The 72,089-nt window shown below is 35.8% G+C and overlaps 2 protein-coding genes across 2 annotated transcripts; one reads left to right on the top strand and one right to left on the bottom strand.

Annotated features, from left to right (window-relative positions):
- The first annotated feature begins 16,122 nt into the window (after window positions 1-16,122).
- LOC144439859 (xanthine dehydrogenase/oxidase-like) lies at window positions 16,123-39,798 on the top strand. Its single transcript, XM_078129095.1, has 30 exons — window positions 16,123-16,161; window positions 19,442-19,499; window positions 20,086-20,182; window positions 20,790-20,895; window positions 21,679-21,873; window positions 22,180-22,287; window positions 22,719-22,796; window positions 22,993-23,134; window positions 23,560-23,727; window positions 24,097-24,170; window positions 24,954-25,050; window positions 26,143-26,252; window positions 27,030-27,223; window positions 27,976-28,213; window positions 28,343-28,460; window positions 29,107-29,158; window positions 29,480-29,579; window positions 29,821-29,940; window positions 30,181-30,399; window positions 30,933-31,066; window positions 31,948-32,128; window positions 32,720-32,911; window positions 33,643-33,794; window positions 34,149-34,230; window positions 34,795-35,019; window positions 35,638-35,712; window positions 36,147-36,199; window positions 37,585-37,765; window positions 38,732-38,920; window positions 39,625-39,798. Exons 1-30 carry the CDS (start codon window positions 16,123-16,125, stop codon window positions 39,796-39,798), a joined length of 3,951 nt encoding a protein of 1,316 aa, XP_077985221.1.
- Window positions 39,799-48,016: 8,218 nt separating this feature from the next.
- Window positions 48,017-58,138, bottom strand: LOC144439858 (uncharacterized). Its single transcript, XM_078129094.1, has 3 exons — window positions 58,071-58,138; window positions 48,871-49,032; window positions 48,017-48,553 (listed from the first exon to the last, which is right to left on the bottom strand). Exons 1-3 carry the CDS (start codon window positions 58,086-58,088, stop codon window positions 48,017-48,019), a joined length of 717 nt encoding a protein of 238 aa, XP_077985220.1. The 5' UTR covers window positions 58,089-58,138.
- Window positions 58,139-72,089: the final 13,951 nt, after the last annotated feature.

Here is a 72,089-nt window from a genome sequence, read left to right as displayed (position 1 = left end):
CAATATTGGTAATTAGATGTCGAAAGTGTAGATGTCGTGAGGAAAGCTCTGACGTGGATAAAACATCGGTCGTCAAGATTTCTACGCAGAAACGTTAACTCCACGGAGCGAACGTCAATGGTGTTAACTACCTGAGAATGTGAGATACAAGCAAACACTTATTGTTTTGTCATATTCGGTGACCAAAATACGTCATATTACCCCTCGTGCTGTCAAGCATTTATTCCCTCGGATTTCAGTCTGGACAATATTCACTATAACAATCTTTCGTGTAGAAGACCTTTTCTAATTAACCCATGGGGAGGCAACATCCTCAGCAAGCATTTATACCTTGGGGTCTTGATCATGATGGGCGAATGGTTAGAGTGGCCGGCTAGGAATCAGCAAGTTGCACGTTCGCACTCCATCGCTGCCGTTTGTTTCTGAGTGGCTACAGTCCCTTGGTAAAATTTGAACCACGATTGTGCTTCAGTCAACCCAGCTGTATAATTGGGGACCTGGTGGGATAAAGGTTGCAATCTGAGTGCTTTAATCCTATGCGCATATCATAAAGGCTGCAATGGATGTATGCTCTCCAGGGATTTGATCAAGTATAAAGGGCTGTTGTGCCGCTATAGATCCGTGCCAGGGGTAATATGTATAAAAGCGCTTTAGGCACAAAGTGCGAAAGCCCTACATTAGACCAACAACATTATTTTATACCTCATAATGCCATAATAATGAATACGTTTTTATACAATATATGTGTTTTGCTTATTCCCCTTTTCGTTGTTTTGAAAGTTTAAGGCTCACAACAGCGTCACGTCATGAATACATAATGACGAGTACAATGAATAGATTACATGCCTGTATATTCTATATTATCAATAAAATATAATAATATAGAAATTGGGAAATGAAGCATTAGGTACGGAATCGATGACCAACAATAGACAGTTGTTGTGTTTGGCATTATGCCAACTAATGTCTGTCAAATAACACTTAAAACACATCGATAATACAATTTCAATATTTGCATGTTTTGAAGTATTTCAAAAAAAGAAATTAAATATGTATGCAATACACATTTGAATTATTTGGTTAGACTTGTTTTCCTCATATAAGCGAGTAGAAAAGTCGAAGCAATAAATCGTTTGTAAATATATGAGAGCATGTTCATATGACTTTGAATAGCCTTTAGGAACTGAATCTGATAAGCATAATCTATTCATATGTAAATGAAGTGACGATGAGAAAGATAACAAATATCGGTACTTAAGCTGAACAATTAACTGCCTTGTAATCGATGCAGTTGAAATAATTACTTGACGGCAAACACAAGATTTGATTGAATTTATGAAACATAAGACTCAGTAAATCGATAAAGTGAAAGGTGCGTGTAGATGTTTATTAATATAACGCTCTCACCGTAGTATGCAATTTCAGCTATTCCTTATAGTTTCGCTGACGTTAGACTTCGATGCAGCTAAAGTGAAATCTCACATTTTTACCATTCTTAAAACCATGGAAATCTCCATCCTAATTCATTTTCTGTTGTTGGTGAAGTGGACGTCAGCTCAATATGAATGTAAGTACTGAGCATATGTTGGTGTTTATCTTATAATACTACATTTATGGTTATGTAGTGCAAACTATAGATTTGTAGACAACTAAATGGTGTTTAGTAGACTGTATGGCATTAGATAAGGAAATGTCTTGTACAGAGATAATGTTCATAGATGGTGAATGACTTTAAGGCCAAAAAAAAAAAATATATATATGTGGTCCTGGTCAGCGCGCGAGTGCCCTGAATACCCTCACGTCGATCCTTTTTTCCCCGATAATTTTTACTTTCCCGTTCCTTATTTATTCCTGATATCAGGAGAACAAGCAGCTGAAATCTACCCTACATGCCAAGACTGCTTAAATACAAAGCCTAAACTGCTTCGAAGAAAAAGGAAGTTTTTCAAGAGATAAATATGATAGAACAGAGTATGTAAAGTGTCACAAAATGTGTATTTACTAATTTGCAAAGAAAAAAAATTAGGAAAAAAAAATTCGCGTCGTCGCACCACTTTAGAAAGTTTACCCTGACCAGAACCAGATATTTTTTTTTTGGCCTTAGCCTGAAGCGAAACGTTGCGAACGAAACGTACGCCTCATACCTCTGCAGCCTGGGTTCGAACCCACCAGTTGTCGGCTGGGTTTGATTAAATTTACTACGCTGTAAGTAAGAAGAGTGTCGCTCAGTTTGACTCTACCGTACAACGCAGGTTATCCCCGGGTACTCCAGTTTCCTCAGGACTGCACTAACACCGAACCAAAGGAGCCTATAAATGGGACTAGATCCCGTTGGTCATCCGATAAATAAATAAATAAATAAATAAAAATGGATAAATAAACATGTGATTCAATTATTTCATTAGTTTTGCTGTTTCAGAAATGAATATACGAATTATAGATACATGTTTTGTTATGCAGAAACAATTTTTTTTTCCGATAAGATGGACTCAGAAAAGAGGGTAGGTAGTTCGGACTTTTATTGTATTTTATCCTTTTAATTGTTTTTTTTTTGAAAATTATTACATCGACCCAAAACCAAATAATTCAAACGTCGGTCAAAATACCATCATAGACACTTTACTTCGAGCAATATGTTTTTATTTTGTCTAATGTAGATGTATCCAGACATGTAATCAAATCGGTTTTCCGTAACCCCCCCCCCCACACCAACCAATCAACTAACCAAACAAACAAATGTTGAACATGAGTGATACGTAGGCCATATTTATTTTTGACAAATTTCAAATCCGTCGTTATAAACACATGAAAATGAAATGTGCTTTTCCATGTCCAGTGTACCGTTCTAAAAAGATCAACACAGCTAATAGCCAATGTGAAGGCTCTGTGACTGGTATCTCCTTATCAGAATAATCAACTTGTAACATAGCAGCAATTAACTTTAGAATTAGGCGTATTAAGTCATATGTATAGAGAAAACCAAAACCAAAAAGTAACAGTGATTTAGGGAAAACGATACAAGAAATATTGGTAAGCAAACTCGAGCCTCCGGTTTACTAAGATAAGTGCAAACTAAATATATTGTTCTACAATGTGATAGATTACACAAGTGGGTGATAGCGGTTCTTCTGTTGTGCCATTCTAATCACCCTGTGATCAAGATAGCGTAAACATTCGAAGTCCCAAAACAGCTACACTGCAAATTCATGGCATTCTGCTAATACAACTCTGTGATGCCTCCTTACTGAGAATATAATTAAACCAACGTCGATTCAATAGCTTATCACTGTTGTGTCCATATGTTGCCACTATAGTATTAGTTTGTGTCTATCTAATTAAAAAAACGAAATCTCAATTACCAGAGAAATGTATATAAAGCTCCATCAGCAGCAACAAGAACTTAAACCCCCCCACCAACCCCCCTCCCAAAAAACCAAAAAAACAAACAAAACAACAACAACAACAAAACAAACAAACAAACAAACAAACAAACAAACAAACAAACCAAAACGACAACCCTGTTTAATGGTAATATCGTACACCCTGAACAGTATTGATTCATCTAAGGGTAAATATCTTTGTGTAGCTATACACTCTATGGTACAGTAAATCCAATTACATTGATGTTTAGGTTCTCACCCAAATAGGAGATTTGGAAATATGTTTTACTTGTTTGTAGAGTACTATGGATAGAACCTCTACTAAGTATAATGTAAACTTTATTGGTATTTCAACAATTGTCAAAGAATTTAGTGTTGGCTGTCTCATCGGCGAAAATAATAATTCTGTTACAGCTAGTGCAGCTTTCAAGTTGGATTACATGGACTTTGGGTAAATTTGGCAGATAAGGTTATACATTTAAAGTGGCCATATGGATGAGGATTGGGTATTTATTTTGGAATTTAAATTTATAAACAATTTGGTCATGGCGTCCTTCTTGAAAAATCAATGTGAAGCAACATCGTCTAAGTCTGTGTTTGTAACTTTATAATTGCAAAAACTCAAAAAATGTGTAAAAATGTTTGTTATTGTTCGTACAATAACAAACATTTGACTCATTTATTGTGCTTAGGCAATTTATTGAACTAAAAACAAGGACTTGGCATATATTGTGTCACATTCATTTTTCAAGTAGGAAGCCATGATAATTTTTTTTAACAAACTAAAAATCCAAAATAAATACCCAATCCTCATCCATATGGCCACTGTAAGGAGACTTAATTAAGTTTCACGTTAACGTTCTCAATCGATAATATACGTTAGGTGATGTTACTCTAGTTACTACTACGATAAAGTTGATATGTTTTCGTTACCATGATATATCTACAGGAAATTCACAGATGTACATTGCTATTACCTACTAATACCACGCCTCAAACGTTAAAACCAGGTCACAGTGGTCTGATGTTGAGGACAAAATGGTATATTAGGATTGAAATTGCACTTAATGATAATAGGATAATAACCTGATTTCATCCAGCCTATCCAATACATGACTTCATTGATAAGTCACTAGAAAGATATGATTCATGGTCTGTACCAACGGACGAAATTACCAGTGTTTTAGAATGGCAAAATTGTTAGCTAGATTCTCCAAACACTCGCCACGTCAATGTGGCGGGTTAAGGATATGTTCACGTACATGACCCATTTCAGGAGATGGTTCTAAAAACCAACCCTTGTGGCGCAGCCATTATTACGAAAAAACGCTAACACAAAATACCAACATGGCACCATGCGATTGCACAATAACAGTCATGCAGCACCGTCACCTAGCAACCTGGAGAACTGAAGTAAACTGGGCCTAAAATCAACAACAATATCTACTGAATGTACCATAGTGTGAAATGTATATTAAGTTTTATTACTTAGTTTGAATTAATACACGAAATAATTCATTTACATGTTGTGGTATGTTAATGCATTTAATATTACTCTAGTAATTGAACCTTCGGTATATACTGAGATAGACACATACAAACTAAAACTTCTCGCAACATGTTCATACAACAGTGATAAGCTATTGAATGAACGTTGGTTTAATTATAGTCTCAGTAGGGAGGCATCGCTGGAAACTAGTTTATTTAATGTTTCATGATCTTGTAACGCTGTTTTTTGACTTCCTATGTTTACACTATCTTGATTACGGGTGATTAGAAGCGCACAATAGAGGAACCGCTATCACCTACTTGTATAATCTACCACATTGAAGAACGATTGCTTTAGCTTACATCTCTCTTTAAAGTAAACCGAAGGCACCATTACCACTGTCATGATTTTGTTAAGAATTTCACAATCAATTTTCTAATGTTTTACAAAAGAATAGCTGCAGTTTATTTTACTTTGCTAATGACAAATTGAAAAGTTAACCCTACAATCTAACAATCTCATTTGTAACTAATTATAGTAATAATCGATAAATGGGTCTCAAAGCTTCAGGTTTGACGTACACGAACTGATGTCATATAACGATTGACTTAGGATTATTGATGCAGAAATGTTAAAATAACTTCACAGGTCAACAGACAAAGCTAAATACTGGGTCGGAGTCTTTAAATGATTTTGTAGTTTTTGAATTTAACATTCGTATATTCATAATTGATGTTATTGTTGGGCTTACAACATATTATAATCGATTACAGCAATATGTTAGGGAGAGAGAGAGAGAGAGAGAGAGAGAGAGAGAGAGAGAGAGAGAGAGAGAGAGAGAGAGAGAGAGAGAGAGAGAGAGAGAGAGAGAGAGAGAGAGACAGACAGACAGACAGACAGACAGACAGACAGACAGACAGACAGACAGACAGACAGACAAAGATAGAAGAAAAGAAAGGGGGGAGAGTGTTAGTAACGTAATGAACAATGATTACGATTGCTATATTTTGGTAACATATCCTTACAGTATCACTAGTGATGTAAAACGAATGTAGTAACGTTCTGTTAACTGATAGGCAAGTTCCATTAGATAATGTGAATAATTTGTTAGCAAGAAAGTAGATCCATAAATGTTAACTTGATTGATATCGTACTCACCAAATGGAATAGACCCTGAGTGCTTTTGGTGCCTTTGTATTATTTTCATTAATATTTCATTGACTTTTACAGTCTCATTTGATCGGTCATTCTGGCATCCCACTTTACCGTAAATCTGAAACGCCATTAAAAAATTACCACTGGGAAAATGAAAAACGCCGAATGTAATAAAGCATAATCGGAAACCTATGTGGATTCAGTATAAATATATTACTGCAATCCATTACCCACAGACTTTGTGTTCCAATACATAACTTGTTTACATTAATTTACTGACTTTCTATGCAACATCAATTCTTTATTTAGTCATTACCGATATTGTATCTGCTTCACAACTTAACAAACAAGTATATTTGAAATGTTTAAATTGCATAGCGAATCTAAACAGACATGCGGAAAGTGTTGAGACAGAAAGGAAAACGCGTGGGCAAAAGAACCGGGAGTGACAATACAAGGTATTATATATCCATCGATCGTTGGAAATTTTATAGAAATACCTCATGTGTTTTGTTTACTTAGTGTACCAATGTTCAATAATGTATACTTGATATCGTTGGCGTGACACGTGATCATTTTTGTTATGTATCCTTGGCCGCCGTTTGTTCAATATTTCTTTCATTCATTTAAATGAAAATTTACCTAGTATTCACATTGAAGTGATATATCAAAACCGTGCTTCAAGCAAATTTGTATAACATCTGTAGGAAATTGATACCAATCAGTTTGTCCATCGTTTGATTTTCTTTCCTTATTTGTCCACCACTTTTCTACTCCCCATTTACATTTTGTTCTGGGACCGTCTTTTGACCCCCATTTCCTTATTTCACATCCGGACTCTTATTCCATATTTACCCTAAAATATAAATATACCACAAATGTGTAATACAATCCCAATTCGAAATATGATTAATGTTTGCCAAATAACACAATTTACATTCAGTATACTGCATATATTATTAAAGTCATTGTCCTGTTACAGTAATATTGTAAGGGTTCAGTATTGGAACAAAATCACTGTATCATTGTCACCAATATTTAAAATAAGTGAATGTTAAATACAAGGCGTACACTGTACACGTTCCTCTTCCTAATGAAACTGTACAAATTAATGCCCTGTTTTATCGATCGTTTATAAAAATAACAGTTTTAAACATGCAACACGTCTTAACCTAATGTCCCCTTAAGGATAACTCTTCCAATATAACGCTGTTGCCATGGGCACAGTTTTGCAATTATCGCATAACTTGTAATATCATTTATAAATAAAAATTGTATGGTACTTATATTATACCTACACCATGTATTCAGCTTGTGTTCTCTATGGAAAGAACGTGGGTGATAACTCTTCTAATGCATGGCTGTTGCCATGGACACGGTTCTCGTAATTATCATATCTCTTCTAGTATTAATTATACAAATTGCAGTTCTTTTATAATTATATTAACATGCAACATATATTAAGCGATTTGTAAAATCCTCTTAAAAGGGAATGTATAGTAGGATGATGATAAAACTTATAATATAATGTTGTTGCCATGGACACGGTTCTTGCAATTATCATATGAGAAGACATGATGAAGATCTGCTATAATCCAACTGTTTATAGTGTTAGTCAAATCGAAAAATAAAACTTCTATTATGTCGCTTCCTTTGATAGTTTGTTATGATTGGTGTATGTTTTGGGGAAGAAGATCGTGCCAAAAAATCCATTTAACATGATTTGACTGAAATCGTGTATAACATGTAAATGAATGTTTCAAACCGATAACTATAGCAACTTACTTTATAATTGTAGTACTATAGATTTATATGTCATGTCATGTCATGTCATGTCATATATCACGTAATGTCATGTCATATTATGTTATCTTATACAAATGTTGACTGATCGCGAGGGCAACATGTACACGATATGTCTGTTTCTTCAAGGGACTGTGGGTCACCCCCAACACAGACTGTTTCCCGAGGGCAAAGCCTCGAGGGAAACAGTCGGTCTTGGAATGACCCACAGACACGAGGGAAACTGACGTATGATATTGCACGAGCACGATCAGTGAACATGTGACTTGTAACACACCTACTCCATTCTCACTCTCTAGGTACACTCTTCCATACATACGGTTAACGCATGGCAACAGTGACAATAGTTCGGAAAATAAACCAAACTACTTTAATAACTACCAAATGTGTTCATTTCGAATCCTTTTCTGGCACATCGGTGGCGACTTTGGATTCAGAAATGTGTAAAAACATGAAGTTTCTATGCTCGTGTGACTCTAAGAGCCAACAGATGACACCATGTTCGTTTGTTTTGAAAGCATGTACGCATGTGCGTATGACGTCATCAGTTGCCCATACGGGCAATAGCACTAGAACTGTTGACCAGTAAACGTCATTTGCAGTCAACAGAGCAAAAACTCTACACACCATGTGATCATGTATTGACGAATCACAACACAGAAACCGTAGTAGGTGTGTTACAATATATTTGATAGCACTGTGTTAATATAACCTTCAGTGATTGGATTAGATCGGTGGTATGGACTGTTGACCTATAGAGGCCTCAATTTGCATAGAGGGGGCACTATTGGAGTTTTATTTTCCCTAGGGCAATACTGACATAGCAAGGAAGTCTTATCGTGAATGTGCTTTGACTATGGAAATTATATGTACCTGAGAATGTGTTGTGGTATAAAACACTTATTGTCTGGCCTTATTTGGGCACTAGTAGATATCAGGCCTGGTGCTGTTATGTAGCAACTATTTCCCTTTCCGGAAAATACTTGCTAAATGACATGGGAAATGGCGTCTTGTAGTGCCCTCATAGCCAGGCAATACATGTATTTCATATTACATTGCTAAGAGTATTAATTTTTGATTATTTTGGGTTTTAGCACCAGACTGTCCAGCTGGTCAGCATTACTTCATGGAATCATGCTACCTGTTCATTACTACGTCTGCGCAAACCTGGTATGGTGCACGTGATGACTGTGCAATGAAATATGATGGGCATCTGGTAACCGTTGACGATGCACTTGAACATGCTTTCCTATTGGAGGTCATCAACTTAGAATCCTATAATACCAACTTTTGGATAGGTGGGCGTGGTCAGAACTATTATTTGCTTGATGGCAGCATTCCTCCGTACACTAACTGGAAAATTGACGAACCCAACTACAATACGGTGTCGAAATGTGGTGCAACACCCAATAATATTGCCGAATGGGCGGATAAACCATGTGATAATTTGAAGAAATCTGTCTGTGAACGTGATGGCGAAGGTATGTTTAATGTAACTTACATGTAGTGGGAGTTGATTCTCTATCCCCTTGCATATCATACATTTCCTTGTTCCATAAAATTAGATCATGTTGCTATGTTTCTACTTTTCTAATGACTGTCAGTTTTTATATAGCACTTTCCACGGTGTGCGCTTATCAATTATTGCATTTTACACTGATCTATAGTGGCACAAAGCCCTTTGTATTAACTTGCAAAATGCTCTTGAGAGCATACATTTCACTGCAGCCTCTATAAGTGTATAGCATTAGAGCATTCATATTGTAATCTCTATCCTACCAAGTCTCCAGTTGTAGAGCTGGGTTGACTGAGGCACAATCGTGATTCAAATCTCGGCCAAGATTGTATCCATTCAGCAGCATGGCCATGGCCAGGAGCTGCATGTTAGCTGTCCACTATGATGTTTCAACAATCTTGACTCTTATCTAGTTTATTTAACACTGTAGATGTCGGGAAAAGTGAGAGCTGGTGAATTGCAATTGCAAAAATTATGTGCTTCCAAGGGAGGGTAACGTTAATCCAACGTTGTCACTAAGTTAAGACTATAATTGCGTCCTTGAGACGAGATCTCCGAACAAATACTCGTCATTGTTGTCACCTACTAACAGCACAGCACCTTAGTGTTGGGCTACGCTTTCGAATGTAGAAGACTTGTTCTCGAACAAAATCCTCAAGGTAGAACATTTTCTTGTCTGCAGTAAAATGTATGCGGTCTTTGTATACTTTTTTCCTTTCATCACGCTCCTCATATTATTTTACAGAATGCTTACAAAACGAGATCCCCTTCGACGGCAAATGTTACACTGTGGAGGAATCGGATCTTAATTGGGACGATGCACGAGCAGCTTGTCAGAGCAAGGGGGCAGATCTGATTATTATTGAAAACCAACAGGAGCAGGACTTCTTTGCGACTATCAAAGTCAGTGAGTTCACCTATTGGCTAGGGATGCGAGATTCAGGCTACCAGTGGATTGGCGGTGATGATATGGTGTTTGCACGCTGGGAGCCCGGGGAACCGAACGGAGATGGTCCGTGTATTGAAACGAGTAATGCTATGGGTTACAATTGGAATGACGTAACTTGTGACGCCATTCAAAACTTTATTTGTGAGCAGGAAGGTAAGATTGACTGTAGTAATTCACAGCCACATTTTAATTGTATATTAATACAAATATAAATATTGATATTAAATATTGAAGTACCTAAATGACAGAACTTACTCCTGTTTTACATGACAATCCTTCCTACACACTTCTTAAAGCCGATCGATGATCAACTGCCAACTCCGTCATTTGTCACCAACCACCGGCCAATAGATCATCGGACGGTTTCATAAGCTTCGTAATCTTTCTGACCATACCCACTTAGCAAAATTATCAAAGAAGTTTGACAGCTTATTCCCTATCATGAAAAGTACCCTTGGTAACCATGGTAACATCAACAGGGTCGATTTTGGCTCATCTCTATGGAATCACATAGTGCGTCCAGTATTGGAATATGCAGGTGAAATACTAATACTTAGTCGAACTGACATGGAATGTTTAGAAAAGATGCAAAGGTCTGTGGGGAAATTCATTTTAAAGGCAACTCGTTACACTGCAAATGAGGCAGTACTTGGTGACCTAGGTTGGACCACAATGATAAGTAAATTTAATGTGTTGAAATTGAAATATTTAAAAAGACTATGTAATCTTCCAGAAACACGCTGGACCAAGATTGTATTCAACAAACTCACTGCAATCAGTCAAGACTCTGAAATGAACACGATAAACCTGTGCTGGGATTGGCCTAAATCTATAAATTACGTCTTAACAAATCTCAAAACACATAGAGAAGAAATAAAAAATCTCACAGACAATAAAATCAAGCAAATAATTTTCAAGTATGATGAATCTAAATGGAAAAAAGATATGGAAAAAAAGTCTAGTCTCATTCACTACCGTAGGTTCAAAACATCTTTAGAAATGGAACCGTATCTTAAATCAGTAAATGACTTCAAAGGGCCACAATTAAAATTTAAAGCAAGATCCTATACATTAGGACTCTCATATGAAAAGAGAAAGTGGGAAAACTGTAACTTTGATTGCTCCTGTCCCTGCTGTGGGCAAGAAGATGAAACATTTGAACACTTTCTCTTTTCGTGTGAAAGCCTTTCTACCTATCGTCACATCCTAATGAAGAACACAAAAGATCTTTTACTTAGCCATACAGAGACAAACCTATATCAAGATTTTATACAAGGCAAAGAACTGTTAAGCCTCTTTATAGGAGACAGTACAAAAAATTATAACATTTTATTAAGTAAAACAATTGACAAATTTATCCAGCAATTTCTAAGTAGTGCAATGGAACATAGGAAAACATGTTTAACCTGATGGAGAATTGTAATTTTTTATCTCTTTGTTTATCTCTTATTATTTCTTTGAAGTTATTATTTGCTATTTTAACATGATATTTAATTTTTTTTGTATGTATTTGATTCTATGTAAATGCTGCTCCTAATGTTTTTAGTGAGCCCCTGATATAAAAGGGATGCAGAAAATAAATAAAAAAAAATAAAGCTTAACGATCCAGGACACGCCTTGGAACTGATATTAGTCAAACAACAGCGTGTCGTGTCAATTACGATACATTGTATTTATCTATATACCTGGATTGTTGACAACATCCACAAACATATAAACTTAAATATAAAGTGAAAAGCAGCAGGCTATACTTTTTTCTTCAAAATATGAACACTTCCTCAAAGTGGCCCACACTACACACTATTATTAAGTGTAACGACGTTAAGAAGACATCAATGTCCTTTATTTATATCATTCAATATATATATATATATATATATATATATATATATATATATATATATATATATATATATATATATATATATATATATATATATATATATATATATATATACTTAATATTAGACATTAGAAGGTCTTAAATCATAACAAAGAGTTTCACGCTTCTGCGACGCTTAGATGACTATTACCCTCTTCTATTAACATTGCATTCAGTATTTTCTCTCCAGGGACACCTACATTACTATAATAAATACATACAAATGTACATACATGCATACATACATACATACATACATACATACATACATGCATACATACATACATACATACATACATACATACATACATACATACGTACATACATACATTCATGCATACATACGTACATACATACATACATACATACATACATGCATACATACGTACGTACGTACATACATACATGCATACATACATGTACATACATACATACATACATACATACATACATATACACATATAAATATATACACACACATATATATATATTTCTATCTTTTCAGTTATCGCATCGACGGCACAACCAACAGCCACAACGCTATTGGCAACGACCACAACCCTACCACCACCACCACCACCACCACCAACTACCATAACACTGCAAACTGCCACAACAACCATCCAGTCTCAAATGGTGAATTCTGCCAGGTTCAACCAAGTGAAAGACAAATCACAACTTGACACTAACTCATCACCAATCTATAGCACATCTATAGATACACGATCGCCAATTAGGTGTGCTATGTTGTGCACAGGTTCAGAGAACTGTAACAGCTTTGCATTCCTTAGAGGTGGGGTCTCCTCACAGTGTGAGCTGTATTCGGAGACGAGCAGTGGCTCTGTAATACTTGACATACAAGGGACGCTGTTCTTCAAACGCTGTACTTGGAGTTAACTGCACATGAACGCACTTTTACACTACGCATGAAAACAGTACATAACAGAGTTTTATCTAAGGATTTCTCATATTCTTGTATTTGCAACAGGAGACAGGATTATCAGAATTGTGCCAAAATTATGATAAGTTGAATATATGATTGGTACCGAGCTATTTTCATTGGAAATCTCCTGTCCGTCTAATATCAATCACATCACACTTTACAGCAAACAGGGTTTTAGATTCCTTTATAATTTTTATCCTGTAATATGTTTTTGACATGTCTTGATGATCAGGACTGTGTGTTCTTGAATATGTATGCTCTTTTGAATGTAATTACACTGAATCCATTAGGTATGGTTCTCACTGGACTTCTTGGTAAACAAGTGTTTATAATATACTTAAATAATTGTGCAATATACATAAAGATTATTATTATTATTATAATTATTATCATTATCAATAATCACCTTATCAATTCGACGATTCACGATTATTTACAGTTTAACTGTTACACATAAGTTTAATGAGGACATTGTTGTTGGGAAAGGAATGACGATGCTATTCGCGAACAAGTCTAGCCTAGAAGGCCATTATGGATGAAAAAACACCGTATGTTACTTGTAATCCCAGCTATCAAGAGCTGATCACAACTCCAGTAATATAATTTATCGTTGTTTTCTCCCAGTATGGTATCAACGGTCTTTCTTAAACATTTCCCATCACCTTGCCAACATTTTATCTTATAATTAGCGCTGTACTGAATTTAAGTCAGGTAATTCAATTCGTTTGGATTGTACATTATTTTAGATGTTGTTTTGCCAATTTTGGATAGTATCTTGATTTTCGAAATTACGTTTGTCATTTATATACTTATCATGTTCATTACTATAGTACACTTTCGCTTAAATATACACTATTAATACAGCAATATAATTACATTATAGTGGGAGATAGAGTAATAATGGTGTGTTGGCGTTGCACAGTTTGTAGAATATTAAAAAGTAAACAATGTATGTGTATGTGTATGTATTTGTACCTGTTATATTATACTTACAAAGCCAGATTGTAACGCAAATAACTTACCGCTTACAAAACCCGTCACATTGCAACATAAATAACGAACCATTTACAAAGCTCCGTAATCTTGTTCTTGAAGTTGTCAAATGGATGAGACTTTGCTATATTTTGTGAATGAATAGACAATATCTGGAATTTTGGGAGTATTCCCGTGCCCGAGTTTCACAGGCAAACAATACATATGCCGGCAAAATTACTACTTGTACTTATCTGACTGTACTGTTATTCAGCAAATAAACTTAGTGTCCGAATGCGGGTGTACACACAAAGAAGCGATGGCAGTCACACAACAATTGGTACAGCTGGCTCCGACTGAAGATTCCACACTCCGTAGAACTTTCTGCTACCATTGTCTGTTACGTGCATACTTGAACCAACTGGGCTCTGGTCCCACTCTACGGTTTGGTCTGCTTCCCCTCGCTCACCTTGCTGTTCTCCGCTCTCCTTTCCTCTCGTCCCCTCGCCTTGCCCCCGAGCACTAGCTTAAGCTCTAGTCTACCATGTTGTCTACTCTGCTGCTGGCTCTGCTCCCAACCTTAACCGTAGAACTAACATACAACATGAGAGAACCAGAAATTAAAATTAGACATTGATTTCAATTCAAATCACTTCTGAGTAATTTCACGGGACAATTACGGAAACTGTTTCAAAGGAAACAAAATATAGGTGTGCATGCAAAATCTTGCATATGAGATAAAATTAAAGTGTTGATATGATGGAACAAATCAGAGGATTTTTTACTAATTGTCAGTCACGGCCAACAAACAAGAAACAGCTAAATATCAATCAAATAAGTGTGCTGATGAATATTTCTTCACACTAATACATGTAAAAGAAATATCGTTTAATTGGTTGCAAAATACTTATTTTCACCAAAGACCATATCAGCATAAATATTGATTCTTAGTATTTCCAAGTCACAATAGTACCCACATTTGAATTTATATTCTCAACAAAAATATTTCGATCAATTTAGAACAAATTACAATCAATTGAAATCTTACCCTTTAACACATTTTTTGTTTATACAGAATTTTATTCCTTAGTTCACAACCTTACGTGTTTTAGCCAGTGATAAAAGATAATATACACATTTGCCTGTGCTAGTGACATAGACTGTCGACAGTCGTCGCCTCGCTCCGTAGCACTGAACACACGCGTACTGATAGGAAACTATAAGTGCCTCTGGCGCTTGCTGTGATGTTGCGAAATAATCAGTACATCGGTTATAGTATTGCTCCGGATCGGAGCGAGGCGACGACTTTAGTTTTAGATAAAATGTAGCAAAAAAGGCACGGACGACTGTCGACAGTCTACTAGTGACAGTGGTGTAGTCTCGAGTCCCAATCAACAAGTAGCATTGTGTTGAGAGGTGTTCAGTTTGACAATTTATCCATTAAAAAGGTTATATTGACAGCTCAGTTGTATCCAGCATGTAGCCAAAATTTAAAACTGAGAAAGAATAGTAACATAATTACCCGATTTTAACCAGCTCAGCCATGAAAACTCCCGTAAGCCACGAACCATACACGCCGTAGGGAACGACTGACCATTGAAGTGCTCGACCATGACCGTGATGACCATGTAGACAGGGAGTTAGGCGTAGAGTAATGGATAAAAACAAACGCGCGTAAACTCTAACCGGATGACTGAAAAGATGACATCATCGATCCGCTCATTGGCTAAGTGTACTGTCTATCCCGATGATATGACCGGAACTGGTAAATACCCGGGGATATGCTAGGTATTGTTAGTGAGAGGAAAAATGGTACGATCCTTCACATTGTGAAAACAAATCATCAAACGCGTCAACACTTTTTGATTGGCACTCTCATTGATACCCCCGGAGGTCGTTCAGTTGTGAGTGTTCCAACATATTCAGACTATCAGCACTATTCTTCATTTATTTGGTCCAGACAGGGTTTATGCCACCAGGCTCATCGCATACACTGTGTTGCATGCACAGACTACGGCCTACCACATCACATTATGTCGGAAGCACTGGTATTCTTTATCAATGGTCGACAGGTAATGTAAAAAGACTCATCGTTCATGCACTGTACTGTGGTCGTTGTAAACTTTTTAACAAAAGTATATATCTTCATCAACAATGATACCACATATTATTAACAAGGGATTACCTATTTGTTGTATTGTTTCCGAAATTGTCAATTTACTGTGGCTTTCGTTGGGCGTATGTGTACACATGTACACAGTGGACTCTTTTATAATTATGGTATATGTGTTAGAAAATGTCGTTAGGACTCTGATGAATACGAATGATGCAAACGTTATTTGATGATACAGGACTTGATTCTAAATCCAGTAAAAATGACAGACGTTTCGAGTTAACTCTTTTTTAACCTGTTAGAGATAACCTTGCGTAAATGGCACGATGTTCAGTTATGAAGAGAAGGAAATACCTTTAAGCATTTACTTCATTTAGTATTTGACCTCCGTAGCGGAGGATACTATAATATCAATGCTTAAGTTACAGCACCCAGTACTCCCATCGATCGCGACCGAAGCACTAATAGAGCTCTGTGGGGATCAGATGGGAACCAGTGTATATTCTATAGCCGTAGGCATGTACTACTTTTGAAAGTACATTCTTTTGTATTTGAAAGTACATTCTTTTGTATAGACATGCTGACCTCAAAAAAGATACACCCATGTTTATTTTAACAAAAACCACACTAAAAAACACACCCACTTTTACAGTGTCGGTCATTACTAGTGTCGTGTCGTACACACATAGTTATCTTCCCTCCACCTCTAGTTAAAGAACGATGAAAACGCAAAATATTGGTGATTTTATTTCGTTTTAGAGACTATTATTTTGAGATGCTATACGTATGGCGTTTAATAATGATTAATTCTTTCTTTTCCACCAACAACCTTTGACCTTGAGCTTGAACATCCTCCCCGCCCCAATAATAGAAACACTTTGCATTCAGACAGTTTTTCATGGCCTCTGAGCTACATTATGATGTGAATCTGACAAGATGGCAATGGTATGTATGGTTCAATACTCTGACTTCATTTTGCAGTGAATATTTCAAAGATTCTTAAAGCGTATTTTGAAAAAAGTTCGTATTCACTCATTGCAATTGTCTGAAGGGTGCCGCACCTACTTTACCAGACAATCAAACTCAGTCCCTGGTGTGAAGTGATTGTGCCCGTTCTCAATTATATGAAATGTCGGTCACCATTGGTTTTTATCTGTGTCATTACTATTGTATATTTAGTACCCGCCGGACCAAGTCCGGGACGGGGACTTATGGCTGGGGTTCCATCCGTCCGTCCAGAGCCGTTTCTTGGAGATGCTTGGACCAATTTTTTCTATGACATATATGTGCATATCCATTTTCGTCGTGATGCAATCCGATATGGCTGCCTGACAGCAATTTTGTTGGCGCAGTTTCCATGTCCAAAGCCATAACTCAGACTTGCTTGAACAGACCCCCTCCCTGTACCCGACCCAACCTTTATTGTTGAATGGTTTATTCCATCACATCATCTTGAAGAGTAGGCATGTTCCATGTCCAACGAGCAGACACAACATATCTAAGTCTGTTTGATTTAGGTTCACAAGTGTTGTTGCGTGATCAGAGTAGTGATATCAAGAAAATGACAACAAAAACTGCCAGTTCCTTAAAACCCAATCATAGTATGGGAGTATGTCATGTTCATTGACTTGTACTATTTTAAATCGTTTAAACGCCGTGGTAATTTTGTAAAAGGAAAATGGCAACTAACAAATTGCCAGTCTTTTATTGTGTTTTGTCAATACTTTGTTTTTCTCTCTTGGTAAATTGTACTCCGTGAGTGTGGTTGGGGCCAAGGCCTTAACTCTTTGAACAAACGAGCAATAGCAATTACTATTGAGAACTTACTGTAAAGAGCTGACCTTGATGAATGAGCCAAACAGCCCTTTGTGCCACCCTATGGCCATGGCCCTATGAGATACCGGTCACCATAATCTGTTATCTGACCTTGAAGTCATTGCACTCCCCTATTGAGAACTTACTACAAAGAGCTTACATTGATGAATGAGCCATACAGATCTGAGTCTGACAAGGTGACACTGATAGTATGTACTATCGCCTTGATATTTGGTTATCTGCCCGGGGTGCAACGATATGATCAGTACGACGTGCAGCGGAGTGCTGGTCGAATATTTTTTTTAGTATATGTCACCTGGGAATTCATTTTCATACAAGGAATTTTGTGTCGGGAATTTTCAAGATGAATAAAACTGATTTTGGTACAAGAAATGTGATTTTTCTAGATGTTACATTTATGTTCAAATAGCACTGGATTAGTATATTTGAACGCATTGTTGCGTGGTCAAAACAAAGCCGTGATTCAGTCATTGTGGTCCCCACAACTGTATTCAGGATAAGTTCAGAACGTTGGGTTCTCATAGTACACATGTTACGTGTACAAAATAGCAACGAGGCCATTAAAATAGACCGTGTGATGCTGTATATCAAGTGACGTGTTCGCCATAGGATCGGTTAGTTTCAAGAGCGTAGCGTTCTTCCAAAAATCACACGCTGTAAGTAGCGTGAACTGTAGTTCGGGTTTCCCATTGTTTTCCAAATGGTATCTTTAATGTGTTATTTATTTCTTCCTATCACATGTACAGCCGTTACAGTACAGATTGGAATAACAGATTCCGCATCCACTATTTCCCGTGAGACTTCACCACAATTTTTTTTTTTGCGATTTTATCATTTTTTCTCTCGAATATTTTAAAAACGTTTAGGGTTGGCAGTAAAAAAACTAGGTAGCGTTGGTTAACCGGAACCAAACAGTTACGTTTAGGCTTTATTATATGTCATTTATATTGGACCACCCCGTTATTTTCCTGTTGTAGAGTCCGACTGGACTTTTCCCTTACTAAAGGCTGAATTGCACAGAGCGACAAAGGTAGAGAAGTAAAAATCGCCGAGTAAAAGATATGAATTAATGAAGCTACAGCTGTAAAATGTAACTCGGTGAATAAATGTATAACGCCGTGAATTGAAGCAATGAAGTGTTACTAAACAAAACTGAAACTTTTTAAGATATGAACATGGCTTATGTGTTCAAAACATCGGCAAAGTAAAGTTGACAAATAAACTTACTCACAAAAAGACGCCGTGCGCATTCTCGGAATGTGTTGAACTTCGTAGAAATGCCATGGTATTAAAATCTACGAGACTACGTTGATAGAAAACGACGCGCCTCTGATATTTACATAATTTTGCATATTTTCTGTTTACTGAGACATTTTGACGATTCTGTTTCGTTTTATAAACAGATCATAGAGAATTCTCCAGATCCTGGAACAAATTTGCTGAACTATCTACGAAGTGAGTGTATCCTTAAAGTTCACCACATAATAGTTTCATTACTTTCTTGTTCTTCTTATTACTTGTGTTATCTAGTTTGTCTACAAATCACTTCTTGTACTTACAATATCAACATTAAAATATACGCACTGTTTTTTTTTTAACTTAGCTGGTTGAGAATTCAACCAACATTTACTGTGAAACCGAATTCGAACACAAGGTGAGATATGCTGATTATGTCAGAATAGCCTATAGAATTACATTACACCCTCACTTCTTGTCTCAGAGTTGATTTCAAAGAGCACACCAAGTGGCGAACTATAACTCGTTTGTCTTTTGAATTCTGATAAGGCAAGAATAAGTCGTACACACACATACACACACACACACAGACAGACAGACACAGACAGACACAGACAGACAAACAAACAAACAAACAAACAAACAAACAAACAGACAGACAGACAGACAGACAGACATGGACACACTGACACACATGAATAGACATAGATACACAGACAAAGACACACAGGCACATATATATTATAACATCATTATATCAGTGGCGCAATTCAAAAGTTCGATCTTCGAATTCCTTAACCTTTGAACCCAGTACAGCTGACTGGAACAAAGTATGGATGTGGAGAAGGTGGTTGTGGTGCATGTACTGTTATGATATCAAGATATGACCTGAGGACTGAACAAATCATGTATCATTTTTTCACAATATAGTGTTACACTAGTTTTATCAACAGTCTGGTGTTTAAAGACATTTGTTAGTCAATCACATACAAAGTCCATCGTATTTCTTCAACGTTATTTACCATAACCATTCAAGTTCCTTCTATTCTTAAATCATATAGGGAAGACGTATGTCATTTCATTATAATTGACATACTGTTGTTTTAGAGATATTGTAACAGACAGACAGACAGAAAGACAGACAGACCGTCTTAAACAGATAGACTGACTAACAGACTGACTGACTGACAGACAGACAGACAGACAAACAAACAGACATACAGACAGACAGACAGACAGACAGACAGACAGACAGACAGACAGACAGACAGACAGACAGACAGACAGACAGACAGACAGACAGACAGACAGAGAAAGTGGTAGCATAGTCTTAACTTTAAAAAAAGTGAGAAGGAGAACATTCCATTATAGAAGTCTGTGTCAAAATCTCATTGGAAATCCACCCTTCCTTTTAAGAATGCAACTGTTAAAAATGTTATTACCAGTTATCAAATATAACTGTGCACAGAAAAAGTTGGTACGTGATGATTGTACAATTGATTCTTAATGCTTCAGTCATGAATCTGTGTATGCATGTCTTGTACCGATATGTGCTGTGCATGGAATGGCTATAACTACAGTCGAAGGCATTGGGAATGCCAATAAGTTACACCCAGTCCAGGTGAGGGCATTTATTTTCATACTGAATTCTGTGTGTTTCTTTGTATAGGTATACCAGTACATGTTTTACATGGCCCGATGGAATTTACAAAGAGGAACACCACTTCAGTACATAAAGGCATTTACAAAGTTTGGAAACTATGGGTTCTTTTGAGTTATTTCATTAGTTTACATCATTTACGAATATGCGCGCGATTGCCTAGAAATCCCGAGTTGAACTTGTTCCATATCCCATTGTTTCTGCAGACATTCAAACACAAGAGCTTAACGTAGTAAACATCCATGACTCCTGAGTGCTTATTTCCCTCAAGTGAAACAGTCATAAATATTTATGTTCTCCTATCACATATGCAGGTTTCTGACTCCCATGAGGCAATGCGTACCAATGTCATTTAGTAATCCTGACAATGAATGAATAACATGTTTCAACTCGAACCGTTCGTAATATAAATGATATGTAAATGTTGATGTAGACTTCCAGAATCCACAGTTCACCAATATACCTTTATTTCTAGGAGTGGCATTTCTTTTGAATTCTAAGTCTTTGTTTAGTATACCAGATTACCCTGTGATCAATAGTATACACTTGCTACTAGTAGGTAGCAGTAGCACAGCGTGAGACAGGCTAAGAGATACAGTTGGTCGAACATTATTGTACTTTGGAACAGTTAAAACGTTGTAGAAAGTTGACCTCTCAATCAACCCCACCACATTCATCCTACCGACGACACCTCCATGTTGTCATATCGTAGTAACATTAACTTCCACTTTCTGACGTGTACAGGAACGTCTAGCCAAAGCACACGGATCACAATGTGGATTCTGTTCTCCTGGTATGGTGATGTCAATGTACACGTTGCTACGAAACAATCCTCAACCCAGTGCCATGGAGATAGAAGATGCCTTGCAAGGAAATCTGTGTCGATGTACAGGATATCGACCCATTCTTGAAGGGTTTCAAAAATTTGCAAAGATTGAAGTAAATACAAATAACTTATTAATTTATAAACATTAAATTAATTGTTCTAATTTATTTAAATGGTCGCTTTCAATTCTCAAATTATTGTCCGAATCATTTCCAAGAAATGTTGATATTTAATATGACTTTGATATGTTACCAGTTGCAAAGCATGTCTTACTATATACTCATCGTGACCTTGGAAAATGTAGTGATACTATCTACGACATCTCGATACCTGGTCCATTTACATTGTTCAGTCAACAAAAAGAAAATTTCCAACATCTAGCTGTACCTTCATACAATGTTCCCTCATTATCTATACAGGAAGGATGCTGTGGAAATAGTGAAAACTGTTGCGGTCAAGCGAAATTTTTCTCTAAAGAAAATGGCGACGTAGTTGATGATGTTAAAGGTCATACACCTGACAATGACGTAAGAAGAATTAGTAATCCAGAATCTCACCGCTGAGGGCTCAATGTGCCTTTATAGAGTATCTTAGCTTTACTGAGGGAGTCAGCAGAAATAATATATTTATGGTTGCACAATGAATATTCGTGACTCCTAAGTGCTTATTGCCTTCAATTTAAAACATCTCTAATGAATATGATAAATCATAGTTTATGAAGGTACCTTTATTTCCCGTAGTCGTGTCTCCTTTTAAAGACGATAGCTCTATGACACAACTTTTTGAACTGGCGCGTTCGCCATTGTAAGACCTTCGTGTCGCGACAATTGAAATTATTTGCATACATTGAATTTTACTGAATTTTTAAAAGCTAAACATACATATTCATCATATTCACTAATCAAATAAACCTTTCTTTCACAATTCACAATATGAATTCTTTACTGTTTTTATTCAGGTTGGAATTGAACTGTATGACAACAAATTTATACCATTTGACCCATCCCAGGAACCGATATTTCCTCCAGAACTGATGGTAAGGAAATTTATCATCATTAAATATGTTTTTGGTGAAATGATACCAACACATAGTGCATATTTTGTACAAGGACTTGAAGGCGATATAAATCACAATTTTAACCAGTCATTTTTTTAAATACTAGCACACAACATATCTTTAAGTCTGTATTTTTCAGTGTAACAATTAATATTTCATCTCTTTATCATCAAAGTTAAACAAAGACTACCATTGTAAAAGTGTGACTTTTGCAAAGAATGGATTAGTTTGGTCACGACCTACATCGTTACAAGAACTCCTTCAAATCAGAGCAAGAAACCCTGTTGCTAGGCTGGTATCAGGCAATTTAGATATTGGTGAGTGCTGTATGATATCTTTGATAATCATATATCTGTTTGTATGTATGTATGTATGTATGTATGTATGTATGTATGTATGTATGTATGTATGTATGTATGTATGTATGTATGCATGCATGCATGTATGTATGTATGTATGTATGTATGTATGTATGTATGTATGTATGTATGTATGTATGTATGTATGTGTGTGCGTGCATGTTTGTGTGTGTCTCTCTCTGTCTGTATGTATGTCTGTGTCTGTGTCTGTCTGTCTGTCTGTCACCCTGTTGTTCGTCCATCCGTCTGGCTATCCATCCGTCTGTCTGTCTGTCTGTCTATCTGTCTGTCTGTCTGTCTGTCTGTCTGTCTGTCTGTCTGTCTATTTATCTGTTTGTTTGTCTGTCCGTATTTGAGACTTAATCATTTGTTTTCATATCTAGGACTAAAGTCTATGATAACTGGAACCATCAATCCCACTGTAATATGTGTTACACATGTACCAGAAATGACTAACATTGAGATAAGTGGAGATGGAGTAAAGTTCGGAGCATCTGTTACCCTGGCAACTATAAACGACTTTTATAGATCAAAACTCTGTCAAGGACAAAGTATGTTTACCTTTAATTATAATATGTGAAAACGTTTCTGTATTTTGTCCTATAATTAGTAAAGTTACTTGGTAACAATTGATATGGCTAACTTTATATGTTCGCCTCGACAAAACATTAGAGTTGTGACATTTCTACTTTAAATAACCTATGTTAAAACACGTAAATATGTACTGTACGGTCTAATACATGTGGCAGTTAAATGTATTATTCCATTTTGTATATCCTGTGTAAAGTTTGAGTTTCTATTCTTTTTATTTTATAGAAAACTTTGTAATAGAATAACAAATTTCTTTGTTGGTTTGAATTAAAAGTTAAACGTTTCTATTTCTAGTTTTTAATTCTTCTGATTTTTTTTTTATTTATTAGGTTACCAACTTGGCTTGTTTGTCGCCTTTCTTGAAATGGCGAAAAGTTTTGGTCAACAGACACGGAACAAAGCGGTAAGTAATCTACGTTAGTTTTACTGTACTGTACTGTACTGTACTGTACTGTACTGTACTGTACTGTACTGTACTGTACTATACTGTACTGTACTGTTATTTAAGGCCTAGAAAAAACATTTGGTTCCAATTATGCTCAATTTTAGAACAGGTAGGGTAGGTAGATTTTTTATTTTATTTTATATATTTATTTTATTCATATGTGAGTTTCTAGTTCAGATAGTTTTTCCATATGATCTCTGTATTATTGGTTTCTTCCGATCAGATGTTCAGCCTTTGTAGATTGGATGAACAGTTTCATAATGTCATTTTAAGTTGATTTCACTTTTCCCATCCATTATTTCTTGCAAAACTTCAACATTTTCATGATCTTATTATTTTTATCTTGCATATGTAAAATGAATTAGGGGCGGCAGTGAAAAACTAGGCGGGGTTAGCTAACCGGGACCAGACAATTATTTTTTCAGGCTTTAATTGTAATAAGCTGATCCTACCACCACCTAGAGGTTACCTGTAACTATGGAATTTGTCAATCTGATTGGAATCGACAAACAAAAGCTAAACCTTTAAAAATGTAAACTTCTTTCGCCTTATAATGTTAAGAATTCGTGTTATATTCCGTAGTATATATCATGAGAAGACAATATCTAAAATTGGCTTGATATCACGTTCAAGTAGAAAGTAATGAAATTCCCGATACAAATTTTTCACGAGATTTTTGTATGCTGGCAAGCCTATAGTGAACGGATACAATAACATATTTCTGTGTTTTTGTTTATCTAGGGTATTGGAAGTCATGTAATGGCTGCTAGCCCTTTATCAGACTTGATTCCTATTATGATGGCGGCAGGATGTTCACTAAATATCACATCTAGCAATGGTAATATAGTTAATGATAACCAGGTGCAAGAACAAAAGCCTACTTGTAGTCTTGAAGGACTAACACTACTACACTATTTCAGCTATCCTAACTGTAGCTAACATGTAGTCTTGATGGACTAACGCTAGACACTATTTCAGCTATCCTAACTGTAGCCTACCTGTAGACGTAAGGAATAATGCTACTAGTACTACACTATTTCAGCTATAACTGTAGCCTACCTGTAGACTTGAAGGACTAATGCTACTACACAATTTCAGTTATCCTAACTGTAGCGTACTTGTAATCTTGAAACACTATCGCTACTACACTATTTCAGCTCTCATGACTGAAAAAAAAATCTATGTAGATCTGGTCTAGAAAGGCATTCCTACACAGGTGGTCGAATACGTAATTAGTCATGACATTGTTTAAATAGCGCAATCAGGTCACATTGTAAAACCATCATTAATGTGTCATCATGAGAGGTCCGGTATGGGAATGAGTTTTATTCTATTTTAATTTATGTCAATTTATGCGCATGCGATCGTGGTTGGGTGTGCTTTAAATGTTACCATGTCTACAGACTGTGTGCCACGTTGAGTTGAGCGAAAATTCAAATGGCAGTTAGGATAGCTGAAATATTGTAGTAGCGTAAGTCTTTCGAGACGACACTTCGAGACTACAGGTAGGCTACAGTTAGGATAGCTGAAATAGTATAGTAGTGTTAGTCGTCCAAGGTAGGCTAGCAAAAACATTACTTTACTTTAAGCCATTTCATATTTTGGACGATTGCCAATTATTTTTAGTGAATGACCGCAATTATATGTCTTGGAAAATGAAGCTATCATTTCGTAATACACACTAGCTAATTCTATAGGAGATTTACGCTGCGTCTTACCACGTGAACAATAAATGCAATCCTGGCCACCAGTCACACCACACGTCAATAGTGTATTGTGTACGCCTATATTATTATCTCATGTACAGTTTCACAGAACCAGAAGTTTAGACAATTTACATTAATTCCTAAACAATTAAAGTTACATATCTATCACCATTCAAATTTTTTCATTTATTTACTAACTACTAATATTCTACTTTTCATTACAGGGCCATTGCGGGTCGTTCCGCTGACTTCCGCTTTCTTCACCGACTACCACGTGACAGCCATCGAGCAAGATGAAGTATTGGTTTCAGTAACATTTCCGTTTACAACTAAGGTTGGTAATTTCATACACGCTCTGTGATCAAAGTGTATAGTGACACACACCTAATCGGTTTCCAACGTTGTGATTCGTCAATTCATTATCACGTGGTAACTTAAAATGACGTAACAGGTCACCATACGGGCATCATCACAAACTCTATATAAAATGAATGCCTCACGTAAGGTATGAATATTTTGGACCGTTGCTATAAATATTCTTTAAGTAAACATTGAGTTTCTTTGATATTGTATGACTGTGTACACAACGTTTAAGTGTTTAATCGAAAGATAAATGATATCAACGGTCAATTTCCAACTTAAGATGAATGTTCAACTATAATAACGTGGGTGTCACATACAGTTGAATTGATTAAGTGTATCGTAAGCATCAAGAGTTATGAAGTGAAGTCTGGATTCTTATTACAATAGGGAACTTGCAATCCAAACTGAGCATGCTCAGACACAAAGTACTATGGGATTATCTGTGGTTATCATAATACCTAATCTGGCACTACCGATAAAATAAACCTCCCACAATGATCAGGGTGACTATGAATTGATTATTTGTGGTTTGCAAGTTCCCTATTACGATTGTCGTTCAGTTGATAAAATCCGATGTATGTTATGTAAGTTGAAATGTGTGCATGGTGTAAATATCAAGCTTAGTTTAGCAGATGCCAAGGTCAAGGTAAATGTTAAGTTAACATACGTTAATTACCATGAACGTTTGTAATTCCTGGAAAATTAAATTAACAATTAAAAGTTTACATTTGAAATTTTGAAATTCCAGAACGAATACTGCCATGGTTACAAAGTCCAAAAGCTGCTTCACAGACGGGACGACAGTGTTACCGCATTGAATGCTGGGATGTATGTAGCATTTGAAGATGATCAGACCACACTAAAAAATATCAGACTGTGTTTTGGTGGCGTTGGTAAAACTGTGAAAACGGCAACAAAAACCACTAAAGCGTTGATTGGCAGGTAAATACATATACATATTATGGGTCGTGATAAGGTGCCAGATGGTTAACGGAGCCAGAAATGGCAAAAAAAAGCGTTAAAGAGCATGTGAAAATACACGCACACAACACACAACACACAAATAAAAAACATATATATATATAATGGGGTCCTGATGATCAAATGGTTAATTAACGGAGCCAGCTTGAAATCTACAGGTTGCAGGTTTGACACTATTCCAGATGCTATCCTTAACGTCAAATCTCTTCTCCCGTCTAGCTTAACGGGGTCCTGATATGAAATTTCAAATTCAAGGAAAGCCACCCACACATTCATTACCATCACATGTTTACTAATCTATCACAGAATTCCGCCCAATAATAAGTTAGTGTTTATAGGGAACTGTTATATAATATCCAAATATGGTATAAATTTGTCAGGTCTTGCCGCTACTTATGCCTTGTTTGAAAGCTAATGGAAATGATAGCTGTATCACAGTGTACATCTATTGGTGCACGAAATAATGTCAGGCAATAAGTGTTTTACTATATTCCACAGGCTGGCATATTCTTCCAATAGTCGACGAAAATAACGTATAGGACGTTGTGCTACGTGAATGTTGACCTCGGAAATGTAGAACGTGACTAGTACCTCTATATGTAAATTGAAGTCAATATGGATGAATCGTCCATGCCACGTGGTACGATATTAGCAAATCACTGAAGGCTATATGGAATGATGTATTATAACATTTTTTGTACAATGCATAATAGGTATTGGGACGAATCTCTCCTCAATGATACACTTCAACTTCTGGTCGGAGAACTTCAACTTTTAGGAGACAGTGTGGAGTACAGACGTTCACTTATCCAAGGTTTCTTCTTCAAATTTTACTGGTATGTCTTCAACGAAATAGCTTCCACAGCTGGGATTGATAACATACCACTGAACGTCCGTAGTGCCATCGAACCACAGACAAGACATCCACTTCAAAGTAAACAGAGTTACCAGGTTAGTACAGATTTCGTTCTGAAATACTGACTATTTGACATTTCGTCGCTGATAACTGTGGTAAACTAAAAATGAATGAACCAGGTGTTATGTTAGTAAATGCTATTTATCCAATATCTTTCTTATTAGAAAATTGCTAGTGGAGAAGGAAACAGTGACCCGGTCGGCCGTCCTGTTATGCATCGTTCTGGTATTCAACAAGCCACTGGCGAGGCTTTGTATTGCGATGACGTCACACAGGAGAAGGGTAAGTATTTCGTTTACGTACCTTAAATTGAGCCAAACATTTTGATATAAGTAATGTGTTGACATACCTCACTTGATATTACCAAGTTTGCAAATCTGTATGTCAATGTATTAAGGTGAAAAAGGAATCCCAAAGCACGAGTAGAACACTTCTCTACGACCACTACCTCCTCCTCCTCCTCACCACCACCACCACCACCACCACCACCACCACCACCACCACTGTCGTCGTCGTCGTCGTCATCATCATCATCATCATCATCATCATCATCATCATCATCATCATCATCATCATCATATGCAATCCAAAACAAAATCAACGTCCTCTAAGACAGGTTTAGCAACAATGCACAGAGTCACTGATTGTCAGATGTCAATTCTACGTACGGGCGTGTATCAGAGATTGCTTATGGAAATTTGGAAAATTTAATAAAACAACAACTTCACAGTTTCCTTCTGATTTTAATTATTATTTCTAAGTCATTCAGACAGTATAATTATGAAATAACAGTAGCATCAAAAACTCATACGTACTGTTTTTTAAATTTAAAAAACATTAACAGACCAGACCAAATTTTTTTTTTTAAGTGTTATGATAAACAACCAGATTTAAGGACTATCCTTGTCTTGGAATTATTTTTCTGCAGGTGAACTACACATGGCTTTTGTCCTCAGCATCTTTGCTCATGCCAAGATCATGTAAGCATCTTTTGTCTCTTTTGTAATATAATATTAATATGACAAAACCCCATGACGCGTGAGTATGGCAAGCCGTTCTGGCCAAAAATATTATTTTATTTTAGCTATAGTATTTTACATTTTTCGTACTTACAAACTAATTTTAACCGTTTATGTACTTTTATTCCATGTTCACATTATTTTAATTCAAACAAGTTTTCATTTATTTGAGATTATTGTTTTATTTTTCGTCAAACCAGAATTTTTTTAAAGGATTATATATGATTGAAAGTCAAAATATATTTTTTGTTAAAGTTTTTTATTTTTTACCTTTTTTTCCAGATCAATTGATGCGACCAAAGCATTAGATCTGCCAGGAGTAAAGTGCTTCTTAAGTGCAGATGACATACCGAGGGTCGATAATGTGTTCGCTCCAAAGAAGGTTGTTTCAGTGTTCTTAATCAAAGAGCATCTTTAAATTACTTTTGAAATATTTTATAAAATACAATTACTAAAATATATTTGCAGTGTCAATAATCTCACCTGTTGTCCTGTTTTCTTGTAATTACGTCATGCGTAAGTTACAGTCAACTTCAAAATACCATAATTCAAATTTGAAGATCGTGGTGTATAGTACTGGAATCGGAAAATGACTGCTGTTTGTACTTTACTTCCTTCAACAGGTTGTGTATGTTGGTCAGCTGGTTGGCGCAATAGCTGCAGAGAGTAAAGAAATCGCCGAGAGAGCGGTAAAAGTAGTAGAAGTCAAATACGAACCTCTCGAAGCTATAATTTCGATCAAGGTACAAGAAGAAAATAATTTTGGAGGCAAAGTTGTACAAATATCATGATGTCGAGTTGATTTTTGTAAAGTTTGACAATATACTATAATGCAAACGCATAGATATGAACTTTTAGGAAATTTGAAAATACTTCTCGTACTGTTAAAAGTACATTCTTGGATCCTTCAGTTCCTATATCGTGGCCTGTTGTTAGTATCCCTTTGTTTTGAGTTATCTCATTATAAACCACATACCTTGCAGGATGCCATTGCTAAAAATTCAGTTGATCCCGATATTTGGAAATATGAGACTGGTGATGTGGAAGAAGAATTCGAAAGGAGTGATCACGTGATGGCAGGAGAAATCATGCTTGGAACGCAGGAACACTTTTATATGGAGACAACGAGTTGTATTTGCCGACCCCGAGACATTGACGAAATGGAAGTTATTTGTACTACACAATGGCCACATTCATTACAGGTGAGGATATATTTATATGTTCTTTTTAAAATGTTTTTTATTACCTATATTATAAATAAATAAATATATAATAAAGAAAGACATCATATTACAAGACTTAGAAAAAAAGAAGAAACAAGAAGGGATATACAAAAAGAAAGAAATGACTTGCATCAAAAGATGGTGATCTTCTAAATTAAAAATTGACAATATTTTCATATTCATTTTTGCACAAATTGATGCAAGGGTAGCAACTTCATTTGATGAACACCAAGAGAAAGAGAGAGAGAGAGAGAGAGAGAGAGAGAGAGAGAGAGAGAGAGAGAGAGAGAGAGAGAGAGAGAGAGAGAGAGAGAGAGAGAGAGAGAGAGAGAGAGAGAGAGAGAGAGAGGGAGGGAGGGAGGGAGGGAGGGAGGGAGGGAGGGAGGGGGAAGGGGCGGACAGACAGACAAATGTTTATGTGTGTATTATTTACTCTATATACATAATTTCTCAATTTAATTTTTTCATTCATTCTAAATCTAAGTTATAAAGTTTGATATATTTTGGTGTAGATGAATGTTGCTGCTGCCCTTGGTGTACCAGCTCATAAAGTGTCATGTAAAGTCAAAAGAATTGGTGGAGCCTTTGGTGGAAAGGTTAATCGACCCAATGCGTTTGCTGCTTCCGCTGCAGTGGCTGCTAGAAAGTAAGTTATCAGAGTTTTAAATGTGTTAAAATGATAGATTAATTAAGTCCTGTGATTTCAATTTATGACCATGGTATGATGACCATGGTTCTTGAAAACAAAATACATACATACATACATACATACATACATACATACATACATACACACTTACATACATACATACATACATACATACATACACACATACATGCACACATACATACATACATACATACATACATACATACATACATACATACATACATACATACATACATACATACACACATACATAAACACATACATACATACATACATACATACATACATACATACATACATACATACATACATACATACATACATACATGCATGCATGCATGCATGCATGCATGTATACATACATACATACATACATACATACATACATACATACATACATACACACACATACATAAACACATACATAAATACATACATACATACATACATACATACATACATATATGCATACATACTTACATATATGCATGCATACATGCATCCATCCATCCATCCATACATACATACATGCATACATACATACATACATATTACGTACATACATACATACATACATACATGCATACATACATGCATGCATACATGCGTCCATGCATCCATCCATCCATACATACATACACACACACACACACACACACATATATATATATATATATAGATACCTACCTACCTACCTACCCACATACATACATACATACATACATACATACATACATACATACATACATACATACAGACAGACAGACAGACAGGCAGACAGACATACATCCACACAGACACACACATACACACAAAATTAAAAGTTTTATTTCAATATATTTGTTTCGTACACACAGGTTAAATCGAACTGTACGTGTAGTTCTGAGCAGAGATACCGACATGAAAGCAACGACACGACGAGTTCCTATGATGGCCAAATATAAAGTTGGATATACAACTGACGGTCGTGTGAGGGCACTTGACATATCTATTATTGGTAATGCTGGTGGTGACAAAACAATTGGAGAGCCAATAGAGGTAGGTCAAAGAGATATAAATATCACCACAAGAAGACTGGATGGGCTACACTGAAACTACACTGAAACGGCTTCAAAATTTCTGATTAGTGTTCAACTAGTAATGGAGTATGATTAGGTCAGCATATACAGTATTATACATAATGTATTGAGGAACTTCTTACTGGTATGTCTGTTTTTGAGTGAATAGTCTTCGCCAGAACAAGAAATTACACACACACACACACACACACACACACACACACACACACACACACATATATATATATATATTTCATCGATAGATAGATAGATAGGTAGATACATAGATACATAGATAGATAGATATAAATTAGATAGATAAATAGATAGATAGATAGATAGATAGATAGATAGATAGATAGATAGATAGATAGATAGATAGATAGATAGATTGAAATGAAATGACTAAAGCGTACACGCTACGTACTAAAAAAAGTTCAATTTGATTTCATATCCAAAAGCTATTAGTAAGTATTGTAAGATGTTGAATCTTGACTCAAGGGAATTTATGAAGCTCTAAGTTATTTTATTTGACCATGTAACTTCAATAACGTATGGTTACTCATTGCAGGGAGTGAAGCAAGCAATCTCCGCAGTTGACCAGGTATATCGTATTCCACACTTCAGAGGCACTGGTGCTGTGTGTATAACTAATATTCCTCCCACTGGTCCAATGCGTGGTTTTGGTGTACCGAGTGGTAATATGTTTTGTGAGACGATAATTCATGATATTGCCGTCAAATGTGGTATTTCACAAGAACAGGTAACGTCTTTCAAGTGTCGCCACGTCTTCAACCAGCTATATATAATCAATCTATGTTTTCTACAAAAATAAGCCAATTCTTAAGGCTTGCCTCAACGCTCGAAAGAAATTTAAATTAATAAAACCCTACCTATACTGTTTATGGTGCACATTTTATTGTGCCTATCCAGCCCACAATCAATGTAGTGCTCATGGCAATGCACACTGGTGGGAAATAACTTCCTCGGTGTAAATTCCAAGTTCCCGTGGATCATTAGTCTGAAAGACCCAGTCGTTGGTTAACAAAGTAATCACTTGCTACCCAGAGCGTATTATATATAGCAGAAACAGCGCCTGGATTTTTCAGGCTAGAAGGGCATAGATTTCCTCACAAAACTACAGACACTCGAGTTATTGAGAGCTTGTAAAAGTTCACCTTGCTAGTTATGGACGAATGAAACCTTTTCTCGAACCTATCTGAAATCTTGTCAAAATGACCACTGAACGTTGATTGTATGAATTTTAGGGAAATTGTTCAAAATGTCATTTTTTAAATGTAGAGTTATCTGTGTATGCCCTTTTAGTTTGGATAAGATTTCATATGATCAAGAATTATTTTCAAGAATTTACAGAAGAGAAATAATTTTATACTCTAATGAGATTTCTTTTGAATGGTTTTATTATCATTATTTCTCTAAATTACAACAAATGATAATATGTCATTTCTTACTGTTATCTATTTTATATTGTAGATGAGGGAAGTCAACATGTATTCGTGCCAAGACAAGTTCAACCATTTCAATCAGTTACTGAACCAAGTTGGGAATATCAGAAGATGTTGGGATGAATGTTTGCAAGTCAGTAATTTCCATCAAAGACGGGCCGCTGTTGATGCTTACAACAGGTTTGTAAACTTATGATATCACTGCACGAAAAGTCTAACTTTGTGCACCTTTTCTACAACTGTTTCCCACATGATCATCACGTGTCAAAGCTTATGGTAGTAGGGGATAAGGTACAAGTCTGATTGTCTACAGTCTCCAGGGAAGATATCACCGTTGGTATCGTAGATCAAAGGTGAAACTTGTACTTTTGTACTCACCGCATTTACACAACTGCTGTGCAAGATTTACTCAAGGTGTAAAAATACGATTTTCCCTACAAAAGTTCTGTTTTTGTAGGTAAATATCTACAAATTCGATTTAATGGTTGTATATTACACACATACCTGTGGGTATAATGGATTTCAATTTTTCAGGGAAAACCGATGGAAAAAAAGAGGAATATCAATTAATCCGAATAAACGGAAATGTGGGTTTCCTGGAGGATTTCTAAATCAGGTAATTGTGAAGAGTGACTGATGACGTGCACCCAATATGTAGCTGGTCCTTACAGTCACGTGATTTACTCTTTGATAAATCAAGAGATTATCATTTGAATCTGCACAAGCTGCAACTTGAGTTCGGTTTTGAAAAAGGTTTTGTTGAAAATAACCTACTCTTAATAGTATACACCTTGTATAGATGTATTTGTTTAGTCATATACAACAAATCCAATCGCACCCTAAAATCACTGTAAACTTACTGTAACAAATCGACCTATAATTCGACATGTACAGCGTCTAATTATTAGGTAGGCAGACAGAGAGACAAACAGAGAGTGAGAGAGAGGGAGACAGACAGACAGACAGACAGACAGACAGACAGACAGACAGACAGACAGACAGACAGACAGATAGATAGATAGATAGATAGATAGATAGATAGATAGATAGATAGATAGATAGATAGATAGATAAATCTATGTGCTCTTATAAAAAGTATGTCTATGGTGTACGCCCAGCATTACCTTTGAAAATTCAACAAACACTATTTTGCAGTAACTTTAACTGTTATTTCTATCAGGGTGGTGCATTGGTTCAGGTATATACTGATGGAAGTGTATTGATATCACATGGTGGTATAGAGATGGGTCAAGGCCTATACACTAAAACTATACAAGTTGCCAGTAGAGTGTTACACATACCTATAGATCGTATCCATGCCAACGAAACAGCCACTGATAAGAACGCTAACACAACAATTACAGGAGGAGGCGTTGGGTCAGATTTATTCGGCAATGCCGTGAAGGTGAGTTTATAATTCAGTGGGAGTTATTTAACATACATACACATACACATACACATACACATACACACAGCAATCAATCAACAAGCAAACAAACAAACAAACAAACAAACAAACAAACACAAAAACAAACCAACACACACGATGCCAGTTTGCAATTGAAATTCGTGGTCGATTGATTGCTATCTCTTGGATGTATCGTTTTCTTTACAGTTATACAATAAATTTGATTGATTCAAATTCAATTATTTGCTGTGAACACTACCCAACCGACTGCAGATATGATCTGTATTAATTATTAATCATGTGTACCTGTAACATGCATTATAAATAATTAATATACATTTAAACAATTCCACACATGGTATAGAGTATTTTATTCAATGGCAAAGAAAAATTTATATTTTCTCCTCCTACAATTATATTTCCATTAAACTCTAATCACAACCCCTTGACCAGCTGCAGCTGGGTCAGAGGTCATACAACCTTGACAAGCCCATGGTGAGCAAGGCCAGAGGCCAAAATTAAAAACCCATCTACAAGCCAACCACATAAGTATTAATTGTATGCATAAAACAAATAAACATCATAACATTTGAATTTATCCTTATAAACCTATAGATTGCATGTGAAAGTATAATGGATAAACTGCAACCTACTATGGCCGAAAACCCTAAAGGCTCATGGGAAGAATGGGTATGTAAATGTATCAAATATTTATATATTCGTGTGATGATGAATTTGTTGAACCGCTGTATCTTACGTAATATGCAGAGATTGAAAATAAGGGAACCTTCAGTAATTACCAGGAGGAGAGTTTGGGGAATAGGAATAGAGGTTCACATGTTACAAATCAGTTCTCGATGGAGGACAACATTTTATAAAATTGAATAAGCAGAGTGTGATATTTTACTTTGACTCATTATATCGTCTAATTTTGTATTATTTTTTTGTGAGTTTGGCATTCATTCAGGGCAACTAGTTGGAGTTAGGGTTAAGGTTAGGTACTGTTATGTTACGGGTCGTTTCCATAATAAACACACACAAACACACAAAACACAAAAAGCTGTTTTCGCAATCTAATTTGACTGCATATATTTGACCGTGTCAACTGTTACTCTATATTACAGGTAAAAGAAGCGTACGACAACCGTGTAGATCTCTCTGCAAGGGGCTTCTATAAGTAGGTCAATTGTTTGTAGTGTGGACTATATAGTATCTATAGTAATACTACACAGACAGGCAGGCTGGCAGACAGACAGACAGACACAAAGAAAGACTGCTAAGGAGATCTGGGAGAGACATTAGCATACAGAGTTGGAGGAGACAGCTGCACATGAGAAAGCTTGACAATAACATTCGACAAACAGAAGGGGTGGGGTTGGGACAGGTCGAGGAATACCCAGACATATAGTGAATTTCCCAACACCATTCAGCTTTTCTGTTTGATACAACCACACAGAAACCAACAGGAAATTGCATATGCCACACTTCAGTAGCAAGATAACATTTTATGTTAACCTTAGTTTAAATGAAATAAATCATTGTAACCCCATGCTAAAAATTGGGTGTCAGTGTTTTTCGTAGTATCAAACACAAGATAAAGGGCGCTTAAACTGTCCTTTGCAGTGTTCATTTGACTGTCTGTATGACATGTGTACTTCATTTCATTTAGACAAAATGTAGCAAGAAACTATACTCATTCAACCTAGCTATCTTAAAGTGTAGCATGTCCAGTTTCCAGTTGTATCAAACAGAAAAGCAAAAAGGTACTGTGAAATTTACTATAATAAAAATAGACAGGTGCGACAGGAGCTGTGCAGATATGTGAGTTTCTTTCCCATTGGTAATAATATGTTTATTATCACTACAGGCCACAGGCCTACGTGACCAAAAAATAATATAATACATCAAGCAGAAAGAGTGTAATGACATTAGCTGGAATAGAATTCCTCTCTTAAGTACATTGCTTTGTATATAAATTTACCAAGGTTTCTTAGTAATATTGCAGACTGCACATTCATTAAATTGAAAAACTTTTGACGTGTAGGAAATATCCAGTAATACTGAGGTAGTAAAGCTTCCCTCACTGTTTGATACAAAGGGCATACTAATAGAAAATGAAATTCATCTTCTATACCCTCTGAACATACTTCACATATTCTCTCAGTAACATCTAAGCCGCTGTGACGACCTTCCTGTATACGTAACTTATGACTCCCACATCGAATCCTCGCTAATGCATGTCTGTATCTTACATCTGAAAGCTGCAACAAATATTTTTCTGGTTCTAATACGCTCTTGAAATTACAGTATGTATTTAAAGACTCCTTGGAGCAAACATCAGAAAACCAATTTTGCTTATAAATATCGGATACGCGCTGACTGAACTCCGTTACGAAAGAAATAGTACAGCATTGTAAAATCTGAAATTGCTAGGTTTAAATACCAAGTCTCATCGCTTGACCATGAAGAGAGCCATCAGCGTTGACATTTGGTAACCGAACCAACTGATCATAATATATATAACACGGCTACCAAAACGCGTTTTCTCTTCTTCAAATTTAGACCCCCTGGTGATCCAATGAATTGGACGGAAAGAACCGGAGCAGTCGGTTACTACTTTGCCTATGGTTGCGCATGCTCAGAGGTTGAAGTGGATTGTCTGACTGGTGACTTTGAAGTGTTGAGGACAGACATTGTAGTTGATTGTGGGGATAGTTTGAACCCTGCACTTGACATTGGACAGGTAGATGTACAACTTGACTTTTGAACTACTTCCATATGCTAATTAGGCATAATTTCGTACTTGACAATGGCAGTATCTTTCGAAAAGAGAGATTTCATTAACAATTGTCTCACATCCTTATTTATGGTACTGTAGTGCTAAATGCGCATGCTCTTCAGCATTCGATATCAAGATCGCATAGAAATGGCAAACACGGCTGCTGCTATTGTTCTTATACATCAACTGTTGTAACAGTTAAAACACATAGATTTGTATTAATACAACCAAGAATAAAGCTGTGAGGAAAGTATAATGTAATTATTATAATCACAGAAAAGTAAGAAGACAGATTGGCAACAAAACACCGATAGTACCCGAAGAGGGATTTCGGTAGCTTTCGGTGTAACGTTGAAAGCGCAAGAGACCCTTGTAGTGTACCTGAGGCAAGGATCGAGCTGTTAATCCCCAGATTAACACGTCGAACAATAGCCATTACCAATCTGTCTTCTTACTTGTCTGTGTTATAATTGAACCCGTTGTCATTTCTCCATTTGATTCATATTAGTGAAAGTGTCTTTGAATGTGTGTGTAACATGTATCAATGATAGTTGTATTAGGTACAGACAGAATATTACAATGTAACACCCATCACAGACATGGTATGTTTGACGGAGACATTGCTTTAATGTTTTAACTTGTCAGACGTGTTTTTTTTACTCGGATAACCTCAACTGTTTTTGATGTTGAATATGACATGTCTGGTAATGTTGACTCATTATAATTATCACAGTTTTGAAACGTGGTTAATTTTACACTCGTGCAATTACTACAAACGTATAAATAGGCAGATACAATATCACTAAGCCGCATATTCAACCGGAAAGAACGCTGGTTCAGTTATAATGATCTTGCCTAGACTGCACTTTCTAAACAACTACGACCTCGGTTGTAATTTTATTTTGTGCTACTTTCTGTCAATTTGTAAAGATCGAAGGAGGCTTTATGCAAGGATATGGTCTATTTACTATGGAGGAAGAACGTAGATCAGCTGACGGAGAATTATTAAGTCTTGGACCAGGCTTGTATAGAATACCAAGAGTGAAGGATATACCACAACAATTCAATGTTCATCTGTTGAAAGGGTGTCCTAATAATCTTGGTATTTACTCTGCTAAGGTGAGATAAAACGTATCCATGAAAAAAACCTGTACAATAGTGACCATATAAATGAACAAAAGAAGCGGTTAACATGAACTTTAACCCTTTTTGGTCAATCGTGCACTAGTTGCAACTGGAACATTACTTTTTTGATCAGACAACCAACAATATATTCACTGAAAATTGTTAAAATACCAATAATTAGACATTGTGCATGTTAATTAGGGGTCGATTGCATCCAGACGTACACGTTGTACAGCAACAGATTGATATCGAGATAGCATTGGGAATCCTTATTTTTAGGTACGGACCCAATATCAATTTCACTGGATTTATTGTGTAGTATTATGTATACAGGTGCATAAATACATACACCCACAGTTGATTTGAATCAATATTGTTCTAGGTGTACAATATTTGAGTAAGTCATTATAGCTGACAAAACAATTTCAAATATTGTTCAGGTGGCAGCTTGTGCAGTTGTAAATGGCCCAAATCAGTTCAGATTCGAATTTAAAATGTAGGTGTGATAACAAGTGCCTGGCAAAGCTATTTAAAAAATGGATCCAGAACAAAGGAATGCCATTCTGTCTAATTTCCATGGCACTACTGATAGGGTAACAGCTAAATTCAAGAAGCAGGGTTTAAATCCTTGAATCTAAATGCGTTTGTTTTTGTTAGATTATACTACATTTACAATGTTATTATATACATTTTTTCAGAATGTAAGTGAACTGACTGTTTTCCTTGGAAGCTCTGTTTACTTCGCTACCAAGGACGCCCTCTATGCAGCAAGAGCCGATGCTGGTATCCATGGTGTAGTTAGACTAGACCCACCAGCAACAGCAGAAAAGATTCGTATCGCTTGCGTCGACCAGTTTACCAAGGATATGTGATGTGTTCTACAATATACTACATTACAATAACATTGCATTCATATCTTTCGTAATTCTTCAAATAGAATGCTCCATGGTGATCAGATTGCTTGAAAATAGAAGTTAGCAACCAGAGTTTTTGACATAATTTGCAAAGCAGACTCTTAAAAGGGTATATGTGTATTTCTTGTTACAGTGTGATAAATAATTTGGTTTACTTTGTGTTATCAATGATTATAGAGCAGTGGGGAATTAAATATGTTATCTTTTTTATTGGCACATGCTCTACCTAACACTTGATCCACGTTCTTACTTTATAGCAACCTTATAACCTAAAGTTATTACAGTAAACATTATTGGAAAGTACTTAGGTTAGCAAATTATTGCACACATTATCTTGAGATTACCAGATTTTGAAACAACTCTGTGAAAGGTTCAAACATAGACTGTAGCTTGTACACCCTTTATTGTCAAAGGCATGCAGTGATATTGTGTGACAGATTAAATACAATTGTCTACTGTTCTCTCATTGATTAAATGGATCTTGTGTTATGCATAATCAATTCACATTATAAACATGTCTACTAAAAATTCTTTTTAAGTGGCTTTCTTTGGGTAAAGTAATTGTCAGTTAAACTCACTCATAATCTTTTACATAAAGCCATGCGAAGAAATGATTAGGTTCACATTTTACAGAATTTTGTTATGTATTTTTCTGTGTAGAATTGTTCTCGCATCAATTGTCAGATCTATACCTTCTTCAATTAATTAACAATAAAAACCATATGTTTGTTTGCTATTATACACATTATAGTTAATAAATTTCATGATTAAATGATTTATATAGATTCGACCAAGTATAATATTTCAACATAATCAATAGCCTTTTCGTGCCCAGTGTCAGTGTAGTTAATACTGACGTTGGTGGCGTTGTTGTCGTCATGTATGATATGTGTTTATCACAAGTAGGGAAAACCCCATCACTACAGTTAAGTACTCGAAGTCATGATGTATGAATATATTAGCCCAACCTATGACCTTTGGTGTGTTTGTACATGTGCGAACAACTCTTGACATTTCTAACCTGTTGGAAACCTATTACAACCTGTTGGAAGCCTATGACTGCACTGCACTGTATAGGCATAGTTGGAAAGTAACTGTTGGTAAGATCAATGTGCAAATATCGAACTCCCTCTCATTGACTCAAGATGAAATTATCTTTACCAATATTTCCTATCACATCATATGGTATTTCAACGGAGAACTCGTGAACTGTATCGGTACCCATGCACGACACATGTACCAATGCACAGTTTAAATTTCAGGACAGATCTTGCTTTGATATACACAAATATTTTTCGTCAGTGAATTTGGAATAGTTTACCAGAAAGAAAGTATGTATGTCAATTAGCAACTTTAAGGCTTGTATAGTGTGGGGGTGGGGGTTGAAGGCTTTGAAAGCCTCACTGCACTGACTTCCTACCACGTGTAAATCCGACAAAATTTGCTAGATTTCCGTATCCCGACTCTCCCCCAGTTCACACATTTCAATGAAATACATTGTTAACACCGCTTCCACATGGCTTAGTTGTTACAGCACATGATTAGTAGTCAGGAGGTCCTGAGTCTTAATCCTACGAGTGACGAGGAATGTTTATTCAGTAAGATCCGACCACATTGAGTTTTTAAAGGCATATGTTGTTTCCTAGTATTACCATAACAGTTAGTTCTTATTTGTATTAATTTAATGTCCGAGTTTGGTTCTAATTGGCTGAGCTGAAGTCCGGTATTCCAAAGACTAAATGAGCGCACAACTGACAATGTCAGGAACAAGGTCAACAACTCCACCCAACAACATTTTCCTCAATATCTTGCCAGACTGTTCCCCTTAACTACTGTGAGACTCGCTCCTCGCCCCATATCACTAATAACAGTTAATTCACTGCATTTCACTGATATGTTATGATAATAATTTGTAACAATGGTGGCAGTGATGGGACGTGCACGTGGTAGCAGGAGGATTTTGTACCGGTGGGATCTTGCCAAAATTATAAAATACTGCATAGTGTGATAAAAAATAAGTCAAACTTGACCCTCTCCTAATTTCAATTTACTAAACTATTGCCCTTACCCGAGGATCGATTAGTAAAAAGTGTTGCTAATGTACTAAATTCAAATTATACTGAATGTGAAATTTGAATTACAAAAATACAGCCTAATTACCAAAAATCATTAATTATACAAATGAGCAACTAATATTCATCATGTTTACCAAAACCTATTCAGTTCTTACAATGACGATAACAAAGATACGTATAATGTTTCATTATAATTTATGAAGTAGGTCATGTGATGTCATGTTCACAGTCATACTGTAGTCCCCCTAGTACACAATAGTGTTACCGATGACAGAACATAATTTTCTGATATTCACAAAGTTTTGATATGATACAAGGTCACAGTGATCTCTCAGTTGTCGTGAATTAACACTTAGAAAAATATTTGCATTACGTGAATAGTATTCTGCAATTACAATATTAAGAGTTATTAAAGGATCAACAATGTCAAATAATGACTAATTACAGGCAGCTGGAAGAACAATGGTGTAATCACATTGTTTAGCTACTTTTGATATTTGTCAATATTATTCATTAATGGTGGTGATGGTTTTATCATCCAATCATTTAAGTATTGTATAATTTAAGTCTATAAGAATTTAAAATTTGAAAAGTCTAAGGTGACCCCGCGAACAAGTGGAGTTATGGGAGTGATTCGAGTATAGTTATATGATCTGTCAGCTTGGTGCGGGGATCAAAATGTAACACAGATGGAGAATTAACATTAACGTGAGACAGTGATCAGTAGAAAATATGATGTCAACGATCCCATGTGTTACAATAGTGCAAGAATGTATAGATGTCGTATCCAAAGTATATTTATGAGGCATTTTGACGATATTGCTTCGCGTGGTACGTATATCATCAGTCTTAACAGTAAACATGAAATGTTAACAATATAAAGGCCATGTAAAATCAAGCAGTTTGCTAGATAAATGGAGATCCGTATATTGCACTAATGCACATGTTGGCCGTTATTTACTACAGTATCATGTTTCAAAAGGGTGAGTGGGACAGAACTCAATTCCGTTCCGAAAAATCAACTCAAATGAACAATCAAAATGCAATTTTCCAAGCATAGATAATACATCCCTGGCCAGTATTAATTAACAACTCATTGTTAAAAGAAAATCAACCACCCTTTATCACTTATTTATTTCAAAATGCCGACACAAAAATTTTCTGTAGGAATGTTTCAGGATCGATATCATCATTATACGAGTCACTATCTTGATTTGTGCAATTATTTTCGTGGTTTTTTTTTTCAAGTAATGCACCACGTCTACAACAACTAAAAACTTAAACTTACTTTACAAAAGAATAAAAATATTAAACTACTTTAAGACAGCGACATAAATTTCGTTCTAGAAATGTCTGTGAATAACAGAGGCACTAAAACAGTCCATACAAAGTGTTAAAATGTCAATGAGCAGGAAATGTGGAGGAATCACGACTTTTATTATGTTTAATGTGTGTGTGTGTGTGTGTGTGTCAGTGGAGTCATGCCAATTATCCTCAAGTGCTAATATACTCATGGTGATAAATTTAGCATCGTCTTAAGCCTGGATGGTATGTTTTCTGTGCTTTGGAAAATTGTAATATTTATTATTTAAATCTTTAGGTGATATTATCATTACTAGTAGCTTAAAGTCTTGTCAAACTTGAAGATTCAATAATACATACAATATACAAATGACGTGGCTTGCATTATGTCATCACTTATTTGCATAATTACGATTACTCAATTATGGGATATATCATCAATGATAAGTTTGAATTTCGTTACACTTTATGACTATATGAATGACATACCATATAAATCATATAGATTCTTATGAAAGTTATCATTAGATATACATAACTGAAAATAGTTTCTAATTAAATTGAACAGCATCCAGGTTGAGAATTGCCAAAATACTTTGCAGCTTTGAAATTGCCTAATGCCATTTAACGCATCGTTTTGCAATGTCAAGACATTACTTATTAGATCTCAATGTTGTTTACTATTACTTGTGGTTTCAAGTTCTATGAAATGAGCTACTCTCTGCTTTCTTTCAGACTTCAGTGCTGTTAAATTAGGGTGTACCTTTGTGGGGGGGGGGAGACACAATAATTAATAATCTTGATTCGAATTACATGTTTTTCCCTAAACATATACTTAAAAAGTCATTCATAAATGTGTTTAGCGCCCTCGTTTGACCGGACTAACAAAATGTCAAAAAAAGTGTTGTAGTCAACATGGGCTAACACCTAGGTAGATTTGTGAATGATTTGTACAGTTATTGTAAGATATATGATCTTTATTTTCTAACTGTGACTTTTTACTCCCTTTTACTTTCTTTTCTTAAACAAGTGTCACTGTGCATTTGTTTCATGTTTTTACTAACCGCTTTCCTGTATGCTAGGTTTGTAAAGTTGTAGAAGTGTTGATTGACTATTAGGTGGTCACTGTAGAATACGTGCAAAAACAATGGCTAACACTTGAGAATACGGTTTTGTTCATGGAGATGTGATGTTCGGATATCCTTAAGGTGTCACATCCGAGTATTTATTTAAAATAATAATAATTTTTTTTTCGAAAAGTACAGTAAACCCAAGCTTTGTAAATATACTGATATGTACATTTACGGAGTTTTATTTTTTTTTTAAAAGTTCAACACGTACTTAGTGACCGCCTACTCCCCAACACATTGAAATGCTAACAAAGAACTGTTGCTGTGTTGTACATAACTATTTTATGGGCGGGCCTCCGAGTGCCAATTTTGACACTGTCAATTATCAAACACCCAACCAATGGTTGGTTTCTAAGGTGATTAGAGTTTGAGCCGCCAAAACTTTTAAGATATATCCTATTCCCTTATCTCTATAAACCCCGTCTTATTTTCTTGTACCACTGTATACGTTCACACGCAATATTTGAACAGCTGACACAATAGCTCAAACAGGACACTGCACCTAGTTTTTCCGTATGCTTAGTCATCACTATTTTCGGTAAACTTTGATATGACAAACACTTGGTGTTATCTGGTTGAAATAGATACAACATCACATGATTCTAATCAGCATCAGCATATGCACATATCACACGCAGAGCCACTCCACTGGTACTTCTCATTATAATATGCTGACTTTGGCAAATTATGGCAAATGTTGTAGTCGATAGTCTAACCTAGCTACTATAATTGATCATGTCCTTACGAAATACATTAACTTGTTATTAACTTGTTTTAGACAAAATTACATTTAGAGTCATTTCTTTGGTCGACCAACTAGTATTAAATGGAGACGAATCATTAATTATGTATATTACAGAATACATTTTAAGTGATGTTGTTTTCTATGATACATTAACAACAAAGTTATATGGCCTTGACGAAAAAGGGAGCTGATGAGGTACATGCCGAAAACACTCGACAAAATCGACTATGCCTACTATATTTAGAAGGCTAAGGAGATAAAAAACAATCGACGTCGCCACTCAACAATGTATCATTGTTCGACCAGAACTGTTTGCATTCCCTTATATGGTCTTATTCCTTTCATAACAATAGGAGACCATGATATTTATCGATCTCATCTGCAATAAGTCGCATTCCAACCTTAAGTTTTATTCCCGTTCCGATTTCCCAACATGCCGCTGGAAATGATATTATTGTACATTTATATGACATCTGCATGGCAATATACGCACAGTCTTTGTTCATGTCGTAGACCAGATATTTGTAAACGACGATAGGAATGTGCTGAGTCAACAAAATAATCAATAAAAATATATATTAATATTGTGTTGTCAGAAATGTCGGCACAACCTTTTGTAAACACTGTGAAAAAAGAACAACAGATAACATAGTCAAGGATACTTAGATGTCATCTTGAATATAGACAATGGTGTATAAAATAGCACATTCCTTGTGTACTATATGTACGGTGTTTAATACAACAAAATTGTTCATTAGTTGAAATGGCCAACAGCTGGTATACAACGGCACAGTAATAATTCGAATTGTTGACCATCGCAGCAAAACGTGTCAAGTATATGCATCACATTTTTTTTGTATATGTAGTGCAATTGCGAACAATAGCCACTTCAGGAATAAATGACAAAGAGATCTCCTAATTGGCCAAGCAAATTGGTTCGCTGCTGCTCAGAATAACAAAAAAAATGTAAGACGGCAAGGAATTTAAGAACAATTACAGAAAAATGGACATAAACTGGTTTAAAAAACACAACAACAGGTTTTCACCCTACATTTTACGAAAGGTGTAGATTGTACTTTAACGTGCATTGGGCATTGCACTCCGATACACGGGACCTCTATTTTACGTCCTGTCCGAGGGACAAAAGTAAAATATAAAAAGGAATCAAAAGTACATGAGACATACAAGTGTGCAAATATCCATACGTTCTACAGAGGAGGCAAAATGCATTACTGGAAACCCAAGTGACCAATAAAAGAACAAGACCCTCCTAGAGAATTACAGCACCAGGTCTTACTGCACTGTTTTCTGGCAGTTTAAGGAACAGGTCCAGCCAGCTCATAAATCACAAGTGCTCTAGTAAGCCAGGTGAATTGCCTACATCTCTTGAATCACTAGTCATGCATTCCACCCCTCACCAAGTGTATCATACCTTGCCAAAGATAACATGAAGCATGATTACATGAATTACTCAGGATTAAAGTCTGCCTGTCAATGGTGCTATTAAGTGTTTGTGCACTCGGCATTTGAAAGACTGGATACCCTCACTCTTAATTTTTCCTACGACTGCATCTGGAAGGTTGTTCCACATTCTTATTGCAGAGTGAAGGAAACTTCTTTCCAGTGTAGATGTTTTTGCAGTTGGCATAGTCAGGGCATGATCAGGCATAGATGTGCTGGCGGGTCGTGTACATATTCGGTAGCATTGCCTGGAGGTCTCTGGGACAGTGGCTTGGGTGCATTTTGTAAAGCACTGTAGCTGCAGCAACCCCCCGTCTATGTTGAAGACTAGTGATGGCCAATTCCCTGCATGCATTAACTTTGTCTACTCCAATGATTCTGAGAGCTTTCTGCTGAATAGAGTCAAGTTGGCTTAGGACAGTTGGAGAGGCACTCATCCATGACAGACAGGCATATTCCATGATACTACGGATTTGGGTTTTGTAGATGGTTGATCTTCCTACATCAAGTTTGCTGGCAACTTTCTGCAGTGCTCCAAGTCTCTGCCCAGCCCTCTTTGAGATGTCAGAAATGTGTCTGGTCCACAGAAGTTTACTGTCAATTGTGATGCCAAGGATATTGAGCACCTTCTCTACTACCAGTTTGGTATTTCCGAAGTACAGATCAGGAGTCGTTGGTTTCCTTTTCCTAGACAGTATCATGGCCTTGCATTTTGTGGGTTCAAAGATGACTTTCCATTTGGCAGCCCACTTTCTCATGTTCTCAATGTCTCTGTTCAGACTTGCCACTACACTGGCACTCTCGCTTGCAGATCTGATTTGTGCAAATAGCGTAGAGTCATCAGAAAACAGGTATAGCTGGTTTTCTCAAGTGTCCACTAGATCGTCTATGAAGATGGAGATGAATGGTTTATGAATACTCCCCTACTCATTAGTTGATTGACAGATACGTTTTAAATTATGTTATATTGACAACACATAGCGATAATCTTGTAATCTTGGTTAATAACATACCACTGTATATTGCTTGGAGCGGCAGCTATCATCACACTTGGCTATTACACTACAGCACGCCAATATATATGTCAAACTGTTTTTTCCTCAAATCTGACTAACTCAGACTCGTCAAAACATGCATATGGACGCATTCTGGCAGACACATTTCTAACGAACGAACAAACAAACAAACAAACAAACACACAAATAAACAAACAAACAAACAAACAGAAACATACAAGACACACACTAATTTAAAAGATATGTAAATTGACAACAATAACGGCAAATTTGTGACATACGTTTTTATTGCGATTGTTTACAACATTTTTCGTTTAGCTACCAGCAAAATATGAGCGGAACATACGGGTTTGGCTAATTCACAGTCGTTGTCTCTTGTTCATCAACTTTTTTTTTAATTTTCATCTTTATAAACTTCATAAATACTGAACAAGAGATGTGACGTTTTCAGGTAGTCGTCGCACGCAGAAAATCACTTAAGGCATAATATTCGGCACAGTTGCCATAAGGATATCCTTCATCTTTGTCATTTGCAGAATCTCTATCAGGTAGGAATGTCACGTTTTCGAAGATTCTTTTACATTTGTAACATGGCCCTATGGCGTGAGCAGATTCGAAAATCTTGTATCTATTTCCAAACTTAAAGGATGAACAGGTCGGGTCAACAGGAAATGATACCATACTTCCGACGCGTTTTTCATCTTGTGCATCAGCTATAGCCTCCTTGATTTTTTTATGGTACCACTTTCGCATCAGTCCATCTAAGTAATATTCTCGTAGTTTCTTGTATTTTTTACTTCTCTCAAAAGCTCCTATATTTGCTCCTATGAAAATATTGGAGTTATCGGATAAAGAACCTGTCGCTTCACAAAACACTCTAGCTGATAAAGGGTTTTCTTTATCATCTGATATTCTTGACTCCTTATAGATCAAGGAAAGCCATTCCTTAGTCGTCGTCTGTTTTCTGTTATAAACAATTTTTCCCTATGTAACGAGAGAATAAAATAACTTTACAGGTTATGATGGAACAACGTTTTAAAGTTGTGAATGGAAATAACATGTATACATATTTTCTTGTTTCTCTCTTTATCAAATTCATGCTGACAATATACTACTGATTTATCGTTGATTCTTCCCAACTGCAGTGTATTCAGTGATATAATAAGTAAAAGTATGTTTACCTCTGAGGAAATTTAGTTTCATTAAAATCATTTCTATATCATTTCTATCTCATGGCTGCAGATTTATTACAGAAACAGTATACAATATATATAAATAAGTACTTCTTCAGGAGTACTTACCATTTCAAAAAGAAGGGTAAAAGGTGGTCTTGCAGCCGCTTGATCGTCTTCCATACCCTCTGTGCTATCCTTTTTCAAATCCTCTTTCAGTTTTATTAGTTCAGGTGATTCATTTGGTTTTAAATCATTGAAGGATAGCGCCTTCTCCAAGCTCGTCACAAGCTGCAAGTCAAAGAGTGGTGGTTATTCCTTATTAATTAATACATAGAGACGCTATTTAAGTGTCTAACCTCATATAATCGCATGCACGTTTTCTTGTATGACAGTGAACCTTGACCTTGACCCACTGGGTAGACCATCACATTTAAGCCATTAAGCGTAGTGCATATTGCAGACACTTTGTAGCAATTATGTCTTTTATATAATTTCCGTAGGTAATACAAAAACAAGATAAGCATGCACATGCACTTTTTTGGTGCCCAAAATCACTCGATGGTAGCCATATTTGTCTTGAACAGTTATGATTTACCACGTGATTAAAAAACGTTAATACACAGAGACTGCATTCAAGTGTGTACTCCTTATTGCCAGGTTTAAACTTTCTTGAGTGACATTGGTCCTTGGCCTTGACCTGGGTCTTCAGGTTCAATTATCGAAATCCAGCAATTCCCAGCATTATCTCGGATACTTTGTAGTACTTATTTGTTAAATGTCTTGAATTTCCCGATAGGTCATGTCTCAATTAAGTCATAGACGTAAAGTATTTGCGGGGTTGGGGATTAGTGTCTCCTATATTATACAAAGGCCTGTTTTTTGTTTTGTTCGTTTTTAAATAGAAAATTGTATATTGTTTCTCTCATTCCGTGGACATATGACTCTATTCAATGTTTAATGGTCACTAACCTCACACCCCAGTCGTCTCATTTTCTCTCTGAGTGATTCATTGCCGTTGAGTCGTCTAATTTCTGGTTGTATTAGGGTATTATATGTAGAGACAATTTTGTTACATCCTAGTACACATTTTGATCTCCTCACTCTTCTTTGCTTATTTCGTCTTTCTTCTCTTTCAGTCTGTCCCCTTGTTATAGGCGGCATCGTAAATATCAACTGCATAAGCTCTTCAGGTGACGTGTCATTTTGTTAGTCTAACTTACAGTTCCAAGAAGTGAATTCCACAACAATGCTTTGTGGGCGTAATTTAAATTTGATAAAAATTATCGTAGTCTAGTACTTATATGGTACACCGATTCTGTCATTCGTCTTTTTTAATATTATAAACATTTCGATGTGAACATTGTTATGAAGTTCTTTCTAACAACTATAAAATATCAGATTTATTACAATTCATTTATTCAATTTCATGTAAGATGGTAAATAAATAATATAATTATTGTTCAATATCGACCCGCGCGGCAGCTTTAGCTACTGCGGTATGCGCACTTATTTGACCAATAGTTATAAGCCTTAACTGGATTTCGAAATTTCATCGAAATTTCTCGCAAACATCAGAGCAGCGTTTTCAAACCAAAAAACTGCTAATCAAATATCAACCAATCGTTGTCAATGGGTACAATTTCACAACATGTGTTATCAATGCCAATCGAAAAGCTGCTGCTTGTAGTCCAAGGGTTATCTTGCACAGGAGTGGCTAATTTTGTATAGAATGTATTCTGAATATATATTCTTGCATCTTACAATGCGCTAAGGGACCGGTCAGTTTCTTCGGCCTGGGGGGGGGGGCGGTGGATTGGTAGGGGGGTGTCACCCTGTTTTTGAAATTGGCAGTAGGGGGGATCATGCTGTTTTGAAAATTGTGGATAGGGGGGGGGGGGTCATTGTGTTTTAAATTGTGATGGAAGAAAAAAATCCTTTCTACAATGGCATATAGCCTTGTCTGAAATGTGGTACATGTCAATATTTGTTCTTGTCCCTGTTTCTTACATGAATTCTTTAATATTACTTATAAGTTCAAACATAACTATACATATACATATACATGTATACCTAGCTACCACACTAGTTACAGAACATGCCATGTAAATGCTTGGCTGTTTCACAATCAATGCTTCACCTATATTGCAGTTTGGGGCAAAAGTGAACTTGAAGGTTTCGTAATGGCAATTTTCATAGATAGTTTATAAATGAAGTTAATCTAAATTGTTCTACTCGTCATGTTATTGACACTACAAATCACCACATCTCATCAGATTCCAGTTTCTATTATACACTAGGTATGACCACCTAAAGTTCTCTAACATACCGGTGACTTTATTATACATATATTAATGCCCCTATACTAATGTTACATGTCTATTTTATGTGATATAGAAAACTCATTTAAAAAGTACATTTACGTTAGCTTTTCGAAGCTTGGAAATATTACCTCAAAGGTTATGAACAACCTAAACATTGCCTTAGTATCTCAAGCAAAAAACTCCATATCTACCAGGGAGAAAACCCCAAGGACTTCCTCACCCCCAGAGGTCACTCATGCATTCAACCAACAATCAGATGTACCAACAACCTTTTTACTGTCATAATGGTATTAAACTTTTCTTAAATATTTTCACCCTATTCTAATTTGAGATGATATTGTCTTTTCAAGATGTGAAATGTTTGCCAAGATAGTCTAAAATTGCCTTAATCTCCAAATCTCCCCTACCAATGATGCTACCATTAGATGTGTTGACCTTTACTACATGTATATAATGATGCCATTTAACTTTTTAAGAGCATATTTCAACCCTTAGTGTAAGTTATAAAGAATAGTTTCTGATACTTGCTGTCTTGTAAAGCATGGATTAAGTTATTGCTTGAAGGGTCTAAATAGCGTAAATATTGGCTATAAGAGTAAAAATCCTCCAGGGCTTCTAGAGGGAGACTCCCTCAGTATGAGGTGGACATATCCCAGTCTCAAGCTCTTCCCCTCTTACTGTCAAGATGCTATCAAAGTATATTTAAAAAGTATTTCAACCCTATGTAGTTGTTTTTTACATGTTGGTGTGGAAATTATTGTCTGAAAGGGTCTGAATAGTCTCAAAATTGACTTTTCAGGTAAAAACCCTCCAGGGCTTCTAGGGGGAGACCCCCTAGGAAACCCCCCCCCCATGAGGTGTACACATCCCAGTCTCAAGACCCCCCCCCTACCTCTTACTGTCAAGATCCTATCAAACAATATTTTAAAAATATTTCAACCTTATGTAGTTGCTTTTTACATGTTGGTGCTGTCTTGTAAAGCTTGGAAATGATTTTCTAAAAATGTCTGAATAGTCTCAAAATTGACTTTTCAGAGTTAAAAACCTCCTGGGCTTCTAGGGGGAGACCCCCTAGGACCCCCATGACAGCTGTACATATTCCCTTCTCAAAGCTTTCCCCCTACCCTTCACTGTCAAGATGCTATTAAACTCCTTTTCAAATATATTTACCCTGTGTAGTCAATAATTATAATTATGATAGTGCTAACCCGGGATCTTATAAAGTAGATGCAAGACAGTCAAGCAGTCCACACTGAGTCACGATCAAAAAATACCTGTCACTCATGCGAATATCATATATGGGGGGGGGGGGTCATCATGTTTTAGAATTAAGTGATAGGGGGGGTCAGCCTGTTTTTGGTTTTACAGATAGGGGGGGGGGTCAGTAACTTTTTGTCGGCCCGATTTAAGAATCCACCCCCCCCCCCGGCTGGAGAAACTGACCGGTCCCTAACATGTAGTATTCATGTGGTATGTCATATCGTACAGGTGGGCGTGGTTTGTAAAATAGCGCTTTATCTGGCATAACAGTAGCATAAAGAGAACAATTTTATGTATATTTGCTGCATATAAACTTAATCTCAGGAAGCAATGCATTCAGTGGTAAGTATTTTTTCTTATATACTACCACCATGAAAAGGTATGTCCCCTTCGATATTTATCATTTTATCTTGCCCGTTGCAAGTAAACTATGCACCCGGACAAGTGAAAACATATGAATTGACAGCAATGTAATGTTTTCACAGAAATGTAATCAACCAATCATAATATTACATATTGCGTTTGACCAGTACGGCTACGAAATACCAATTCAACCATCATAGCCATCATACGTATATATATCTGTAGCCATGAACTATTGTACGATTTTATCAGGAGTACTAAGAAATTAGTCCTAATCAAAGTGGCACTGACATCGCTAGCAATTTTTTCGAGTTATCCAATTGGAAGTTCAGTATGTAAATTTTCTAAACACTTGCGTAATTGTAAAGATAATAAGTGCTGGTCACAGCTGTTACACGGATATTTTTCACGTAGCTGTTACAGCCCCATGTAGCTCCACTTATGTAGTACAGCTGTGTTCACAACCCTGTCCTATGTATGTTGCTGTTACAGGGATGTGCAAGGTTTCCTCTGTATATTATTCCGTAGTGTATGTACGAGTGTGGTTGACTCGAGTTTGGAAAGTTTATCACCTTTAATTTAACTGGTGATGTTCAGAAAGAGTCGAGACCAGTACCAGTGCAGAATGCATTTCAACTGTTGATGGGTGGTGCTAGAAAAAAAAACGTGGCCAAAACAACGACAGCTTGACCGACCAAACGCACGTTTTAAACTGCACAATAATATGATACGATGGTTGCAGGGACAGAACCTCAGATGGGATTATAACAGCAGATCACTTGGCGACCAATTTGTCAACATTTTAGGAGATGCTCTTTGGTTGATCGACCCCCATCGTTCCAAATTATCCTTACAACATCTACCCAACCTGCAGTGGTTGCTATGCAACCAAACCAAAACGACTCAGAAGAAAGAGAAAATTCTCCAGGGCCCAGGCCCATGATCACTGACTGAACACTATATGTGATATGTGAACACTGAATAGTGTGTCATGTATATATATTAACATTGAAGGGGAGGGGAAGGAAAAAAAAAAAAAAAAAAAAAATCGCGTTGTCGCAGCACCGTTTTTGGAAAATAAGACATGACCAGAAACATTTTTTTTTTTTTGGCCTAATCTTTGTTTTCTCTTTCAAGAGCCAATATTTCTAAAAGATACAGCACTCGTAGAAAGATTTCAACTAATTGGAATGCCAACAGTTTAACCATGGAATCGAGGAATCAGTCTCACATGGACGACTTAGAAACATTCACACGTATAGTAGGAAAGCAAATAAAGAAACCAAGTATTCGCAATCATATCATGAGTGATATAGAGTCAAAACTGAAGCCAGTTGGAAATCACCTTTTCACAGTCGCGGTTAATAGAGTCATTCGTGAATATCGAGCAAAACTGTCCGAAGCAGATACGCAAATCAAAAGGGACAAATATAGGCAGCGTTTTACAAAATGCGTCGATCCTAGTCATCAGCAGAGGACTAGTCAATCCATGTTTAAAGGCAGATATTTAAGGAGGAAGAGAAGTTGCCTTGATAGGCCGAGTAACGCCATTGTATTGGCGCTCACAAGAGCCCTACTGATTTATCGAAAATTGAAGTCTACTGAAGTTTATAGTGCTAAACCTTCGAAAATTACGAGCCAGGGAAGCCCCGTTACTAGGTCCATGACGAGGGCAGAGTCACTGAAGGAAGATTCCTTGCAATCAGCCCTTACTTTGCAAGACGGGGTTGATTATGTTGGAATAAAGAATACTTCAACTACTAAGAAGAAAGAAACGACTTACACAAGTAAGGGCAATATCAGTAAAACAGGTTTCGATAGAGAAGAGCGATCGCATTGTTCACAAATGAGTAAGAAGACCTTGAAGGCATTCTGTGACACCATACAATACACATTACAAAATGGCAACACAAGGAGTAGACATTATCGAATCAGAGGAGTAGTTGAACAATACAGTAATGGTATATGGCAGATACCTGGTACAGGTCAATCAGGGAGGTTTGAAGTGCACCCAGGATTGGCAGCTACAAAAGAAGACATAGAGCTAGACTTTGAAACAGACTACGTAAACAGGAAGTTACACATGATTGGATACTATGACATGGTCGGATCCGAAGATTTCATTATGGTTGATGACATGGGGAAAGTGTACAATGCTGTTAACGATATACTGTATGTTGTTGGAAAGAATCTGTTTACCTACCTAACGAAAGGTCCAACAGATTATGGTCACTATGACTTTCTCAATATCTTGAATAAGAAAAGCCTACAATGTAGCGGCTGGGCATCAAATAAGTAGTATTTAAGATCGGTTTACAATTTACGGCAGGGGGGCTGGGGAAAAATTATTTTGATGAAACAAATTTCGCTCCCCCTCTCGCACTCTCAAAAAATTTCACCCCCCCCCCCCACGAAATGAGCCCGATAACGTCTGTAGCCCTATTACCAGCTACATATATTTGAATACGTAATTATACAGAACTCCCCCTCCTGCTACACTTCAAAGATGTACAGTATGATACACTACATGAAAAAAATAGTGGAATTTACTTCAGTGTTTGTAGTTTGACAGCCTGATGAAGGTGGGCTCGTCAATCGACACGTCACGCTGACGCTTTTGGAATTGGAAGTAAGACTGTCTTCAGAACTTTACAATCGTTAGTTCACCTAGTTATTTTTTCGTATATATATACATATGCACATACGTGACCTGGTGATGGTGTCTGTTAATAGGGCTAGTTAAAACTTTCGGAAACCCTTTCAGTTGAGTTGTGCTGAGACCATCAAGTATACAATTACATCAAGTATATAAATACATATACATACATCTATTACCAAATGACCAATTCTTACTAATAATGTTGTACAGTGGTTATTCCTATACCAATACATCTGTATCTCACATGATCGAATATTTAATCAATATTTAATGGAATATTTAGTCGGACATTTAATGGAAATATAATCACATATCTAGTCACATACAATTTATATATTATTTGAAGACAAACCAATGCAATGAACAAGTTAAATGAAATTAAATGATCAAGTATCAACTCATATATATTCTTCAACATATGTCTTATCTATCCAGCGTCGAATAAACTATAATGACTATATTGACAATGATAAACAAGTACACAATCTTAGAAAGAAAGGGATGTATACCATGTATACCACCTGTCGTATAATGGTTTAACCTATACCAACATATGTGTATATCACATGATCATTTTACTTTACTTCTATTAAAGACTCAGTACTTAGCAGTAGTACATGTGTATTGTATTTGTATGTATGTATGTATGTATGTATGTATGTATGTATGTATGTATGTATGTATGTATGTATGTATGTATGTGTGTGTATGTATGTGTGTGTTTGTGTGTGTGTATGTATGTATGTATGTATGTATGTATGTATGTATGTATGTATGTATGTATGTATGTGTGTGTGTGTATGTATGTATGTATGTATGTATGTATGTATGTGTGTGTGTGTATGTATGTATGTATGTATGTATGTATGTATGTATGTATGTATATATGTATGTATGTATGTGTATGACTGAATGTATAAGTCTACAGATAATACATTAATGATTTTCAGGCAGGTCCTATTCATGTCAAAGTACCGACTGTTTACGGGGCAGAAACATTTTTACCTCCCGTAAGGGTACGGGAGGTATTAAAAGGGGAAGGTGTGTCTGTCTGTCTGTCTGTCTGTCTGTCTGTCTGTCTGTCTGTGTCATCATTTTCTAAAAATCGGCTGACTCAATTGTAATGAAATTTGGGATATATAATCTTTACGGTAATAGCTAGACCTGATTAGGTTTTGAGCCAGATCTGTTAATGTTTAATTAGAGAAATTTGCATATTAATGAAATCAACTAATTACGCAATATCTTAAGACTGCATACTTCAATTTCAATATAATTTAGTATATTCGTTCAACATAACAAAATATATTTGTCCTATAAAATTCGTTGATGTATCTTACGGCGTTAATGAATAATTTGCATAATTAATTATTTTTGGTAATTAGGCTATATCTTAAGAATACATACTTCAAATTCAACATAATTTAGTACATACGTTAACCATAAGAAAACACATATGTCCTATCAAGTTTGCTGATGCACCGTACAGTGTTAATGAATAATTTGCATAATTAATGATTTTCGGTAATTAGGCTATATCTTAAGAATACATACTTCAATTCCAATATAATTCAGTACACACGTTAACCATAACAATCACATATGTCCTGTAAAGCTTGTTGGTGTGCCTTTCTGTGTTAATGAATAATTTGCATAATTAATGATTCTTGGTAATTAGGCTATATCTTACGACTGCATACTTCAATTTAATACAATTCAGTACATACATTAACCAAAACAAATTGTGTATGTCCTATAAAGTTAGTTGATGTACCTTATATTGTTAATGAATAATTTGCATAATTAATGATTTTCGGTAATTAGGCTATATCTTAAGACTGCATACTTCAATTTCAATACAATTTAGTACATACGTTAACCATAACAAAGCGGATATGTCGTATAAAATCTTTTATATAGCTTAGTTTTAATGAAAAATTTGCATAATTAATGATTTTAGGTAACTAGATTGTATCTTAAAAATGCAAGCTTCAAATTTCGTATAATATGATACGTACATCATAATAATACGCACCTGTCGTATGAAGTTTGTTGCTACAACTTTTTCCTTTAATGAGTATTTTGAATAATGAACGATATTCAGTAATTAAGCAGTATCATACACTTTTACATACATTAACCTAAGAAAGCATGCTTGTCCAAAAAACAAAGCCTGTTACCATAGTTTTTTAGTTTAATGAGTTATTTACATAATTAGTGATTCCCTTACGGGAGGCATTCGGTTTAAATCTGGTCATAGTTAATATAATGAAATGCGTTGCGGATCTTAAAAAGTCTATACAAACTGCATCATTTCTCGGAAAGTTCGAAAAACATACACTTTAAATAAACTTTCTTATGTATTGAAAATATACCAAATATTTTGAAAAAATGTAACATAATGAATATACTAAATTATATTGAAATTGAACTATGCAGTCTTAACTTATTGCTTAATTATTTGATTTCTGTAATATGCAAATTTCTCTAATTAAACATTAACCAATCTGGCTGAAAACCTAATCAGGTCTAGCTATTACCCTAAAGATTATATATTCCAAATTTCATTACAATTGAGCCAGCCGATTTGTAGAAAATGATGACACAGACAGACAGACAGACAGACAGACAGACAGACAGACAGACAGACAGACAAAGCGTTACAATCGTGCTATGCACGAATCTGATCATTTAGAACAGAATAATTGTGTTTTTACACTTACCATATTTGGCCTTGCCATTCCTGTACAAAGATGATATATTGATGACAAAAGCTAACAGCTTAGCCAATCCACATAGATGGAATATTCACACTATCGATGTATCCCAATAACATCTCAACATCTCCAAATTCAATGGGCATAGTTGTTAAATGTAAAACCACACGTTGCAAATGCTTAGTAAAATGGCAATGCAGAACTTTCAACCAGTACACTCTATTACGACCCCTTATTATAACCACGTAACTGTCACCTCATGACATCCCATCGTACTACAAAGTTGACAGGTCAAACGCTATTTACATCGTGCATGCGTTTCCCATCAATCTCACCAAAAGAGTTATAACATACACTGGAATAGCAATAGTGTCACCCCAAGTTCAACGGTTTCACTATGAATAACCATAGTTGGCTTACTTAAGTGCTGATTTGTTTAAGCAAGGTTTGACTAATTTCACCAACCGTCGAACACAGAGATGATATAGCATTGATTAAATACTGGAATACTTAAACAGTATGCGAACTTTTGACCTCACTAAACTAACCTACATTGATGTATCGACAGATGTAAGAACTGATAACACAGATTTGTCTGTGTATTAATACACATGGCAGCGCCTACGAGTTTGGCTGTTCTACTTTCTTATGATTTTAACTTTGAGATTTCAGTATTGTGGCTTTATCAAAAAAAGAGAGAAATATTTGTTTGAAATGAACAAGGTGTAACTTTATGAATTATACACATTCTACCAACTGCATGTGGTATTTGAATATTCGCTACACGTATTGGACATCAATTGGATAGACAGAGCAATGCATATGACCACAAAAGTTGGATACAGGATCGGAATTGCAATGAATATCAGACTTATTTTGGATAATATCTGATTAACTATATAATGAAATGAATTAACAGATAGACGTGAAACGAAAGTGTTAGATTTTTACTATATCGAGTATAAATGTAAGTAATATAGTTCGACATCTCCGTAAAAACTTATCGATTTTTTCATTAAGTATTGGGATGTTTTTTTTTAAGTGTGACATGGTTTGAGCAAGTTTTGTGTCAAATATGTTACAGTGATGCTCTGAGAAATTATCGAAAAATTCCAATATTAAATTTAATGAGTCAAACCAATACGAATTCATACATATACTGATTAGACCAATTGAAATTACTGTGCCAATGTTTTCACATTTCACAGCTGATCGCCTCACGTTATCGATTTTCTAATTAACATACATGGTGGGTTGGTGGCAAAGGACAGTTAACCATTAACGGCTATTTTGGCGGGAAAATACTCGCTCTTATTTTATGTAGAAGCTCAAAGTGCATAACATACACAGTTTCAGTACAGTTGTAGGTAATTGTTTTTCAACGTCAGCAATTATTAATGAGTTTTACAATGTTTCAGATTTCATAGTGACAATTTCGCGTTATTATAGTAACAACGATTTATGTTATTCACAATTATAAACTGCATTGACAACATAATACTTTAAACATTTCATTATATGCATTTCATTTTTAATAATGGAGAACGACATTTCGAGGAGGACGTTAATAAATAGATGTCTTTTTTATCCTGATAAGCTCCGTTTCAGTGATACTAATCATTCGGTAGAGTTGCTATTTTTTTGCATTTCTTTCAGAAGTGTAAGATTATCATACGACTAACAGTTTTCTCCAATCATGCTGTTATCTATGTCGTATGCATTCACTGGGATGATTAAACAACAATAATATGTTCGTTTGGTCTCGAAGATAATGTGTTATTTAGTCGATAGTATAAATGTAATAATTATCTACTGATTGACTTGATTTTCAATGCAAACCTTTGTCCAATGTTTTAGTTTGTAAGCAATTAATTTAATATTGGGGAATATCCTGATGAACATGACATCCTTACCAAGAACGTATGTATAATTTAGTATTCAAACCACGTTATGAAATATCTCAACGTTGCTACATTTACTATCGAACAGGCACACAATGGCAGGGATGATACCAGTTAATCATTAACATACATTTTATCAGGAAATACGTCATTTTTACAGTGATGGATATTTCAGAACGCGAATCTCATATAGAGTTTTAATCTACCGTTTCAATCTTACTATGCACGATTCGATGATTTCTTTTTAAAAGAATTATTGTGCTTTTACACTTGAGTACACGAATCTTATATAGAGTTTTAATCAACATCTCATTATTTGTCTTTGAAAAGCGTTTCAATCATACTATGCACGAATTTGATGATTACATTAAAACATTTAAAAATGATTGTTCTTTTACACTTACCACTTGCAGCCATGGCACTTCAGTAGAAACATGATAGATTGTACATAGAGGCTAAATGTGTAGCCGATCAAAAGAGAAGAAATATTCACCCTCAATATATATCCACGTATCACAATAATCCCAAATCGTTGTTAAATGTAAAACCACATGTTGCAAAGTCATAGAAAAGGACCGTTGCCGAATTGTTAACCAGTACACCCTGTTTTGATTTCCTATCATGACCACGTGATTGTCACTTTATGACCTCATCGTTCAACAAAGTTCATAATGCAAACGCTATTTACATCCTACATGCGTTTACCAACAAACCTCACCAAATAATCTAAAACATATACTGGAATAGGAATATTGTCACCCTACATGAAACGATTCATTTTGAATGTGTATAATTTTGTCACTTAGTGGTTGCTATGGCTCCGTACAATTTGGCTATATTGACCAGCCGTCGAACAAAGAGATGATGTAGTATTTATGAAATACTAGGTGTATCTAAACAGTATATACGGACTTTTGACTTCACTGAACTAACCTAGATTGATGTATCAACAGACGTAAGAACTAACACACTTTTTTCTATTTAGTTATGTATGTATTAATTTACATGACTCTGCCTACGAGGTTGACTGTTCGTGCTTTTAGCATTGAGCGTTCAGTATTGTGTTTATTATGAGTTGACACACTTCACTAACTGCTAGAGGTATTTGAACATTCGTTACATGTATCGGAAATCAATTCGATGGACAGACCATGACACCTCACCGCAAAAGTTATATACAGGAACAGGAATGAACGTTAGGCCTATCTCGGATAATATCTGATTAAATACAGCTTGAAATGATGATTATATACTTTTTTTTAAATGATTGTGCCTTTCCACATACCACAAGCGGCCATGTCAATCGAGTAGAAACATGATATATTGTAAATAAAGGCTAAATGTGTAGCCGATCGACAGAGATTGAATATACACCATCAATATCCAAGAATCCCAATAACATCTCAATAATTCGAGATGAATGGGCATCGTTGTTAAATGTAAAACCACTCGTTGCAAATTCATAGTAAAAAGCATTGCATAACTGCTAATTAACCAGTAAATACGTGATTGCCACGTCATGACATCCCATCATTCAACAAAGTTTAAATCACAAACGCTATTTACATCGTACATGCGTTTACTAACAAACCTCACCAAATAAGCTAAATCATATGCTGGAATAGGAATATTGTTACCCTACACTTTGAATGTGTATAATGTGGTCACTTAGTGGTTGCTATGGTTCAGCACAATTTGACTATATTAACCAACCACCGAACAAAGAGATGATGTAGTATTGATAAAACACGGCGTATCTAAACTGTATATACGGACTTTTGACCTCATATATTGATCAACCGTTGAATACAGAGATGATATAGCAATAGTATGGATTAAATACGGGATATAAGTAAACAGTGTGGAAACATTTGACCTCACTAAACTAACCTAGATTCGTATATCAACAGATGTAAAGAACTTACAGAGTTGATACATTTTTATTTTCAGTTTTGTGTGTATTAATAAACAAGGTTAATTGTAAGGTTGAAGAACATTTTGTGTCAAAGATATTACAGAGATATTATATTGTCAGAAATTATCAAAAAATTTCAAACCTTTACGAATTCATACATATACTGATTAGACCAATTGAATTTTAGTTGATAGTATGAACATAATAATTATCTATAATTTATTTGATTTTCAATGCAAACCTTTGTACAATTTTTGTAATTGTGTGTGTGTGTGTGTATGTGTGTGTGTGCTGGGAATTGCTCCCAGCGACTTTCTGTGATGCAGACTAATACACACACACACACACACAAACACACACACAAATGCTAGAGAGATCGATGCGGGTTTGGGACTACGTGACAAGGCTATGTTGCACGCTCTATATCACGTTGCTGTGGAACTGCCAAACGCTATCCCAGAGTCACCCAGACCCGACCTTTCAAGTCATTACTCCAGGAATCCCCTCAAATTTGCACTCGTGATACAGCCTACCCATCGAGTCTGTAGAAAAACTCACCCTGGGTTTGGGACAATCACAGAAAAATCACCAGAAATGTTTTCAGTTGGGTTCGAAGTTCGAACTTCGAACCCGTGACTTCCCGACTGCTAATCATGTGCGATAACCACCACGTGGTAAGTTTGTAAGCAATTAATTTAAAATTGTGAAATATACTGATGAACCTAACGACCTTAGCGACAACATGTGCATAATTCAGTATCCAAAGGACGCTATGAAATAAATCAACATTACTACATTTACTATAGAACGGGCACACGGTGGCAGGGATGATGACAGCTAATCATTAACTTAACACACAGTTTATCGGGAAATAGGTCGTTTTTATAGAGATGGATATTTCATAACACGAATCTTGTATAGAGTTCTGGTTATTCTATTTGAAAGGCGTCCTTATCATATTATGCACGAATCTGTCGATTTCATGAAAACTTATACATATTTTTACACTTACCACATGTAGCTATGCGCTAATCCAGTAGAAACACGATATATTGAACATATAGGCTAAAAAGCGTAGCTGATCCACAGATTGAATATACACCCTCAACATCCACGTATCACGATAACACCTCGATAATCCAAAGGCACTGGGCATCGTTGTTAAATGTAAAACCATTCATTGCAAATTCGTAACAAATGGCAACGCTGAAGTTGCAACCGGTACACACTATTATGACCCCCCTTATCATGACCACGTGATTGTCACTTTATGACCTCCAATCGTATAGCAAAGTTCATATATATATCAAACGTTCTTTACATCTTAATTCTCGAACTTATTTCAAATATCTAAATATATATCATCACACGCCAGTTATGGTGTTGAAAGTCCTTAAGTTCAAAACTGAGAGGCACTGAGCTTATGGATTGGCTTTAAATTAGTTACATATTTACACACATTTCGATAGTGGACATCAGTCACTCGAATTTAGCTATCACGAAGTGCAAATATAAAAGAACAACAATGCAATGAGTGTATGTTTTTTTCCGTTTTTTTTCTTCCAAAAATCAACTTTTATTCTTATTATCATTAATATCAAATGTTTCTCCTCTTACTATTTGTTCAATATGCCTTCTTTCCGAAATGTTTGCTTTATATACGAAAAAAGTCGTCACCATCAAAATCAAATTAAATACATAGAAAGTCTTACAATCTATACCCATACACAATATGCTGCCACAGCAGCCGTACCTTGATTCTGTACAATTCGTTGATTATGTTTAGATGTTTTAACCAGAATTGCTCTACAACGTTACATTCATAAAGAACATGTTTACTGTCTTCATTTTTTTTACAAATCTCACAGGATGGATTATTCGTTATTTTCCATCTAAACAAATTTTCTTTGTGGAATTTTGTTGTATAGTAAATAATTATATAATATATAATTAAATTGTGTTTTTTTTACTGGAATATATTTAATTTGTTTCTACCCATATTTCCTTCCAATAACAATCTGTCCCACAATCCTTTCCCCAAATTTTTGGAGCATACGTTTTAACACTACTATGTTCCAGTAAAAATATTTACACGCAAAATCAAAGATGTCCATTAAAAGCACTTCTTCGATTAATCCTAATATATCTTATATAAATCTTATTGCTATCTTCACACATAATCCTGTACCAAGTTTTTGGGATTTCTTTTTTTACCTCTATGTATTGTACAATCCAATTGCTCTTAGATTTCAATTTACCCAGTAGAGTATGAGTTGCATTGTGTCATCATGTGTTATTAAAACTTGCATGTGTAGCTGTACACGTAACACATAAGAAATGAAATACCTTGAAATTTACTGGATGGACTGACTCTAAAATCTGTGCCTCCATTGACCTGAACATGGTGAATTGCACACAACCATAGCCAATAGAGACACACTTTCAAATACTTATGAATTTGTATCTCTAAATGGTAACTGACTTCCACTGTGCATGTTTTCCCCAAATTTTCTCACTTTCTACTTGACATTATTGAATATTTCTTGTCAACAGATGCCTGGGGCAGTGTTTTTTTTATTTGTCAGAGGGGTGGGTTGCTTTGTGGATGCGTCACAGGGGGGTGCAGGGATAGGATACTGTATAATTACACAATACAATATGTGTAGACGAGAGGGTGTACTACGAAAATCCTTAGGTTCATTTCGGGGGCCATGGTTTTTTTGAGAGCCCGAAGGGGGGGGGGAACTGTGAAGATTTGTTTGACCATAATAAGTTCTGCTCAGCGCCCCCCCCCCGTAAATTCTGACTCATCCTTAGATACATATAATTTTCAGTGTGTCACGGTCAATTGTAAGATTTGAGTACGTTTTGGCCAATGTTGTAAAATTTTGTAGTGATACTAATAGAAATTATTGAAAATTTTCAAAGTACAACAGTTGAATCAATTTGTGAACATGTACCATTAGAGAGGGTCACTAGATTTTGCGTAGTTTGACGTCGATAAGTGGTTGCTATGTTCGGGCTTCATTCACCGACCGTCAGGCATGCACATACTATAGTATTGGATAAATACCTAGCGTATTTGAACAGTTTGTGAAGTTTTGACCTTACTTACCTCACCTAGATTGATGTATCAACATATGTAATCACTGTTAAGCCAGAAAAAAGGGCATCTATTCAACAACTCGCCCTACCTATATTTAAGCTACTTCAACATTGTGTTGGTGATGGACATACATCGTCGTGCGTCAAACGTACTAGGTGAAGTGGCTGCTGGACTATGATGCACACTTTATTTCAAAGTAATGTATGGTACTTCATGACATTTTTCTGAACACTGTACACGAACTGGTACAGTACATGCAAAATTCTGTAATATTTATGTACTGGGATTATTACTTGATGACGCATACATGAGTGAACTGGGGGAATCTACGTTGTTGTATATGCAACAAACGTGCACTGAAGGAAAGAGCAGAATTAACGAAAGGGGGGAGGGTTGAGGAGAAAATCTGTGAGGCTATGGGAGTTATGATCATCTGCCCTATATTTGTGATTGTTGGAACAAATTAAACTTCAGAAACAGATGTTTAACAAGTGAACATTTACTGAAAATCTTGTGGCTTTGCCACAACAAAATGCACTTCAGTCAGATAATGTGTACTGGGTATTAAAAATGGCTTCAATTCAGGTATTGAAGACAATATTCTGGTATTGTAATGTTTTGGATATGTGTATATATTTATATTAAAAGTGTAAATGGATTAAGACAGTAAATGACTGATAAAATATTAAAGCTACATCTAACATCTCTGTTATACATCAATGCATGTATCAAATTATATGACATTTGAAACTTGCATTTTAAGTTAATGACTTATTACCAACAAGTATTCATTTTGCAAATGACACTATAAGTGATCATGAATTTTATATCAGTATGAATTACAGGGTGTGTGCCTTTGTTATTGTCCGTGTATGTAAGAAATTGCAGGATATGTATTTATCGCAGGAAGTTTTGAACTTTCAGAAGGTGAAACTTTCTTTTCAAATTATATTTTGCCCATTTCAAATATATTTTTCTTTAAATTAATAACTCAAAACCAGGTGCACTCCTTTCTTATACATGACCTTGGAATTAATTATCAATTAGCTTCTCAGTGAAAGTACATACACTGTAAATATGGTAATTGATTTGATAATTTGATAATGATGAATATTACATGAATTTTTAATGATTCTGTTTGACTTTAAGCACACCTCAGGTACTACTACTAATGATGTTTACACTGTCTCTGCCACAGTATTGTTAAATTGGAACAGTGGTCAGTTCAGTATCTGACGTGACACAATAATCTCGTATTTCCCTTTTGTAAATGAGAACATGGCATTCTTTTCTGTAGAAAAATAGTCTGTTCACTTCACACACACACACACACGTCATACATTACATACATACATACATACATACATACATACATACATACATACACACACAAACACACACACACACACTTGCGTACTTACAACACATGTTTATGAATGATAAACATGACGTTACACATATCCAACACATTGTTCAAGTTGTTTATTCTTTCACTGGCACTAGAATTTTACAAAGTGATAAAATATGTAGCTCCATGCCTGGTCACATAAGGTCCTTTTTTGCAGGTCCTAAACTTCTTAGCCTCACTCTAAAATATATTGCGACATCAAGAAATCGACTCGCCTTGTAGTAGATCACTCAATGCAGGCGTAGGCAACTGCAGGTGAAAGGTCAATCATGGGAGTTTTATCACCTCACATTTAATCTGTAGTCCGTGGGCCAAACCCTGAGAAACTCTCCAGGTGAATGCATTTGTCCGACACACCTCCATATACAATGGAGATAAATCACATTTCACGCAGTGTTCATGCCTTTACAGCGTGATCACATATTATGCCCTCTTTCATATATAATGTTCCCATCAAAAGTAACGGTATTTTTCACTTTGGCTTCATTCCAAAAGTCTAAAGATTTGTTACCATTCCTGAAATTCTATATTCTTATGTTTATAAATTATATAAACATGACGTTACACATATACCCAACACATTATTCAAGTTGTTTATTCTTTCCCTGACACTAGAATTTTACAAAGTGATAAAATATGTAGCGCCACACCTGATCACGTGAAGTCCTTTTTTGCATGTCCCAGCCTTCCTGGCCTCACTCCAAAATATATTGCGACATCAAGAAATCGACACGCCTTGTAGCAGATTACGCAATTAGGCAGGCGTGGGTAAAAGTAGGTGAAAGGTTGATCGTGGGAGTTTTATCCCCTCACACCTGGCATATCTCTTCAGGAGACTTTACACCAAAGTGATAAACTATGCTGGATAACAGGGTTGGCCTTGTTGTATTAAATGGAATGCAAACATCTGACTTCAAAGGACTCGATTTATTTTTACATTCATAGGTATAATAAATATAATTACAAAGTTACATTCATCTCGAATTAACTTTGTCACAATGTGTTGTATATTCTCTAGTTATATTCTTGTCTTCAAGCAGTCGCATAGAAATGTAATATTTGTCATGTGATGAAGTCCGGCATGTCCGAGAAACTAAAAAAAATCTAACAAAAACATAACAAAATTTAATTTGATACGATGATTAAAAATTTTACCTGAAATCTAAGAGGACTGTAATAGTAAAAGGCATGTGTGAATGTAGTGTCCTGTCGTCATAGTTTTGAAAACCTAAATAGTATTATAAAGTGTGCATGTTGTTTCATTAAATTTGCGCCACTCCCCAGGTGATGAATGCACTTGTCCTGAACTCTACAGCATCTCGACAGACACGAGATACACACATGATACAATGGCGATAACACGCTGAGTCCATGCCTTTATAGAGTGATCGCATAACGACCTCTTTCATGCCTAATGTTCTGAAATAACTGTGTTTCTCGCTTGGCTTCATTCCAAAAGTATGACATCGACAAAGTTTTGTTACCATTCGAATTCTTGGCACCACTCCAAAAGTATTGCGACATCAAAATGTTTTCAGGAGCCGCCATACCAATCAAGCGAATGTGGCTTTGACAACAACTGAGTCGTCCAAAATTTAGTAAATGAAATGAAAACATATTAGTGTTTAAAGTACCATAAACAAAACTAAAGTCTAATTGATGCTACGGCTTATTACATGCGTTATATGTTTGTTTGTTTGCTGCATCGGCATGTATCTTTGTGTTTGTGTGTTTGTAAACGTAGGTGTGTTTGTATGTGCTAAATAGCTTTACTATTAATTTTCGAGTATAGATTCATGCATGTCAGGCATGATATTGATTATTGCGAATCTAAACTCTAGATAATTGTTATTGTTCAGTACACAATTTTCAGTGTTTCAGCGTGTGGCTAGGCGCCAACAGTATTGCGACATACGAAATGAATTGTTTTGATCACGCAGGACCAATATGGGGGAAGTGCTTGCGTGTCAAGGGTCGATTGTCGACATCCTGTTCAATCATGCGAGTTTTATCACCTCAAACCTGTCAGCCAAGGCCTTTTTCCAGTCTTCGTAACTCTGTCCATTGATGGCGCAAAAGTAAATAAGCGAAATTTTCATATACATGTTGTGTATAAATTTTGACAACACATGTTATATGTGGTTTGTTTTGAGCGAAGATATCTCCTATATCTAATAAAACTAATGTAAAACTATGGATACATCCTAGTGACATCTGATATAGAAATCATTTTTAAAAGGATCGTTGAGCTTGTCTGTCAAAAAGAACGAGATAATCACTTTGTCCGTTGAGGACGTCGACGCTATACAGTTTCAACGAGACATAGCAATTTAAAAGAACAATAGTCTGAAGCCCAAAACCGGATCGATGAGTTCTATATCTGCATCTACAATGCCACTGTTGGCATTTTTACTGTCAATATCTTGGGGTGAGGGTGGGGGTGGGGAACAGTAAACATATGTAACATTTCACTAATAGGAATTTACCTGGTTAAAGTCCCAACGAAATATTTTCTTGTCAACACGTTCTCGAGTTGACGAAAGTGCTTCAAATACATAAACCCTCATTCAAAGCCAAAATTGCCAATTAATCATTAACATATCTTAACGGCGCGAAAAAAAATGGAAAAGTCTGGTTCTGTACATAGTCAAATGCCTGCTAAAGCCCCATATCGCTAAGTGTAGTCAAAGATAGGTGTCACACAGGAATCAAAAAGTCCGGAGTAGCTATTAAAGTCCATGTGTTTCAGTACAACAAACTTTTGAGTTGACAACACTGAGCTCGGGGCTTTACTTGCCGATTCTTCTATACTTGATGATGTACTCAGAAATTTAAATATTCACTCAACTTTACTCCCATGTACTTACTATGTAGTATATTTCTACCAATATGAAATGCAAAATACTTCTCACATAATTCTCTTTATGGAGGTGGACAACTTTTGATTATTTGACATTTGCTGCTAATATCACTTAGACCACCAACAGTGAACGAATTCAAATTTTGATAGCATGTCTACTTCATATCTGAAATGAAAGCAATGTTTTGGAAATATCCATTGATGCCAGTCATTTCCATTAGAAAGTTCGCTACGAAAACAGCATGCATTCACATAAACCGACCTTTCGAAATAAACAGAGGTTGTACTAGTTTCAGAAAACAACACTAATAGTCTAGATGTATATTTCACAACATTAAACCTAGTTTGATTGACAGTTGGAGAGAGGAAAGAGAAGAGAACATAAGCATACTGTATTAATACAGAAATAATTGAAAACATAATACTCAAAGCATTTGGCTAAAACCATTGACTGCAACGAGGCATTAAAGCTTTGATTTACATGTAAACAAATCAGATGGTCTCCAATTAAAGCAAATAATTGCAGTCTGAATATCGTAAACGTTACCCTTTTATATATTATAATAAGTAAGTTTAATTTATTAGATTCGTTTTTCGGTAAACACCAAATTGCTCGATGTTTCAGTTAAAACTTTTAGTGCTTTTCTTTTGCAAAGAAATCGAGATATGAATTTCCAAAATTGCACTGCAATCATACATATAACTTACGGCAATGACAGTAGCCCGGATCCTAGTCAAGTAAGATAGACGAATGGATAATCGCCATCGCCATCGGTTACCCAAAGTCTACCGCTGACTCTGACGTCCGTTACCCTTAGAGTGAGTGACCAATACTGCGTCGCGTCGTACGTACATGTATGCGGAGAGCTAAGCCACAACATGGTCCCTGTATTTAATTTCAATTCTTAGATTGCAAGTCTTGCAGACAGCATTTTCGTTAAGCTCCTGCATTGCATTTACTTATAGAGTTGTGGGCAAATTAAAGTTAGGGACCGTTTTAATTCAATGAGAAACATTCCCAGTTCGGTGACAGACGCTGAATTGACGACCTCTTATCCAACATACCCGGATGTTGTTATTCTTCGTATTGTTGAGCAATCTGAAAAAAAAGTAGAATTGTAAAATGTGCAATTGCAGACATAGATGGCGCTGTATTAGTTGAATTCTTCACAGCTCTCCGAAATGAATATGTATTGAAATTGTGCTTCATATTTTCTGAGATACAAGGACTTGTTGTAGTAAATTTCTGGGAAAGGAAATATATGTTTTAAAGTCCATAATCGTCCATTGAAAAAGATTCGACACTATCAGACATCACAATTTACATATGTGATCACCATTTTGCGTTTATTGAGAACATTTAACGAATGACAAAATACACTGAATAAGAAACTCTGGCGCTGTATGGCAAATGTGACTTCAATTCGTTTCATCTTACAGTTAGTTTTAGTCTAATGTACTTACACAATATCAACATCAATAGCTCAAGACTGTTTCAAATAACATTTAAAATAAATAAATAATAAGTTTAGTATAATTATATGTCAGTCTCTCTTTCTGATATGTTTCAATTGTGTTGACATTGATGTACATTACTTGCGTTTGCCTGAATCTGCCTGAATAACTGTTCATTCTAATCAATAGTCTAGAGCAAGGGTTTAGGCCCCCTAATTAATAGTTGGGATACCTGCAACATACTCATCGAGCTTTCTCTTCCTTTTTGCTCGATAACTATTCTAATGTATTTGTGATAAGGTATTGTTAAAAGTCCAGCTTAGATTGAATTAGAGTTCAAGTGTAAACACAATTATCGGGTAGAGTTATTGAAAACAGTTTGTCAAAAATAAAAGAGTGGACATAATCATTATGGCCCAACTGATAAGATAACACTAATGTATGAACTTGGGATTGAATCTCTTGCCTTTAACTTTGAATTTGCTGTAACAAATTGGTCGACTTTATATTTACTGACACCACTATCTCACGTCGACCTCTAACGTAAATGTAAATAATTCTCCACACAGATCGCACTCTATCCACAAACTCTTTCTACTTTTACATTAGGTACCAGGATCATCAAACTTTAGGAAATACAGCAGACTACATACACTATTCAAGGTTAACCTGGAACCATTTTAGAATTAGCCACGGAGCAGATCGAAACTTCTTGTCTAAGCCTAGCTGTCTCATTCAGCTTGTTCTCCTGTAAAGTGATTCCATACTTTTTTCTCTCATGTTACTGCAAGCCGACGGTATGGGACAGACAGTGTGACATCGATTTGATCTCACACATTGATATCAATGCGCGAATTGAATTTTATTTTGTAAACCTATTGCTGATTGGTTTATTACGTTCCTCAGTCTGTAGGCGTGCGTACTGATTGAATAATAGAATACCATGTACTGCAGGACCGGAACTACAATTGAGGAGACGATAACACTACTGCATAACAACAACAAAGACAATGAGCTAAATAATAATAATAATAATAATAATAATAATAATAATAATAATAATAATAATTTATTGTTTAAAGACCACTACACAAACATGTCTCAGCGGTCTGAACATTACAAAATGAGAAAGACTAGCAAAAGAGCAACAACAATAAAAATCTAGCATAAGAACACAATGAAAAGTTTAAAAGCGTCTCTAAAAACAAAATCGGATTTAAAAATTAGCAATCAATTTAAAAACATCAGCAATAGCATTGTCGGAAAATATACGTTTTAAGACTCTTCTTGATAGGAGCAAATTTCTCAAGTAGTCGAAGATCAAGCGGTAAACTATTCCACAGTTTAGGAGCATACACACTGAAGTGGCTGCGGTGGGAT

The sequence above is a fragment of the Glandiceps talaboti genome, chromosome 9 (genome assembly GCF_964340395.1).
Source record: "Glandiceps talaboti chromosome 9, keGlaTala1.1, whole genome shotgun sequence".
NCBI lineage: Eukaryota > Metazoa > Hemichordata > Enteropneusta > Spengelidae > Glandiceps > Glandiceps talaboti.
The sequence above is the reverse complement of the archived record's forward strand: the minus strand, read 5'-3'. Positions and strand labels throughout refer to the sequence as shown.

What these genes read in the sequence shown, in the direction of transcription:
- LOC144439859 (XM_078129095.1), top strand. Translation starts at nt 16,123, where the DNA reads ATGTCGGAAGCACTGGTATTCTTTATCAATGGTCGACAG. An exon ending in AAAAATTTGCAAAGATTGAA is followed by an intron (nt 21,874 to 22,179) that starts GTAAATACAAAT and finishes TTATCTATACAG; the next exon opens with GAAGGATGCTGTGGAAATAG. An exon ending in ATGTGTTCGCTCCAAAGAAG is followed by an intron (nt 29,580 to 29,820) that starts GTTGTTTCAGTG and finishes TTCCTTCAACAG; the next exon opens with GTTGTGTATGTTGGTCAGCT.
- LOC144439858 (XM_078129094.1), bottom strand. An exon ending in TTACCCTTCTTTTTGAAATG is followed by an intron (nt 48,554 to 48,870) that starts GTAAGTACTCCT and finishes CTCGTTACATAG; the next exon opens with GGAAAAATTGTTTATAACAG.